This window comes from Oncorhynchus mykiss, chromosome 12, assembly GCF_057628025.1.
Source record: "Oncorhynchus mykiss isolate SJ-2025 chromosome 12, ASM5762802v1, whole genome shotgun sequence".
Lineage (NCBI taxonomy): Eukaryota > Metazoa > Chordata > Actinopteri > Salmoniformes > Salmonidae > Oncorhynchus > Oncorhynchus mykiss.
Genome location: NC_143033.1, coordinates 85,941,356 through 86,013,444, shown reverse-complemented (window position 1 = coordinate 86,013,444; position 72,089 = coordinate 85,941,356). Strand labels below are relative to the sequence as shown.

The following is a 72,089-nucleotide window of genomic DNA, read 5'->3' as shown; positions in this document are numbered from 1 at the left end:
CATGGTCTGGTTTATCCTTCAAACCAGTTTAATGCCTCTGAAAACCAGACCACTGCTCCAATGAGAAATAACTTGTTTCCTCATAAGGAAATGTGCTCTGAGCTGTTAATGCATTATTTTCAAATACTTCAGTTGGATCTTCATTTTATCAACCTGTTGCAGGAGAACTTTCCTACTATGCAGGAAATGTACAACTTGTAGTGTATTTTAGGTCTAAAAAGGTTTCTGAAGTTTGTAATTTAGCTTTAGAAATTTCTGACTTGATTTTCCCTAATGGAAAATGTATCAACCCCTACAAAAATTTCCATGAATTATAATCCACATAATAATTCACATTTCCTGTTGCTGCCAGTTTATTTTCCTGCTGTAGCAAACTTGCTCAAATTAAGATCCTACATTTGTAGTGCAGGCAATGTTGAAACGGTTCAGTGCCAGCACTAGTCACGGTTCCCCCCTCTACTCCTCAGTGTGTGTATTCATTGCTGTATTGGATTGGTTGTGTTTATAAAGGTCTGGTCTGAGTACTGTACAAGAGCAAAGGTTTGAGGTTTAAAATAACTGGTGGATGGATACACATGGACAACATTAGCACTATCAGAGAGGCAGAGAGGGGGGAAACAGAGAGAGGGAGTAGGAACAGAGATGGGAGGAGTGTAGAAAATGATAGTTGGACAGATGATTAAGAGTGATACTGTCCTACATTTGTGCTGGCCCATGAGTCAGTGGTGCCCTTCCTGTCCTTTGGTCTGGGGCCAGGTCTAATACCCAGCCTGTCTCTGAGGGTCATAGCTGATAGACAGACAGATGGACAGATCGGTCATCACTCCCATCAGCACCACCACAGGAGCACTGCATGCTGGGACAAGATCAGTTAGAGGAGGAGGTTCACATCTATTTACAGGAGCACTATACCCTTTACACTATACCCTTCAGACACTTTCACTATCTCTCATACCCCCCCTCTCTCTCTCTCTACCTTCCATCTGCTTCTCTCTCTCTACCTTCCCATCTGCTTCTCTCTTTCTCTCTACCTTCCCATCTGCTTCTCTCTTTCTCTCTACCTTCCCATCTGCTTCTCTCTCTCTCTCTCTACCTTCACATCTGCTTCTCTCTCTCTACCTTCCATCTGCTTCTCTCTCTCTACCTTCCCATCTGCTTCTCTCTTTCTCTCTACCTTCCCATCTGCTTCTCTCTCTCTACCTTCCCATCTGCTTCTCTCTTTCTCTACCTTCGCATCTGCTTCTCTCTTTCTCTACCTTCCCATCTGCTTCTCTCGCTCTCTACCTTCCCATTTGCTTCTCTCTCTCTACCTTCCCATCTGCTTCTCTCTCTCTACCCACCCATCTGCTTCTCTCTCTCTACCTTCCCATCTGCTTCTCTCTCTCTACCTTCCCATCTGCTTCTCTTTACCTTCCCATCTGCTTCTTTCTCTCTACCCTCCCATCTGCTTCTCTCTTTCTCTACCTTCACATCTGCTTCTCTCTTTCTCTCTACCTTTCCATCTGCTTCTCTCTAACTTTCCATCTGCGTCTCTCTCGCTCTCTCTCTACCTGTCCATCTGCTTCTCTCTCTCTCTACCTTTCTATCTGCTTCTCTCTCTCTCTCTCTCCTTTCCTATCTGATTCTGTTTCTCTCTGTGTCTCTCTCTCTCTCTCTCCCCTCCCAGACGACAGAAACATGTCAAACCACACAAATAAATACACTTCAGTGATATCGGTTTTCCATGCTGCTCTGACCCCCCCCCAGACGACAGAAACATGTCAAACCACACAAATAAATACACTTCAGTGATATCGGTTTTCTGTGCTGCTCTGACCCCCCCAGACGACAGAAACATGTCAAACCACACAAATAAATACACTTCAGTGATATCGGTTTTCTGTGCTGCTCTGACCCCCCCAGACGACAGAAACATGTCAAATCACACAAATAAATACACTTCAGTGATATCGGTTTTCTGTGCTGCTCTGACCCCCCCAGACGACAGAAACATGTCAAACCTCACAAATAAATACACTTCAGTGATATCGGTTTTCTGTGCTGCTCTGACCCCCCCAGACGACAGAAACATGTCAAACCACACAAATAAATACACTTCAGTGATATCGGTTTTCTGTGCTGCTCTGACCCCCCCAGACGACAGAAACATGTCAAACCACACAAATAAATACACTTCAGTGATATCGGTTTTCTGTGCTGCTCTGACCCCCCCAGACGACAGAAACATGTCAAACCACACAAATAAATACATTTCAGTGATATCGGTTTTCCGTGCTGCTCTGACCCCCCCAGACAACAGAAACATGTCAAACCACACAAATGAATAGCTCCCCTGGAACCCAAAAAGTCTAATTGCTCAGATCCTGCATGAGGACCAGCTCAGATCCTGCATGAAGACCAGCTCAGATCCTGCATGAGGACCAGCCATGGAGTTTCATCGACCTGGAGAGAGAGAGAGAGAGACAGAGAGAGAGAGAGAGAGAGAGAGAGATAGACAGAGAGAGAGACAGAGAGAGAGACAGAGAGAGAGAGAGACAGAGAGAGAGAGACAGAGAGAGACAGAGACAGAGAGAGAGAGAGACAGAGAGAGAGAGAGAGAGAGGCGAGAGAGAGAGAGAGAGAGAGAGACAGAGACAGAGACAGAGACAGAGACAGAGACAGAGACAGAGAGAGATGGAGAGAGAGAGATAGAGAGAGAGAGACAGAGAGAGAGAGAGACAGAGAGAGAGAGAGAGATGGAGAAAGAGAGAGAGAGAGAGAGAGAGAGAGAGAGAGAGAGAGAGAGAGAGAGGAGAGAGAGAGAGAGAGAGAGACAGAGAGAGAGAGACAGAGAGAGAGAGGCAGAGAGAGACAGAGAGAGAGAGGCAGAGACAGAGACAGAGAGAGAGAGAGAGAGAGAGAGAGAGAGAGAGAGAGAGAGAGAGACAAAGAGAGAGAGACAGAGAGAGAGACAGAGAGAGACGGAGAGAGAGAGAGACACAGAGAGATGGAGAGAGAGAGAGACAGAGAGAGAGAGAGAGAGACAGAGAGAGAGAGAGAGAGAGAGAGAGAGAGTGTATGTGTCTGTGTGTGAGAGAGAAAGAAGATGCTTTCCTTTCAACCTGAAATTACAATTGTTTTCCTGTGTGTATGTGCACTACAGTCTTGCAGTCTTGCAGTCCAGTAGTCATAGCTACCAACCTCATACATGCATACTGTACCTCATTCAGAAGTCTATTTCCACACTATCGAACACAGCATATTTTCTCTTCTGGTCCTGATGAATATTCATGTTGACCATGTTTGCATTAGACTTGGTGCCGTTATCATTGGCTGGAAGCAGCTTCAAAGGCTGAGGAACCATGTCTATGCTCATCACACAATATTTACAATGGTTTGCAAACAAAATAAACATTTTCTGGACATGCAAACACAAAGAGTTTGATTGGGGGCCCTGTGGCTATGGACCTGGGCCTATAATCAACATACTGGTAATTACATCATGGGATTGATACTGTATGTTATGGAATGAAGCAGATGCAGTGTTCTCATGGTGCAGAGTCTTAAACTCCATCTAGTGGTGGACATCACTATGACCCCACACCAATATCTGTGTAAAAACAGATTGAGCCACTTAGACCAAGTCTGAAGCCATCCTCTAGCTCTCCTCAACCCCTCCCTTCCTGTCCATAGATGAGTCTGTGTTTTTAATCTGAAATGGTCCTACTCTAATCACTCAGCCACCTCCACCCACCCCCGCACCCTGCCTCCTCTCCCAGAGGCACACCCTGCTCTAAAAGCATTTTTAATTATGGCGCCCATTAGAGTTGGGCTGGCTCTCTGCTCCGCTCTGCTCTGTCCTGCACACAAACTGTCCTGCTTTGACCTGATGACAAAAAACCTGCAGTGACATTGACCTGCTCCATGTGTCTCGCATCTCACTTATGAACATAGAAGGGATGTGAGCTGGACGCTCATCAGTGGAAAAATTTAGTGAGGCGGGAGAGAGGTAAAGAGACCGAGTGAGGGGGAGAGAGGTAAAGAGACCGAGTGAGGGGGAGAGAGGTAAAGAGACCGAGTGAGGGGGAGAGAGGTAAAGAGACCGAGTGAGGGGGAGAGCGGTAAAGAGACAGAGTGAGGGGTAGAGAGGTAAAGAGACCGAGTGAGGGGTAGAGAGGTAAAGAGACCGAGTGAGGGGAGAAAGGTAAAGAGACCGAGTGAGGGGGAGAGAGGTAAAGAGACCGAGTGAGGGGGAGAGAGGTAAAGAGACCGAGTGAGGGAGAGAGGTAAAGAGACCGTGTGAGGGGGAGAGAGGTAAAGAGACCGAGTGAGGGGGAGAGAGGTAAAGAGACCGTGTGAGAGGGAGAGAGGTAAAGAGACCGTGTGAGGGGGAGAGAGGTAAAGAGACCGAGTGAGGGGGAGAGAGGTAAAGAGACCGAGTGAGGGGGAGAGAGGTAAAGAGACCGAGTGAGGGGGAGAGAGGTAAAGAGACCGTGTGAGGGGGAGAGAGGTAAAGAGACAGAGTGGGGGGGAGAGAGGTAAAGAGACCGAGTGAGGGGAGAAAGGTAAAGAGACCGTGTGAGGGGGAGAGAGGTAAAGAGACCGAGTGAGAGGGAGAGAGGTAAAAAGACCGAGGGAGGGGGGAGAGGTAAAGAGACAGAGTGAGGGGGAGAGAGGTAAAGAGACCGAGTGAGGGGAGAAAGTTAAAGAGACCGAGTGAGAGGGAGAGAGGTAAAGAGACAGAGTGAGGGGGAGAGAGTTAAAGAGACCGAGTGAGAGGGAGAGAGGTAAAGAGACCGAGTGAGGGGGAGAGAGCTAAAGAGACCGAGTGAGGGGGAGAGAGGTAAAGAGTGCAATAAACCTGGATGTTTCTATTCATCTCCCTGAAGTGGAGACGTCTAGCTTTGGCAGACTGAGCACAAAAAAAGATAGAAGTGAATGTAAATATAGAAAGGTCAATGTGGTGGACAGTGTGACTCAACTACTGAACAGCTATTAGTGTACTTCACATATCCATTTTCATTTATACACATCTGCCCCGACCATGAAATCAAAATCAAAACGTCACTGCCATATTTTGTGTTGCATTAAGGTGCATTAACCTGTGACTGTGTATGAGAGAAAACAGAGTAAACTTCACAGGCACAGCAGGGGGAGAAAATGTAGTGTGTGTGTGTGTGTGTGCGCGTGCGTGGTGACTGTGTGTTTGTTTATCTATGCTCCTCTGGCTTTCTGGTCTGCATAAAACACTAATCCAATAGTCACCGCTCTGAGAAAAGTGTTCTGTTTCTGACCCCTGGTTCACGGTTGCTTCCTGTTCCAACCAATCAGGCGAGTCTGTCCGTCGTTGACTGGCTGCTACAGAACCTCTCATGTTACTCTGGGATCAAATGGGGCTTGGAAGCAGGGTAGCATTTCTATGGAGGCCATACAGCTACAGCATCTCAAACCAACCCGCTTCAAAGGGTGCCAGTCCACCCCCTGAAGGCACCCTGCTGCATCGCCCTCCATCCCCCCCAGTCTGGACCACAATGCCAGGTGACACAGGGTGCTCAGACAGACCTTGAAGTCTGACACCTTCACACCACAGTCCCTAGCCCCACCCGGTGACCTTCTCTGTCTGTGAGCCACAGAGCATCCCAGCTGAGCAGGGCCATACTTTCATCAGATGGGAACTATGGAAACTTCATTGACACCATAGAACTGAGCACTAACTTAGATAAGATCAGCATATGGATCATGGAATGAAAGTAAGACATTTTGGAGACCACTGCTTTTTAATGGATATCAGGTGTTGACCAGAGCCCGAAGAACAACGACGAGACCATTAGAACAAGGGCTCACCTGTTCTGTGGTTTGGGATTGTGCATGTCAGGAGGATGTGGTGAGGGAAGGGGCTGAGTGATGATGATACTCCACAGGGAGAGAGGTGATGCTGACAGATCTCTATTATGAACAGACTGTAATTCCATCTCTTTCAAATCAACAGAGGTTATTACCTCTCCAAATCACTAGCTTTGTAACCTTGTCACACATAGTTATTGTTTGAGAGAAGGGCATGGGACTGAATTATCCTCAATTATCTACGAGGAAAATCAATCACGTTGATTAGCATGCTACCTGGTTAAATGGATTTCCCATAGAAGAGCCTGTGACAAAAATCCAAATGGATTGAGTATACGCCCTGGGTGACACCACGGTGATGCATGCTCTTAGTAACCAACCAGAAAATGCTTGTGAGCTGAGTAGTTCTCATATTTAGGGTTAAAGGTCGTGAAAATGGCAGATTGGTTTAAGCCATGTCACTCAATAGAGACATAACGGAGTTTGAATGAACCTCAGCAGCAAACCCTCAAGGGGGGATGGAAAGCTATCTCCCCTCCAGTAGATGTTTGTTTTTGGTATTAGAGGGAGGTTAAATGGTTTAAGCTGAGCAGAGGTGGAATAAGAATAACCCTCTAGTGTTAAGACTGAGCACTTCTCTCTCCCATAGTGTGTAAACCCAAACAAACATCAACGCGACGCCGAGACGCTATGAGATACTAACACCAGACACTTAAACTAGATATAGACTGAGGTATTATGAACAGGGACAAGATGTTGATCAGAAGCACATGGGGGTGAGCGTATTCACTTCTTCTCTGTCTCTCCATCTTTCTCTCTATATGCCTCCCATTCACTTCTCTGTTTCTCCATCTTTCTCTCTATATGCCTCCCATTCACTTCTTCTCTGTCTCTCCATCTTTCTCTCTATATGCCTCCCATTCACTTCTTCTCTGTCTCTCCATCTTTCTCTCTATATGCCTCCCATTCACTTCTTCTCTGTCTCCATATTTCTCTCTATATGCCTCCCATTCACTTCTCTGTTTCTCCATCTTTCTCTCTATATGCCTCCCATTCACTTCTTCTCTGTCTCTCCATCTTTCTCTCTATATGCCTCCCATTCACTTCTTCTCTGTCTCTCCATCTTTCTCTCTATATGCCTCCCATTCACTTCTTCTCTGTCTCCATATTTCTCTCTATATGCCTCCCATTCACTTCTCTGTTTCTCCATCTTTCTCTCTATATGCCTCCCATTCACTTTTTCTCTGTCTCTCCATCTTTCTCTGTATATGCCTCCCATTCACTTTTTCTCCTCTGTCTCCATCTTTCTCTCTATATGTCTCCCATTCACTTCTGTTTTTCCATCTTTCTCTCTATATGCCTCCCATTCACTTCTTCTCTGTCTCTCCATCTTTCTCTCTATATGCCTCCCATTCACTTCTTCTCTGTCTCCATATTTCTCTCTATATGCCTCCCATTCACTTCTCTGTTTCTCCATCTTTCTCTCTATATGCCTCCCATTCACTTTTTCTCTGTCTCTCCATCTTTCTCTGTATATGCCTCCCATTCACTTTTTCTCCTCTGTCTCCATCTTTCTCTCTATATGCCTCCCATTCACTTCTCTGTTTCTCCATCTTTCTCTCTATATGCCTCCCATTCACTTTTTCTCTGTCTCCATCTTTCTCTCTATATGCCTCCCATTCACTTCTTCCCTGTCTCTCCATCTTTGTCTCTATATGCCTCCCATTCACTTCTTTTCTGTCTCTCCATCTTTCTCTCTATATGCCTCCCATTCACTTCTTCTCTGTCTCTCCATCTTTGTCTCTATATGCCTCCCATTCACTTCTTCTCTGTCTCTCCATCTTTCTCTCTATATTCCTCCCATTCACTTCTTCTCTGTCTCTCCATCTTTCTCTCTATATGCCTCTGGCTCTGCTACACATAGTAACAGCTCTATCTGGACTAAAGATTTCACAGAACAAGAGAAAACTAAAAATGTCTGAAATTAAAGGAGTCATTTTACAGTGCACTGGGTCGGACTGTCAGTATGTCTGGAAGTAATCCACTCCTAAGACAAAAAGAGAGGAAAAAAAATGACAAGATTTTTTAAAATCTTCTGTCCTCCTGTTGTGACTCAATTAACCCACTATGGTCCACTTACCCAACATTAACTTTCTATTAGACTCAATTATCCCACCGTGGTCCACTTACCCAACATTAACTTTCTATTAGACTCAATTAACCCACCGTGGTCCACTTACCCAACATTAACTTTCTATTAGACTCAATTAACCCACCATGGTCCACTTACCCAACATTAACTTTCTATTAGACTCAATTAACCCACTGTGGTCCACTTACCCAACATTAACTTTCTATTAGACTCAATTAACCCACCGTGGTCCACTTACCCAACATTAACTTTCTATTAGACTCAATTAACCCACCGTGGTCCACTTACCCAACATTAACTTTCTATTAGACTCAATTAACCCACCATGGTCCACTTACCCAACATTAACTTTCTATTAGACTCAATTAACCCACCGTGGTCCACTTACCCAACATTAACTTTCTATTAGACTCAATTAACCCACCATGGTCCACTTACCCAACATTAACTTTCTATTAGACTCAATTAACCCACCATGGTCCACTTACCCAACATTAACTTTCTATTAGACTCAATTAACCCACTGTGGCCCACTTACCCAACATTAACTTTCTATTAGACTCAATTAACCCACCGTGGTCCACTTACCCAACATTAACTTTCTATTAGACTCAATTATCCCACCGTGGTCCACTTACCCAACATTAACTTTCTATTAGACTCAATTAACCCACTGTGGTCCACTTACCCAACATTAACTTTCTATTAGACTCAATTATCCCACCGTGGTCCACTTACCCAACATTAACTATTAGATTTGCAGGCAGAGCCAGGGGGAGACAGGGGGCTGATACTCAACATGGGACAGTTTCGGGAAAAATAGACCTCTGGGGAAACACAAAGAAAACACACATAGGCACTCAATGCACAGACACAATCTTTCACAAACCACATAGAAAGACGGAAGGCTGTGAGCGCAGGGACCAACGGTGGTTATGGGAAAGTGAAAGAGAGAGTAGAGGCGGAACCACGGCTGGTGGGTTCTCTTCCCCTTGCTCTCTCAGAGGAAGAGAGGAGGAAATGAAACATAAATAAAGGAGGGATCTATCAGGATTAATGGAGCCTGAGCCTCAACAGAGCTGGAGATTTAGACCTCCTTCCATCCTCTTTCCTTTGTCCTTACAAATCCACTTCTCCACTCTTCTTTCCCCCCTTTTACCAGTGGTGGAAAACGAACTCAAAAGTCATACTTGAGTGAAAGTATAGATATCTCAATAGAAAATTACTCAAGTAAAAGTGAAAGTCACCCAGTAAAAAACTACTTGAGTAAAAGTCTAAAAGTACTTGGTTTTAAATATACTTAAGTATCAAAAGTAAATGGAATTGCTCAAATGTACTTAAGTATTAAAAGTAAAAGTAATTATAATTTCTAATTCCTTATATTATGCAAACCAGACAGCACAATTTCATTTTTTTTTACATTTACAGATAGCCAGGGGCACACAACAACACTCTGACATTAATTTACAAACAAAGCATTTGTGATTAGTGAGTCATACAGATCAGAGGCAGTAGGGATGACCAGGGATGTTCTCTTGATAAGTGAGTGAGTTGGACCATTTTCCTGTCAAGTACTTTTGGCTGTCAGGGAAAATGTATGGAGTAAAAAGTACATTATTTTCTTTAGGAATGTAGTGAAGTAAAAGTAAAAGTTGTCCAAAATAAATAGTAAAGTACAGATACCCCCAAAAAACTACTTAAGTAGTTTAAAGTATTTTTACACCACTGACTTTTACATTTTAGTCATTTCACAGACACTCTTATCCAGAGCAACTAGGGTGAAATGCCTTGCCCAAGGGCACTTTGACAGATTTTTCATCTAGTTGGCTCAGGGAATCGAACCAGCGACCTTTCGGTAACTGGCCCAATGATCTTAACCGCTAGGCTACCTGTCGCCCTTGTCCTCTACTTTAAAGTCAGCCACACGTGGAATACCACAGGGCAGGGTGAACTATTGTGTTATAACAGAACAACTCAGAAGAACGCATTGTCAGTGAGGTGCTTAAAGTGGATCCTATAGTTGTGAAATCCCAGGAGATTGTCAGAGTCTTGAAGAGAGAAAGAGAGAGAGGGACCCAGGTGTAACTGCAACTGCTGCTGATGACAACCAGACCACCTTCCCCTCTACTGCTGTTGATGACAACCAGACCACCTTCCCCTCTACTGCTGTTGATGACAACCAGACCACCTTCCCCTCTACTGCTGCTGATGACAACCAGACCACCTTCCCCTCTACTGCTGTTGATGACAACCAGACCACCTTCCCCTCTACTGCTGTTGATGACAACCAGACCACCTTCCCCTCTACTGCTGTTGATGACAACCAGACCACCTTCCCCTCTACTGCTGTTGATGACAACCAGACCACCTTCCCCTCTACTGCTGTTGATGACAACCAGACCACCTTCCCCTCTACTGCTGTTGATGACAACCAGACCACCTTCCCCTCTACTGCTGTTGATGACAACCAGACCACCTTCCCCTCTACTGCTGTTGATGACAACCAGACCACCTTCCCCTCTACTGCTGTTGATGACAACCAGACCACCTTCCCCTCTACTGCTGTTGATGACAACCAGACCACCTTCCCCTCTACTGCTGCTGATGACAACCAGACCACCTTCCCCTCTACTGCTGCTGATGACAACCAGACCACCTTCCCCTCTACTGCTGCTGATGACAACCAGACCACCTTCCCCTCTACTGCTGCTGATGACAACCAGACCACCTTCCCCTCTACTGCTGCTGATGACAACCAGACCACCTTCCCCTCTACTGCTGCTGATGACAACCAGACCACCTTCCCCTCTACTGCTGCTGATGACAACCAGACCACCTTCCCCTCTACTGCTGTTGATGACAACCAGACCACCTTCCCCTCTACTGCTGCTGATGACAACCAGACCACCTTCCCCTCTACTGCTGCTGATGACAACCAGACCACCTTCCCCTCTACTGCTGCTGATGACAACCAGACCACCTTCCCCTCTACTGCTGCTGATGACAACCAGACCACCTTCCCCTCTACTGCTGCTGATGACAACCAGACCACCTTCCCCTCTACTGCTGCTGATGACAACCAGACCACCTTCCCCTCTACTGCTGCTGATGACAACCAGACCACCTTCCCCTCTACTGCTGTTGATGACAACCAGACCACCTTCCCCTCTACTGCTGCTGATGACAACCAGACCACCTTCCCCTCTACTGCTGCTGATGACAACCAGACCACCTTCCCCTCTACTGCTGCTGATGACAACCAGACCACCTTCCCCTCTACTGCTGTTGATGACAACCAGACCACCTTCCCCTCTACTGCTGTTGATGACAACCAGACCACCTTCCCCTCTACTGCTGCTGATGACAACCAGACCACCTTCCCCTCTACTGCTGTTGATGACAACCAGACCACCTTCCCCTCTACTGCTGCTGATGACAACCAGACCACCTTCCCCTCTACTGCTGCTGATGACAACCAGACCACCTTCCCCTCTACTGCTGTTGATGACAACCAGACCACCTTCCCCTCTACTGCTGCTGATGACAACCAGACCACCTTCCCCTCTACTGCTGTTGATGACAACCAGACCACCTTCCCCTCTACTGCTGCTGATGACAACCAGACCACCTTCCCCTCTACTGCTGCTGATGACAACCAGACCACCTTCCCCTCTACTGCTGCTGATGACAACCAGACCACCTTCCCCTCTACTGCTGCTGATGACAACCAGACCACCTTCCCCTCTACTGCTGCTGATGACAACCAGACCACCTTCCCCTCTACTGCTGCTGATGACAACCAGACCACCTTCCCCTCTACTGCTGCTGATGACAACCAGACCACCTTCCCCTCTACTGCTGCTGATGACAACCAGACCACCTTCCCCTCTACTGCTGTTGATGACAACCAGACCACCTTCCCCTCTACTGCTGCTGATGACAACCAGACCACCTTCCCCTCTACTGCTGCTGATGACAACCAGACCACCTTCCCCTCTACTGCTGCTGATGACAACCAGACCACCTTCCCCTCTACTGCTGTTGATGACAACCAGACCACCTTCCCCTCTACTGCTGTTGATGACAACCAGACCACCTTCCCCTCTACTGCTGCTGATGACAACCAGACCACCTTCCCCTCTACTGCTGTTGATGACAACCAGACCACCTTCCCCTCTACTGCTGCTGATGACAACCAGACCACCTTCCCCTCTACTGCTGTTGATGACAACCAGACCACCTTCCCCTCTACTGCTGTTGATGACAACCAGACCACCTTCCCCTCTACTGCTGTTGATAACAACCAGACCACCTTCCCCTCTACTGCTGCTGATGACAACCAGACCACCTTCCCCTCTACTGCTGCTGATGACAACCAGACCACCTTCCCCTCTACTGCTGCTGATGACAACCAGACCACCTTCCCCTCTACTGCTGCTGATGACAACCAGACCACCTTCCCCTCTACTGCTGCTGATGACAACCAGACCACCTTCCCCTCTACTGCTGCTGATGACAACCAGACCACCTTCCCCTCTACTGCTGTTGATGACAACCAGACCACCTTCCCCTCTACTGACGTTATATTTTGTTTCTCCTCAGCATTTCTTTCCACAAGAAAATGGACTTGTAGATTACAGGTGAAACAGACTCTCTGATGAAGGAAGCACTTAGCTGGAAGACTTGGCAGAGACTGTTGAAGTTTGATTCATCCCAACCAACCACCCAAGGCCCAGCCAAAAATAAAAACTCTCCTAGTATTTCAGTTGATGTGCAGGTGATACTGTTAGACATAATATACACAGACATGTTGGGGTGGCAGGTAGCCTAGTAGTTAGAGCGTTGGACTAGTAACCGAAAGGTTGCAAGATCGAATCCCCACGCCGACAAGGTAAAAATCTGTCGTTCTGCCCCTGAACAAGGCAGTTAACCTACTGTTCTTAGGCCGTCATTGAAAATAAGAATTTGTTCTTAAATGACTTGCCTCATTAAATAAAGATGTTACCTTGTTCATGTAACATATAAAATGAGCCCATGTCAGATGCACCTACACACTACACATACAAGTAACTGCCAAAAGAAAGGAAACACCAACATAAAGTGTCTTAATAGGGTGTTGGGCCACAACGAGCCAGAGCAGCTCCAATGCACCTTGGCACAGATTCTACAAGCATCTCTATTGTAGGGATACAATATTAATCTTCCACAAGCAAGAAATTCCATCATTTGTTGTGTGGTGGAAAACACTGTCTCAGGCACCATTCCAGAATCTCCCATAAGTGTTCAATTGTGTTGAGATCTGGTGACAGACGGCCATGGCATGTGGTTTACATCATTTTCATGCTCATCAAATCATTCAGTGAGTGCCCCCTGTATATAGCCCAGCTATTTACTGCTGCTATTTAATTATTTGTTATTCTTCTATTACATTTGGGGGGAGATTTTCTTAAAAATGCAATATTGGTTAAGGGCTTGTAAGTAATTATTTCACTGTAAGGTCAACACCTGTTGTATTTGGCGCATGTGACAAATACAATTTGATTTGATTTGAGTACTCGTGGACTGGGGATGGGGGCATTGTCATCCTATGGGGGCATAGCCATAGTAGCCAAAATAATGGCCTGCCAACATTTTTAAACATGACCCTAAGCATAATGGGATTTTAATTGCTAAAATAACTCAGGAACCACACCTGTGTGGAAGCACCTTCTTTCAATATACTTTGTATCCCTCATTTACTCAAGTGTTTTCATTATTTTGGCAGTTACATGTAGCTACATCAGCCTCACTGCCGGTAAATGCCTGACAGATACACATGCTACAATAGCTCCCCCTAGTGTCAACTGTTTAAATGGCTACTGTTTTCTAAAGACTGTAGACTGGACTAAACTAAGACACAAATGTCCTGAGTAAGGACAACATTCAGTTAAAATGATAAATGTTTCAGCATATAGTATTAACCAAAACATTGGATCTGATAGCTTGAGTTTGACCCTTAATTAAGCCACTATGTCAGCAGGGTGTGTCCAAACCTAGGACACTAGAGGGCACCCACACCTCACTGATCACACCAGTATTCCCCAGACCAGCTCTCACCATGCTCCCTCTGCCTGGCTGTCGCCTGCAGCGCCTCATTCAAATTGAATTACACAGTGAAATAGGATTACATGATAGAGAACTATTGTTGGAGTCTGGAAAAAAAGTAGACTCAGTACATATTACACAAACACACATTTCTGTCTGGCATTCTGATTCAAGTCTTGAATATAACTAGACTGGGAGAATATATTGTTACACATGCTATTCCCTGGTGTAGCATGATGACTTATTTTAGCATTCAGCCTCTGCTTATCTTGAGTGAGTAAAGAAACTGAGTTATGGGCCTATAACAATGTGTGGTGGTGAATGCGTGTGTATGAATGAAACAGTGCTGATTTAAAGACACTTTATTATGGCTGGTGTTCCACTAGATAGTGGGTTGGGGAGCTGATATCCCTTTATAGACAGGTTGTTGCTTCTTCCATGACCCTCTCTGGTACACAGGGACGCCTCTGAGGCAGAATACAATTAAAAAGAGGGAAGTTTATAGAGTCTAAAATAATCTAAAAGACATCTAGAGCCCTCCTGAGCCTGGGTACTCATTCTTAACCTTCATCAGCATTTAGTGATGCATAATGAGAATAGAAAGGGGGACTATTGAGTGTGTGTGTGTGTGTGAGTCAGATGGATAGAGGAGAGCACGTCAGAGACCTCCTTCTCTTTGATGTCTCAGTCATATGGCTGATTGACACACTCCACAGAGACCTTATCCTCCAGTGACCTCTCACCTCTGACCTCAGTCTTGTATGAGGGTAGAGTCTCTGGCCATCACAGATTTATAGCTAATTAACCCATGAACTGAGATCAATTAACCCTGTAACATCACCTTAATAGATAGCCAAACAAGCTGTATTAGCAGATACAGATAACTCCAAATTTCACAAAGGTCAAAGGGTATTGTAACATTTGAGATCCAGAGGAAAGCAGGAAGCTGAGGAAAAGATATCATCTATCAGATAGAAAAAAAGGTAGACATACGGGACGGACGGACGGACGGACGGACATACGGGACGGGACGGGACGGGACGGGACCAGACAGACAGACAGACAGACAGACAGACAGACAGACAGACAGACAGACAGACAGACAGACAGACAGACAGACAGACAGACAGACAGACAGACAGACAGACAGACAGACAGACAGACAGACAGACAGACAGACAGACAGACAGACAGACAGACAGACAGACAGACAGACAGACAGACAGACAGACAGACAGACAGACAGACAGACAGACAGACAGACAGACAGACAGACAGACAGACAGACAGACAGACAGACAGACAGACAGACAGACAGACAGACAGACAGACAGACAGACAGACAGACAGACAGACAGACAGACAGACAGACAGACAGACAGACAGACAGACAGACAGACAGACAGACAGACAGACAGACAGACAGACAGACAGACAGACAGACAGACAGACAGACAGACAGACAGACAGACAGACAGACAGACAGACAGACAGACAGACAGACAGACAGACAGACAGACAGACAGACAGACAGACAGACAGACAGACAGACAGACAGACAGACAGACAGACAGACAGACAGACAGACAGACAGACAGACAGACAGACAGACAGACAGACAGACAGACAGACAGACAGACAGACAGACAGACAGACAGACAGACAGACAGACAGACAGACAGACAGACAGACAGACAGACAGACAGACAGACAGACAGACAGACAGACAGACAGACAGACAGACAGACAGACAGACAGACAGACAGACAGACAGACAGACAGACAGACAGACAGACAGACAGACAGACAGACAGACAGACAGACAGACAGACAGACAGACAGACAGACAGACAGACAGACAGACAGACAGACAGACAGACAGACAGACAGACAGACAGACAGACAGACAGACAGACAGACAGACAGACAGACAGACAGACAGACAGACAGACAGACAGACAGACAGACAGACAGACAGACAGACAGACAGACAGACAGACAGACAGACAGACAGACAGACAGACAGACAGACAGACAGACAGACAGACAGACAGACAGACAGACAGACAGACAGACAGACAGACAGACAGACAGACAGACAGACAGACAGACAGACAGACAGACAGACAGACAGACAGACAGACAGACAGACAGACAGACAGACAGACAGACAGACAGACAGACAGACAGACAGACAGACAGACAGACAGACAGACAGACAGACAGACAGACAGACAGACAGACAGACAGACAGACAGACAGACAGACAGACAGACAGACAGACAGACAGACAGACAGACAGACAGACAGACAGACAGACAGACAGACAGACAGACAGACAGACAGACAGACAGACAGACAGACAGACAGACAGACAGACAGACAGACAGACAGACAGACAGACAGACAGACAGACAGACAGACAGACAGACAGACAGACAGACAGACAGACAGACAGACAGACAGACAGACAGACAGACAGACAGACAGACAGACAGACAGACAGACAGACAGACAGACAGACAGACAGACAGACAGACAGACAGACAGACAGACAGACAGACAGACAGACAGACAGACAGACAGACAGACAGACAGACAGACAGACAGACAGAATGTTTCTATCTAATGAAGTGGAAGTAGAGCCGAGCAGTGAGCAGCAGCAGTATATGCTGACACTTCAGGTATCCAGTGGTCCGGCCCATTAACCTGTTCCTAATGAACTGTGTTATAGGACATGTTTTTATTAATCACACAGCACCGGGTGACACGCGTGTGCTCTCCAGGCTCACTGTGTACATCAATAAGCTTCAACAAGGCTGTAGATTGACTAGACACCCTGCAGGAAACTACATCAGGGCCAAGCAAGCTGCTCACAGCGTTCATGTGTCCATCAGAATGAAAAGGGATCCATTCAGCTTTGGGACTGACATAACAAAGTCAGAACCGGCCCTAACCAACAAGGGAAGTTCCTGTCCTTCAGATGTCATTGAGGAAAACGTTATGTATGCCCCATGTGTGTTGGCATTGGTTAACACTGAAATGTGACTGTGACATGGTCATGATCACCACCTGTTGCACACAGCAGGTGAACCACAATGGTCAGAGACAGTCTGTTAGTCTACAGAAGGTCATAGAAAAGTTTATTCCAATCATTTGCATCAATAGCTTAATTCCCTAAATGCATTAAATGGGTTTCCAAACAGCAGCCATCATTATCATACATAATGACATGCTTGGTTCCACTGACATAATGTGTGCAAAAGTGCAAACCAGTCAATTAGTTTAGTAGAACCACAGTGGGTTTGACTATATTCTGCTTGACTGCTGATGAGAAATAGTGTGAGGGCATGAGAGAGAGATAGTTGGGGGCACAGGCATGAGGGGCAGGGAGAGAGAGAGAGAGAGAGACTGTTTAAACGTCAATGCCCGTATACGATTCCTTGTCAGTCCACACACGCTGATATGAGCAACGCCAAGGATTCCATTCATCAACTCGGCTTCACCCCGGTGGATATACACTGATACAGCCGAACAGATAGCATCTACTTCATTCTCACTCACACGGTTGCAGGTTGAGCAGGAATTGCATACACTATTTTTCGTGGATGGTAATGCGGTACATTCTCATGGATTTCCAATGTTCTAGTGATTGGACTCAAACCCGGGAAAAGTAAAAGGACAGGTGCGTGTTGAAGGAGCCCAGGTGTAGCAGCTGAGCCTGCGTTGGACATGGGACCCTATCTTAGCTTTGGGGAATACAGTGCGGAAGGAATAGCGTCTTCGTGAAGGAAAGCTGACTTCGGGCTGAAGCGGGAATCTGAGGCATTGCGCGCGGCAGAAAAATGCGTTCCAACCACGGCTTTATCTTGCTTCTCCTTAACGGAACAGCGTGCTTGGTAAGCAAGAGGGGCGGCGGTGCCCAGCAGTGTAAAAAAAAAAGTTACACCAGTCATATGTGTGTCTGTGTCCATAGTTCCATGTCCATTCACCCCCGTCGTTAATAGGCTACCTCTTTCTTCAGACATGTGCCACTCATTTGTTTGGCGAAAAGTGAAGGGAATTAACCGTGCATATGGTGTTGCACGAGCTACTGGACCCGACAAGGTTCCCTCTCCCAGGGCAGAGACCCGCGTCAGTGAGTAAGCTGTGAGCGGTTGCCATGGATAGCATGCTGCGCCACGGACAACGGTCCCGTACATTAAGTGTGCCTCGAAACTCCAAATTGGAGTTCCTCGGTTGAAGCCTATTCTATCCGTTGCTGAAGTTATTTATTGATGGACAACGAAAGAGGACTGACTCTCTTTGACCGATCATTACTATTTGTTATTAAAAAAAAATGTGAAAGATAACTTAATAACGGTACAAAGGCGAGACGAATAGGCTACCTGGCATGAGACACAGTGCAACGTTTCCCCCATACAGGTAATGTCTGGTCAATATTTTAATGTTTCATTTTGCCAGGTTGAGTAAAAAAAAATGAAGGAATTTCTCGAATTTGATATTGACCACTAGCTGTTTATTGCAGGCAACACAATTCGACGTTAGTGCACTGTAGCCTATGCCATTTCAGGTACCACACTGTGCAACCCGGTGTATACTCAATCAAAATTATGTTATGATTAATGATCTGCAATTACCACAGGATTTAGAGTCCTGGTAAATTTAATGATTTTAATGAGATAAACATAACTAACATCAAGATGAAACTAAGTGCCTTATTGGGCATGTTTATTGACCATGTTGTGTGCAAAATTTTAGCCTAGACTTTAATTTTCTAAACAAATTTACGTCATCATTATTTACATTTATATCTATATATAGATTAACAATCTAATTTGGCAAATTTAGAGGCAAATTGTAGCATCAAGAACAAAAACGGAATGACGGAGCAAGGTTGCTTCTTTGATGTGTTGTGTTGTGTTCTGTTGTGACACCTTTGTGTCAGAGCGGCCGGCCTTGTGGCTTTGTAAAGGCACACACACTGAATAACCTTGGGCGCTTCTGACTGAACAAAGACTGTAGTCTACAGGTGAAATGTAGGCTAATAATAAAGTATTCAAAGTGTTATTACTCACTGGGCACAGATGTCAGTTCAACGTCTAGTTATCGTTGAGTTGGCAACTAATGTAAAGTCAAGGTGAAATCAACAAAACATGTCACCATGTCATTGGATTTAGGTTATAAAGGTTGGGTGAAAAAAGACGGAATCCCCTTATGTTGATTCTTTTTTTCAAATCCTATCAGTTTTCCACATTGATTCAATGTCATCACATTGATTTATTCGATTGAAATGGCGTGGAAACAAGTTGATTAAACCAGTTTTTGCCCACTGGGTAGTTGCCTAATCCAGGATTTTAAGCACAACAAATTCGTAAAATATAGTAAGAATTGGATTCTTAACATATCATACGAATTGCATTTTATTTTATTTTTTTATATTAAAGGATGTAACCAGAGAGTTTCTAAACCCAGAGGTGCAACATCGCAAGACTTTCTGGGAACACTTGCCAAACAAACCAAGCAGAGCAGGCTGGGGTTTGAGAAGTCAGTGAGAGAAGTGACATTTGTTTCCTTAGTTGTTAATTTTCTTGAAATCTAAAGGCACAACCTAGATTCGACCCAACGTCTTAAGTAGTTGAACATATTATTACTCCAACCTCGTGAAAGTGACAAACTGACACCTTCTCATTTTCCTCAAAACCAACATTATATCGAAGCACTGCCTTTGATTTGACGGCCAGCACATTGCAGTTCCCCTTAGACTCAGTGACTTGTTTAAGCCCTCTAGCCAACATCGCCTATAAATGTGATTAGGGATTTCTATTGGAGAAGCAGTTTCTGCCTACGTACTGTACTGTCTTTGATGTAACATATTACACGAAATTGATGACTTGGTACACAATTTGATGTGGTAGTACACAAAAAACGGGGACAATTTTTGGCTCGAGCACCACTTTCAAAACTACTGGCTGAAATGATACAAAAGTTTGAGAGTGCGTCATAAAGTAGGTAGCCTATTTTAAATAAAGACATAGGCCACTGTTTAGCCTACGTGAAATTAAAATGAGATTATGAATCCTTCAAAATAAAAGTCATCATCAGGCCAAATGTACCACCGTCTCAAAATTATTTTTCTTCATTGATTGAACACGTCTTACAAAGGATTTGGGTCGTAAGACATATTATTAATAGATGACATTGGCCCTATTACTTGACAAATTGAATAAATGTTCCCCTTCCATTTCGTCCCATCTAAGAGAGAGATTTTAGGAGTCGGAGAGCATGTTTACGCTTCAAGGTGTATGTTCACACATGCTTGCCACATACTCTCAAATGCAGCAGAATTGCACTAATGATGTAATTAATTGGAGTGCAGTTTCTATCAATATTCTACCATGTTGCCTATCTAAAAACCGTGGCGCACCACATCTCTCAGCAGGGAATCTTGGGTAATTCATTAGCAGCATGACATTGATAAATTATAGAGCAATTAATAAATTATCCAACTTATTACACAATAGAGCTCGGATTAATAATGATAGACCATGCATTTATATTCAAATTCAGCTGATTTCCCTATTGTACCACCCCACTCAATATCAGTGTGTAGCCTTTGTCTCTAGGGTGTATAAACCCACTCTGTCTGGATGGAAATAAGGTTATTAATACTCTATCAACACGAAGAAAGCAACAATAATGTGATGGATTTAGCGTCTCAAATGTTAATTACTATGCCAAGCATTGGTTGATATGAATAATATAAACAGTCTTAGAGTGCTTTGAAATTGACTGCTATGCTGAGAAATTATAGTACGTTTTTGGCGAGGGTTTAGCAATGTTTCATTCTATGACATGCAGCTCAGAGATGGGATTCATTTGTTTTTAATGGACTAAATGGCTCGAGCATTTAGTGTTATACAGTCAAGAGCCTATTACAACTAATGTGTTGGTTAAATGTTTATATTAGGGCTATTAACTCACCACTAGTCTCATAGCAATCCCATTCGATCCTTACAGTAAGACAGGCAATATCAGGGGCTTTCTCCAGGTTCACACGCACACACACACACACACACCACACACACACAGATCGAGAGAGAAAGAGAAAGACAGAACGAGAGACAGGTAAGGGGAGTCTGGCTCCTAGCATATCCACTGTGTGCCTTGTGCCCATGCTCATAATGACTGGGGTTACAAAAGGGATGAATAAGGAAGAGAGTGCAGAAAGGGAGAGTTAGCAGTCAAATACAGGGCGAGGGACAGCCTAGTGTGGATAGGATAGAAAAAGACAAGGAGAGAAATGTGTAGAACAGCATACAACGAGAACAGAGAGTATGGAGAGAGACAGAATGAAATGAAAGAGTTGGGGGAGAGAAAGACGGAGAGAAGGAGAGGGATTGAAATGGATAGAGCGTAGAATAGATGGAGGAGTAACAGTAGTAGTAGTAATAACGATACATTTTATTTGGTGGACACCTTTCAGGACACTCAAGGACATTTTCCATTAACAGTAGGTCTACATCAAATCAAGTGTAACAATCAATGTGCAATTATACATCAAAGGACCTGGAAATGAGGAGGGAGGGCTTGGGTAGAGGATATAAACCCAGTGTAGGGTAAGGGTTTGGGATTAGGGGGTAGGGTTGGGAATAGGCAAAGGGAAGGGTTTAGGGGGTAGGGTTGGGAATAGGCAAATGGAAGGGTTTAGGGTAAGGGTTTGGGTTTAGGGGGCAGGGTTGGGAATAGGCAAAAGGAAGGGTTTGGGTTTAGGGAGTAGGGTTGGGAATAGGCAAATGGAAGGGTTTAGGGTAAGGGTTTGGGTTTAGGGGGTAGGGTGGGGAGTAGGCAAAGGGAAGGGTTTAGGGTAAGGGTTTGGGTTTAGGGGGGACACATGGATGCTGAGAAGGGGTGTGGGACAGAGTCAATCATAGGCTACAGGTTATAGGCTTCCTATAGAGGGGTGTTTTGAGGAGGTTTTTGAATAAGAGGACTGTGGCTTCATGTTGTATGTGTGGGCGTAGTGCATTCCAGAGCCTGGGTGCCGAGCAGCTGAAGGCCCAGGCACCCATGGTGGAGAGGCAGAATGAGGGGGTGACAAGGAGACCAGCAGAGGAGGAGTGGATGGAGCGAGAGGGGGCATAGACTGGGAAAAGGTCAGAGAGGTAGGTGAATGCCAGGTTCTGGAGGGCTTTGTAGGTGAAGGAGTGTCTTAAAGTCAGTACAGGATTGCACAGGGAGACAGTGTAGATTGTTGAGGATTGGTGTGATGTGTTCAGTCGATCTGGTGTGGTTCTGGACCAACTGGAATTTGTTGGTGAGTTTGGTGGGGATACCAGGGAGGAGAGTGCTGCAGTAGTCTAGTCGGGAGGTGATGAAGGCATGGATGAGGGTTTCGGTGCAGTAGTATGCAAGTGATAAGAAGTGAATTGTACTGGTAAAACTAAGACAATACTGTATATTACACATTCACAATCTCGCTTTCTCTCTCACTCACGCACGCACGGACACACACACCACACACACACACCACACACACCACAGGGACGCGTGAGAGGTTATTTGCCATGGAGCACTGGTCTGAAATTTGCATTGTAACCTTCAAACAGCAGGGATCACCAGGGATGAAGGAGCTCCGCTCTCACACACACGCATTCAGTGAACTCACACTCTACCCAGTTTTGGAGAGGCAGGCACGTATTGAACAAGGTCTTCTATAGGCTAGAAGCCTCAAGTTCTCAGAGACCTTGAGAAGTTGCACATGTCCTCCACACTCCACAGATCGTCACCCTCTATACATACAGTAGTTGTCAGAGATCAGGATTTCCAGTGTATTAACTATAGTTTTACAATTCTAAGTTTAAGGGGAAATGGAATGGGAACAACAGAGAGTAACCATAGGCCAACAGAGCTGTGTGGAATATTTGCCCAGTAAGAGATCTGAGGTGCTGTCAAAGGATCTGAAGTGGCTCTCGACTTTCGTGGGTTTTAGCATTAGTTGCGCTCCCTTTCCATGGTGCTGAAAATGTCTTCTTTGTTCCCGTGTTAGTTGCGATTCCTGTCCATGGTGCTGAAACATCAGTGTGATGTCTTAAGTATTACCTGGGGCTTCTCTCAATGAAGTTACGCTGCAGACAGCACTCTGATCTATACAGCTCTATGTTTTCTGGTTATAGGCCGGGCATCTGCAGCTACATGACTGATCTATGTTTATACAGCTGTGTGTTGTATGAGCTTTATGTATATGTTGAGCATCAGGGTCTGTTCTCACTGATCTGTTTTCACTCCAGCCTTTCTACCCCTGTCCACTATGAAGTCTATAGGATCATTACATATCTGTAATCTAGTTGCCAGTGTAATTTTAGGTGTTCGTATTTTCAACTCTTCATATTGAAGAAAGATATTAAACAGAGCATCTTTCCACAGCGTGTTGTGTTATTTAAGGTTAAGAGATTGGCTGAAGGTCATTTTAACCACATGCAGCTCTTTTCCCCTCTTTTGTCTTGTCAGAAAGTCTTTGAGTCATCTTTCTTAGATACCCAGCCCTCCCTTCATAGTCAGTGACCTTGTCCACCCAGATTCATCCCTCACTAAGCAGGACAACACCAGCCATGCTCCCCCTGTACAACAACAATACATCCAAAGCATTCCAAACTGAGACAGAGAGACACAGACTGCACATGGCCACACAAATATGGTACAATACAGCAATGCTGTATCAACACAAACACATTAGATGACTGCCAATGCAAAGCTGTGCATTATAGTCCTAGTGCCTCTCTGTCTTGCTGTCTCCAGGTTCAATCACAGCCTCAAACAGTATCAATCAGTCACAAACAGTACAGTTATACTATGGCCTCACAAACACAGATAAGCTATAGCCATATCTCTTGTCTCTCATTTTCTCTGTTGATTGTTTTGTTTAACCTTTAACTATCCAGGTTTCATTGAGATCAAAAGTTTTTCACAAGATGGACCAGGTCCAAGGCAAGAGCAGGCAGGGTCACGGTGTAACAAGAGGTTACAGACATTAAAACACCTCCCTGTGGACAATGGATTCTTATTGTACTTCAATAATTCCTCCAACAGACAAGAGCTAGACAGACACACTACAGTGAATGAGAGGAGCTTTAGAGAAGAGGCAGAGAAAAGGGCCAGTGGTGTTATTATGGACAGGCTGTCACTTCCTGCTCGGGTTATAAAACAGCTTGAGTTATGCGCAGGCATGGCATGGACGACCCTAGAGGTGCACCATTCTCCTGCCCACCCAGTGAGTACCTCAGTGCTGGCCCTCAGGCCGCCCTCAGCCCCCCAGGCCCTCAGCATCCCCTGCTGCCTGACTGACATACAACAGTAGAGAGGCATGATGGGTAGAGGGAGATTGTGCTCTGTGACACCAGACAGGCACAAAGCTGCCTGTCCACAGACAGAAAACACTTTTCTGCACAAGCGCAATTGTCAAATCAAATTTTACAGATGTTCATCTTACCGTGAAATTCTTACTTAAAAGCCCTTAACCAACAATGCAGTTTGGGGGGCCTCCCGGGTGGCGCAGTGGTTAAGGGCCACCAGAGACTCTGGGTTTGCACCCAGGCTCTGTCGTAACCGGCCGCAACCAGGAGGTCCGTGGGGCTACGCACAATTGGTCTAGCGTCGTCCGGGTTAGGGAGGGCTTGGCCGGTAGGGATATCCTTGTCTCATCGCGCACCAGCGACTCCTGTGGCGGGCCGGGCGCAGTGCACGCTATCCAAGGTTGCCAGGTGTTTCCACCGACACATTGGTGCGGCTAGCTTCCGGGTTGGATGCGCACTGTGTTAAGAAGCAGTGCGGCTATAAGTGTCCTGCTCCTTGAAAGCAGGAGCTCTAGCCTTTAGCTCGGTGCTAATGTTGCCTGTAATCCATGGCTTGGGATATGGGATATGTACGGTCATTGTGGGAACGACATGATCAATGCACTTATTGATGAAGCCGGTGAGTGAGGTGGTATACTCCTCAATGCCATCGGCTAAATCCCAGAATTTGTATTTTGGGCGCCGCCCTATGGGACTCCCAATCACGGCTGGTTGTGATACAGTCTGGAATCGAAACCAAGATCTGTAGTGATGCCTCTAGCACTGAGATGCAGTGCCTTAGACCGCTGCACCACTCGGGAGCCAACATATTCCAGTTTGTGCTAAAACAACAGTCCTGTAGCATCCACATCATCTGACCACTTTCGTATTGAGCAGGTCATTGGTACTTCCTGCTTTAGTTTTTGCTAGTACTCAGGAATCAGTAGGATAGAATTATGGTCAGATTTGCCAAATGGATGGCGAGGGAGAGCTTTGTACGGGTCTCTGTGCGTGGAGTAAAGGTAGTCTAGGGTTGTTTTTCCACTGGTTGCACATGTGACATGCTGGTAGAAATGAGGTAAAATGGATTTAAGATTTCCTGCTTTAAAGTCCCCGGCCACTAGGAGCACCACTTCTGGATGAGCATCTTCTTGTTTGCTTATGGCCTTATACAGCTCGCTGAGTGTGGTCTTAGTGCCAGCAATAGTTTTTGGTGGTAAATAGACAGCTACGAAAAATATAGATGAAAACTCTCTTAGTAGATAGTGTGGTCTACAGCTTATATGTACTCTACCTCAGGTGAGCAAAACCTAGAGATTTCATCAATATTAGAGAACACGCACCAGCTGTTATTGACAAATTGACACAGACCACCACCCCTCGTCTTACCGGAGGTAACTGTCTTGCCGGTGCACGGAAAACCCAGCCAACTCTATATTATCCATGTCGTCGTTCAGCCAACTCGGTGAAACATAAGATAGAGTTTTTAATGTCCCGTTGGTAGGATAGTCTCGAACAGAGCTCATCCAGTTAATTCTCCAGTGATTGCACGTTGGCCAATAGGACGGATGGTAGAGCCGGGTTACCCACTCGCCAACTAATTCTCACAAGGCACCCGGATCTGCTGCCACTGTATCTCTGTCTCCTCTTCATGCGAATGACGGGGATTTGGGCCTGGTCCGGGAGCAGCAGTATATCCTTCGTGTCAGACTCATTAAAGAAAAAAATCTTTGTCCAGTTCGAGGTTAGTAATCGCTGTTCTGATATCCAGAAGCTCTTTTCGGTCATAAGAGATGGTAGCAGAAACATTATGTGCAAAAATAGATTACAAGCAACGTGAAAAAACACACAAAATAGCACAATTGGTTAGGAGCCCGTGAAACAGCAGCCTTCCCCTCCGGCGCCATTGTGTGGCATGGATGACCCTAGAGATGTGCCTTTCTCCTGCCCAACCAGTTGTGGCATTCTCCTCTGAAACACTGGTGTACATAGAAAAAAAGGGCCTTGGATGAATTGTGCTAGAGAATATGTTACAGTATGTGTCTGGCAGGAATAGTTTGAACCACACAACAATGATATACAAAGGTTGTAAAAGGCTCTGCATGGTCAATCTGACGTCTGCTGTGACGTCTGCAGAAGTCAGAGCAAACATTCGTGCTCTCAAATATTTTAATGCGGATGGCTTTGTATAGCTCCACATTGACATGATTGGTTGACAGTAGGTTGGGGCGGGAGGTCCTGTATAAACACAAACTCACTTCCTTGACAACTTCCTTCACAACAGCTCTGCTGTCAACCAATAGTGTCAATGCGGAGCTATACAGAGCCCTCTGCATTGTTAAAAAATTTGAGAGCACGCGGCAATGCCGTACAGAGCTTGATTTGGTGTCTGCATGCCTCTGGAGACTCTGCAATTGCGTCACATGGAGGATACAAAGCCTCCGACCACATTTTCAGATCAAGCATAAATTGGCTCTAATTCAATAGAATTAGAAGTAATTTCACCTTTGATTATTAGGAAGGCAGCGTCACACTATTTTATTCCTCTGAGAATGCTAGCCACTCGAGAGCTTCCTATTTGTGCTGAATATACTTTTATTTATGTAAATAAAAAGTTCTCAAGAACAAACAGCTTTAGAGAGTGGTGGAACTCCTTTTTACTGGAAATATAAGCAGGTTTATTAGAAGAGGGGACATCTGTCACCATCTGCTACTACAAAGAGACCACTAGTGATGTCCTCCTGATGATGCAGTGGGCTATGGGTCCCATGCTAACCTCACCAGGCTGTGACGGGCGCTCCTGGTGACATCATCAGGGGTTGATGGGGCTTCTGCTGACCTCACCAGTCTGTGACGGGCTGTTTGGTTACAGTAGGGAGGGAGAAAAGACATACAAGTATCTACCCACTCCAACAACCAGCTGACTTAGGGACCTCCAGGGTATAGTCCCGCGATGTTGAAGTGATCTGAAGGACTAGAGTACTATATGTCTCCAAGGGTAGTGCTCTGCTCTGGATGGGTTTTCTGTTTACTGTTCTAGAACAGACTGAGTTTGTACTGTAGCTTAAAGGAGATGAATGATGTCGGTTGGAGCCGTGACAATGTCGATGTAGATGTCCACACACTGTTGATGTTTGTACTATAACCAGACAGAAAAGACAGTCAATACTAACTATGTCCACTGATATGACCTCAAATTAAAGTTAAGCCCAGTATTCCACAGTGCATCACCACAGAGAGAGAGTGTGTTAGAGAGAGTGAGAGGGAGAGATAGAGAGAGGGTGGTAGAGGGAGAGAGAGAGAGAGTCCAGTCCCCTCTCAGGTCCTTTCAGACAGGTGGGCATATACAGTAGTAGAACTCTGCTTTAATCAGTTCTATCCCATCAACCCCTGCTCTCGCTCTCCTCCTGCTATCCTGCTCCAGCACCGCACTCCACTCAGCCGCCTTGTCGATATCTTATAATGTACAAATTTGATAGCCAATTCAGAGCAAGGACTCTCCCTCAGCATACTAAATGAAGCTGCAGGTCCAGTGGGATGGTAGAACTGAACTTGTCCAAAATGAGTAAAGAGCTCAAAACAGAGAGAAAGTGGCTGAATGTAGTGAGTTCATCCACCCAGCATAGAGCTGAATGTAGTGAGTTCATCCACCCAGCATAGAGCTGAATGTAGTGAGTTCATCCACCCAGCATAGAGCTGCATGTAGTGAGTTCATCCACCCAGCATAGAGCTGAATGTAGTGAGTTCATCCACCCAGCATAGAGCTGAATGTAGTGAGTTCATCCACCCAGCATAGAGCTGAATGTAGTGAGTTCATCCACCCAGCGCAGAGCTGAATGTAGTGAGTTCATCCACCCAGCGCAGAGCTGAATTTAGTGAGTTCATCCACCCAGCATAGAGCTGAATGTAGTGAGTTCATCCACCCAGCATAGAGCTGAATTTAGTGAGTTCATCCACCCAGCATAGAGCTGAATGTAGTGAGTTCATCCACCCAACATAGAGCTGAATGTAGTGAGTTCATCCACCCAGCGCAGAGCTGAATTTAGTGAGTTCATCCACCCAGCATAGAGCTGAATTTAGTGAGTTCATCCACCCAGCATAGAGCTGAATGTAGTGAGTTCATCCACCCAACATAGAGCTGAATGTAGTGAGTTCATCCACCCAGCGCAGAGCTGAATTTAGTGAGTTCATCCACCCAGCATAGAGCTGAATTTAGTGAGTTCATCCACCCAGCATAGAGCTGAATTTAGTGAGTTCATCCACCCAACGCAGACCTGAATTTAGTGAGTTCATCCACCCAATGCAGAGCTGAATTTAGTGAGTTCATCCACCCAACGCAGAGCTGAATTTAGTGAGTTCATCCACCCAGCGCAGAGCTAAGCTCCGGTGATCCCCTTGAAGCTGACGTAAATTATTAATTAAGAGTCAAACGCCTTGTTTCTTGTGAAATTACCTTTCCCTCCCCCGGCCCTCCCGTCCACGCTAGCCAGTGGAATAATTAGTTATAAGGGCACAGCCGCTCTCCGATTTTAATCATGTAACAGAAGGAGAATATTCCTACAGTGAATGCATTAGGTCTGGAGTTTGGTGGGAGGGAAAAAAACCCACAAAGCGTCGATGAACACTCTGGAAATATGAGCAGGCGCTTGAGCCTGTAATTAAAAATGTATGTCATATTAGAGATGAAGATTTCAACTCATCAGCCAGAGGAAAATTGAGAGCTTATTGAAGCCATCTGCTGCCCAGGAGAAGGATGTGCTACAATAACACCTGCTGTGTGTCTCAATATGATCGAATACCATATACACCGTCTCTATACATGTGGATATTGATGAGAAGACAAATCTGAATAGGTAAAACTCTCTATTTTCAGTAGCAGTATTTCTCTAGTTGACACGATGGCCTCTCATCACCACCTGAGCACTGTGACAGAACAGAGATTTGAGCCAACTTTCTCCATAATCTCTGTTCTGGCTTTTAGCAACTGTGTGCCGTGACGCCAGGGGAACGGGAGGGTAAAATAGTGTAACTGTCACTTTAATAGTCTGAACATTTCCTGTGGAGCTGGTGGGCTCTTGTTGATCATTTCCTCCCTCTCATCCTCTCCCGTTCCTCTACCCCCTGCCGCGAGAGAGGCCCCAGGCCTGTACTCACTAACGCTTAATGCGTCACAATTACCACAGTGATGGAGCCTGCAGACCCCCCACATTCCCTCCAACCATTTCACTGACTATGACAGACAGACGACAAAATCACCCCCCGCCAACAACCCTAGACTCTGACCTGATTGCACCTTCGCCCTCATTTCAGCTTTGTGTAGCTCAGATCGGCTGATAAGCACTCTTTATGAAGCTTCATAAGTACTTTGAAACCTAACACCAACAGTGTTCCTCGGATTACAACTCAGCCTAATACAGTTGCTGTTAAACAGGTCGATTCATCTTCTTCAAACTGCTGTGCCATGCTATGTCAGTCTTATACAGCACTATTCAGCCTCATAGCATGTGTTTCCATCTTTCACTTCAGACATCCGTCAACATAATCAGGCCAGTGTATAACCTTCAGCACGGTGACTCACTCTACACAAGCGTTCCTTCAAGCCGTTAACCATCTGCTCTAAAGCGAGGGGGATCTCATCCTCATTGTTTTATTACCCCAGTAATCATCCATGAAGCCCGTTCTAACATGTCTCCCACACTGACGCTGTGCACTTCAATCGTTTGTTCTACAGCAGCACTCTCTCTTCCCTAACCTCTAACACACACGTCCTGTCTCACCCCGAATGCTCTGTTTACATTTTCAGCTCCTTAAACGAACACATCTCATGCAAGTTATGGCTCAGTGAGATTGTATTATAGAGGGGACAATGTGTTTGTTGTTCAGCTCTTCTCCTTGCCGTCACTGCCTGTCTGAGTCACTGAATCACTGAGTGTCTGGGAAATGAGCTCAATGTAAAACACAACAGACAGAGTGTCATAAAGATTCATACAGTGGCACATTCCACACAACCCTGGAGGGCACTGTGATGGCCACCACTGAGACTCTGCAGTGCCACCTAGGGAGACTGGCAGACAGGCAGTGTGCTGCTCTTTGCCCACCAGACACCGTCCCATGAAGGGAGAGGAGTCAAACCCAAAGTGGCACATCATTCAGGGACAAGGGGGAACAGTGTATTTGCAATCACAGTCACAGCACCTGGCAAGCACTTTCAGGCAAGAGAAGGCTTCTGAATAGATCCAAATCAATATGTCTTCTGCTCCATGGTTTTATTCATTATTAATAAAGCCAAGGAGGGATTCTCAGGGACGCTATGAGAAATGTTAAATAATATCACATTTTAGCCAACAGGGTTCCTTGTCAGGCTGATGTGTTTGTGTCTGAATGAGGGTCAGCTCTCTATGGGAAACATGGGAGACAGTATTCACTTTGGTCCAGCCCAGGTAAATAGACCAGGGGTGTGTAGTGTTCACTGTGGCCCAGCCCAGGTAAACAGACCAGAGGTGTGTAGTGTTGACTGTGGCCCAGCCCAGGTAAACAGACCAGGGGTGTGTAGTGTTGACTGTGGCCCAGCCCAGGTAAATAGACCAGGGGTGTGTAGTGTTCACTGTGGCCCAGCCCAGGTAAACAGACCAGGGGTGTGTAGTGTTGACTGTGGCCCAGCCCAGGTAAACAGACCAGAGGTGTGTAGTGTTGACTGTGGCCCAGCCCAGGTACTCAGACCAGGGGGGTGTAGTGTTGACTGTGGCCCAGCCCAGGTACCCAGACCAGGGGTGTGTAGAGTTGACTGTGGCCCAGCCCAGGTACCCAGACTAGGGGTGTGTAGTGTTGACTATGGCCCAGCCCAGGTAAACAGACCAGGGGTGTGCAGTGTTGACTGTGGCCCAGCCCAGGTACTCAGACCAGGGGGGTGTAGTGTTGACTGTGGCCCAGCCCAGGTACCCAGACCAGGGGTGTGTAGAGTTGACTGTGGCCCAGCCCAGGTACCCAGACTAGGGGTGTGTAGTGTTGACTGTGGCCCAGCCCAGGTACCCAGACCAGGGGTGTGTAGTGTTGACTGTGGCCCAGCCCAGGTACCCAGACCAGGGGTGTGTAGTGTTGACTGTGGACCAGCCCAGGTACCCAGACCAGGGGTGTGTAGTGTTGACTGTGGCCCAGCCCAGGTACCCAGACCAGGGGTGTGTAGTGTTGACTGTGGCCCAGCCCAGGTAAACAGACCAGGGGTGTGTAGTGTTCACTGTACCCAGCCCAGGTACCCAGACCAGGTACTCAGACCAGGGGTGTGTAGTGTTGACTGTACCCAGCCCAGGTACCCAGACCAGGGGTGTGTAGTGTTGACTGAACCCAGCCCAGGTACCCAGACCAGGGGTGTGTAGTGTTCACTGTACCCAGCCCAGGTACCCAGACCAGGGGTGTGTAGTGTTGACTGTACCCAGCCCAGGTACCCAGACCAGGGGTGTGTAGTGTTGACTGTGGCCCAGCCCAGGTACCCAGACCAGGGGTGTGTAGTGTTGACTGTGGCCCAGCCCAGGTAAACAGACCAGGGGTGTGTAGTGTTCACTGTACCCAGCCCAGGTACTCAGACCAGGGGTGTGTAGTGTTGACTGTGGCCCAGCCCAGGTACCCAGACCAGGGGTGTGTAGTGTTGACTGTACCCAGCCCAGGTACCCAGACCAGGGGTGTGTAGTGTTGACTGAACCCAGCCCAGGTACCCAGACCAGGGGTGTGTAGTGTTCACTGTACCCAGCCCAGGTACCCAGACCAGGGGTGTGTAGTGTTGACTGTACCCAGCCCAGGTACCCAGCCCAGGTACCCAGGCCAGGGGGTGTGTAGTGTTGACTGTACCCAGCCCAGGTACCCAGCCCAGGTACCCAGACCAGGGGTGTGTAGTGTTGACTGTACCCAGCCCAGGTACCCAGACCAGGGGTGTGTAGTGTTGACTGAACCCAGCCCAGGTAACTCAAACAGCCGTAGAGGGACCAGACAGAAAGGCTGAGGTCTGGGGACTCCTCATCTCCTCCAGAGTCCATAGCTAGACCATAACACAACAACATCAGTAGGGAATCCTCTACAGACTGCTGCAATGCAATGCAAGTTGTTACGAAAGGAAATACATGTTTTAGAGCGACAGAAAATCAATATTACAAAACTGTCTGAAATGCAAGAGAACAAATCTGAGTGAGCCTGTAGAAATCTGTATAAAATGGAGTAAGAATGACTAAGCCGGTATAAGGAAGCCCTGACACTCTAAACAGTGGATGGATCAGAGCACAGACAGAGCAGCATGCATTATGAATCACTGTATAACAGTGGGATCACTGGGAGAAACCCTGCTCTATCTGGCAGAGAGAGAGAGAGAGCATGCACACAAACACACACAAACACACACAAACACACACGCGCCTCGCTAATAGGGTACTGTCCACACACATTCCGGCAACCATCCATTGCATAATGACACTAACACAAACAGAGGAACGGCGACACAAACAGACTCCTATCCTTTCCACGGGTAGATCAAAAGGACAGAAGAGCACTCCAGGCTCCCACAGCCAACAGTGCCTACCTGTTAATAGATCATTACCATCTAATAATTACTCATTACAGCCTGCTCTCACACACACTCCACAAAGCCACGGCTGAGCCGAGCATGACTATCTTATCTCTCTCTATCCTTTCTCCTCACTCACTGTTAACATCTGACAGTTTTGTGTGTGTGCCAAAACAGATTTTTTAATTAAAACATAAAAAACCTTAATTGCACATCAAGGTTTATTCGCCTGCCCTCCTCCAACCCCACACTGAAGGCACCGAAGCAATAATTGTTTCTCCACTCAGGCCTGCACTATGGGGCTTAAATCTGTACCTTCATCCCCCCCCGATTTCTATTTCATCTGCTGCTTGGGGAGCAATATAGCTTCTCTGAAAACCAGACGTTAAGGTATATCTGTTCTCAACCTGAATAGACACCAGAATGTAACAGCAGCAACATATACACCTGCATACTCAAACATTCATTTATAAGAGTACAACATTGATAGAATGTCACAGTTGATATCTATAGCACCAGGAGCTAAATTAAGTATCGATTACATCTGCCATTCCTTTTCTGTCCTTGTTTCTTTACTCCCTTGATAATAACTCCCCTTTCCCCTTTTTTCTCCTCTTTCCATCTCACTCTCCCTCTCTTTTTTCTCATTCTCTCTCTCCCTATCCCTCTTTATCTCCAGCTGGCCCTGGGTCAAGAAGATGACTCTCCAAGCCCCAAGAGCTCCTCAGCAGACGGGTCGTCCTCTAAGACGGTGGGTCTCCTGGGGAGTCAGACTCCCCTTTCCCCCCTGAGTCGCTGGATGCTCCAGAGTAAAAGTCGGGCAGCCAATGCCACCTCCCTGGAGCTGCCCTACCGCTCACCCATACCCTTCTCCAAGCAGGAGTTCTGGGAGATGCTGGGTAGTGACCTGATGAAGCCAGACACCTCCTCTTCCTCCCGCGTCAAACGCCGGCCCATCGTCAAGACGGGCAAGTTCAAGAAGATGTTTGGCTGGGGAGACTTTTACTCTAATATCAAGACGGTGCGCCTCAACCTGCTGATTACCGGCAAGATCGTAGACCATGGCAACGGAACGTTCAGCGTCTACTTCCGCCACAACTCCACGGGCCAGGGCAACATCTCAGTCAGCCTGGTGCCGCCGGTCAAGGCGGTGGAGTTTGACCTGGAGCGCCAGAGCGTGGTCTACCCCAAGGACTCTAAGATCTTCAACTGCCGCGTGGACTATGAGAAGGTGGACCGCAGCAAGCGCACGTCGCTCTGCAACTACGACCCGTCCAAGACCTGCTTCCAGGAGCAGACACAGAGCCATGTCTCCTGGATCTGTTCCAAGCCCTTCAAGGTCATCTGTATCTACATCTCCTTCTACAGTACAGACTACCGCCTGGTCCAGAAGGTCTGCCCGGACTACAACTACCACAACGAGATGCCCTACCTGCCCTCGGGCTAGAGGGGGACACACAGGAGGGGGAGAGGAGGGACGAGGGGGGGAGTGACTCTGTAGGGTGAGGGGCCACCAGATTGAGCTGGATTCAACTTTTTATGTAATTTGCTGCAACGCCTCACAAGACAACCCCTCGTTGTAGCCAGACTACTGTACCCTGTAAAAACGTATATATGCAAAACATACAGTATGCACAGTGAGGCATTGATATTTAGAGTGCTGTAATAAAGCATTCATCGACAGAAACAGTAGTAACTAGCACGTCCAACATCATCACACACGTTTACCTCAACTCAAACCTCTAATTTCGCTACCTACTTTGCTAAATACAGAAAACGCCTACAAACATCTATGAATGTTTTCGTGAACTACTGCACACTGTCATTCAGGCGAGGTAGCACTCTACTTTCAAAAGGGCATCTTCCCATTGTTTCTGTATGGACCCTTGTCCCAATCTTTCCCAATGCTCCCATATCCCACCCCTCTCTCTCCCCACCCCTATGTCATCCCGATAGGCTATCCCACCCCTCTCTCTCCCCACCCCTATGTCATCCCGATAGGCTATCCCACCCCTCTCTCCCCACCCCTATGTCATCCCGATAGGCTATCCCACCCCTCTCTCCCCCCACCCCTATGTCATCCCGATAGGCTATCCCACCCCTTTCTCTCCCCACCCCTATGTCATCCCGATAGGCTATCCCACCCCTCTCTCTCCCCACCCCTATGTCATCCCGATAGGCTATCCCACCCAATGTTTATTCTAAAGGTATGACATTCTATCAAACATCATCTCTCTCTTTCCCTGAATTATGTAACCTCTTTGACATAGAAAATAGAGATTGAGAGAGTGTGAAAGAAAGAAAGAGAAAAAAAGGAGAGAGAGAGAATGAAAGTGGGAGAGGGAGAGGGGGAGAAATGAGAGATTCAGAGAGCTCTTTTAATTAAAGTGGAGGAGAGAGAAGGAGATGTAGAGAATTCAGCTCCTTCTATTGTCCCCTCTGTATAAAAAAGATTACATTTTGTTGCAGTCAGGATTCCTGATTTCAAGCTTTGATAACTTCAGCTGTGTGTGGGAGATTTCTCTTTCCTGACAAATGCTGTGTGTTCACTAAATTCTGATCATTATCTGGAATAAATTAAAATAAAACTAATTAAGGCTTCACCGAGAGAGGGCGAAATGTATTCCTGGAAATCAAGTTAGGATTATTAGGACGCGAGCGAGGAGCACAGCAAGGGGTATAGTGGATAGTTGTGTTATGGCTCCCTGGCCCAGCCACTGGCTGGCTGAACTCATGTCCATTTCACAAACAACAACACTAGACAAAATACTGTATATATCTAATTTAGGGACAACTGATTCTGTACTGACAATATGGGCTGTTTGGAAATGAACTCATAGCACATATAGACTACGTGATGATTTCCTGACTCTGTATTTTCCAATGGCAGGTGTCATACTTTGAACACTGAATGCATAAGATATGGTATTACTAATGTATTTGTAAAAAGGAAAACCCTCATTGTAACAGAAGTGATTGAACCCCATGGCCTTTGGCACTGCTGTGCTCTGATTAGTCTGGAGAGAGCTTAGTGGGGTTTCTGTAGCACTGAGGCCTGGGAGGCCAGTGTGTGACTTGGATCAGGAACCACTCACTATAAAGTCCTCCTCCTGTGGGGGGTATGGGAGCATCACGTCAGGTAGAGATGGAGCAATTTGACTGTAGATAGAATAGAAGAGAGAGACAGAATAAAAGAGAGAAAGGCTCACTCACAAGGCTATATATAGGAAGTACTGTAAGTGAGATCTGAACATCAAAGTGTCTGGGTGTTTAATTTACTGTTAAAGAGGCGGGTAGCTCCTGTCTTTATGAGGCCATAACCACAACATCCCTGTTAGGCTGCTGCCGTTGCTGCCTCTCTCAGACTGCCTCTCTGCTGCCTCTCTCTGGCTGCCTCTCTCTGCTGCCGTTGCTGCTTCTCTCTGCTGCCTCTCTCTGCTGCCGTTGCTGCTTCTCTCTGCTGCCTCTCTCTGCTGCCGTTGCTGCTTCTCTCTGATGCCTCTCTCAGACTGCCTCTCTCAGACTGCCTCTCTGCGACCGCCTGTCTCTGCTGCCTCTCTCTGACCGCCTCTCTGCTGCCTCTCTCTGCTGCTTCTCTCAGACTGCCTCTCTGGCTGCCTCTCTGCTGCCTCTCTCTGACCGCCTGTCTCTGCTGCCTCTCTGACCGCCTGTCTCTGCTGCCTCTCTCTGACCGCCTGTCTCTGCTGCCTCTCTCTGACCGCCTGTCTCTGCTGCCTCTCTCTGACCGCCTGTCTCTGCTGCTACTTGAACAGCCCTGCAGTGTCCAGCAGGGAACATTAACCACTAACATCACAAAGATATTACTGTTTATTCAGACACATCTACACTTCAGGCCCCTGATGCTTCCTGTTGATTTGTTTTTCCTCTGAGCAAATGTTTTACTTGAAAAGACAATATGCAGTGGTTTGGCTGCGGTGGTTCTCCCTTGTTGAGAGGATGTTTGTAAAATAGATCTGTCTGGTTTAATCACTTGTGTCACAGTCAATCCTCATAGTCACACCTGCTGTGTTTAAATGCACACTAATAATCTGGAATTAGTCAGAATCAGAATTCAATGAGTCTGAATTAAAAAAAGTAAACACCCGTATTGGACAAGAAGAGTCCAGTAATCTGAATGAGCTAATTTCAAGTGGAACGAGTGTACAAGTGAAATACTCCTTTCGTAAACAATTTGTCAGTATTTGGCATGTAAACATTACATTCAGATTACTGTTGTTTGCATGACAGCTTTCTGGTGAATATTTGCAATTGTCAAGAGGCCGTTTTGGACCTCTTAGGAACAAATTAAACATGAAATGAAGCGATTGAAGACAAAAAATGATGTAATGCTCTGCATTAGTTGTTAGTGATTGCTACCTTTTGGGAAAATGTGCCTCATGCAACCATCAATAGAATATCATTATACAGTAGTAAGCATGCAAACAGTCTAGACAGTATTCAGAACATATTGGAGTCCAAGTGCACTTTATTTGTTTGTTTATTGGGATCCCCATTAGCTTTTGCAGAAGCAGCAGCTACTCTTCCTGGGGTCCACAGAGTTCATCTGAATACCCAGATACTCCAACAGAATTGTGCATGTAAGCATAGTACCTTCCCTGTCTCACAGTAAACTGATGCAAGTAGTGCCTGGCAAGACCCTTTCCCTCTCAGAGTTGGCATGCAGGGAAGTATAGCCTCATGTCGCAGTTTGTAATGTTGGGATTTACCAACTAGTGTGTGGAAGTCTGCCATTGGCCTAAACTCATCCTACTCCTCTTCTTCCTTACTCCTCTTCTTACTCCTCTTCTTCCTTACTCCTCTTCCTACTCCTCTTCTTCCTTACTCCTCTTCCTACTCCTCTTCTTACTCCTCTTCTTCCTTACTCCTCTTCCTACTCCTCTTCTTACTCCTCTTCTTCCTTACTCCTCTTCCTACTCCTCTTCCTACACCTCTCTGCCCATCTGGGCTCTCTTTCCCCCTACCCACAACATGCCCTCCTATCCTCTCTGTCTCTCCTATCACTGTGACCTGGCCAGCTCCCCTAACCTCTCTGCCCCCATGTTCCTGTGTTGGGGCTACCTCCCCTGCCCTGGTGCTAAACTCCACTGTGGGCAGGTCCTCATCCATCTCTCTTTCTCTCCCTCTATCCCCGCCCGCCAGAGTCCAGCTTGGAGCTCATCTGGCTAATCTCTCGGCTTAACAGTAAGGCCAACTGAACCCTCACAGTGAGAACACACACACATGCCGGCGCAAACACACACACATCGCAGTGCTACAGAGACATGAACAAAGAAGATTATGTACACAGTACCTCCAGCCCTTGTTGACAAACAGGCTGGTATGGGTGCTTCTCTCTCTCCCCCCCCCCATTCAAAGTATTTTACCTCAGCCTCCTTCCAATCGGTCAGATTAAAGACAAGAAGACTTCCTGGAAAGCAGGCTTAGGCCTGGAGGTGTGCCAACCTGCCTAACCTACTGACGCCCCCCTCACCTCCATCCCTCCACCAGCCCTGTGGCAGAGCATCTGGATAAGACATCTGGACACACCTTTCAGAGGAGATATGGAGTAAAACACCTCGAGGTGGAGCCCCACCCCCTCCTGCCAACTACAAAACCAACAGAGATACTGCTGGACTGTTATGACTGCTGGGTCACATGTACCGACTCTCTACCTTCCTCAGTCCCTCGCTCCAATCCTCACCCCATCCTCGCAAATTAACAGCAATATATCACTGAGACTCCACCGTGCTCCTCTATGGCTGTTCAAACAGAGGGTGCTGCTGGTTGGAAGAAGAGATAATGTTGCTGTAGGATGGCCAGTGTTGTTATTGTGACAGTCTTATTGTTGTCCAATGGAGTGCCAACAGACTTGTGGACAGTTGGCCTTCCATAGGCCACAGGGCAATGCTTGTCCTCTCAGCACACAATAGAAACAGAACTGACCGTCAGATATATATATATATATCTGGTGAATATTATATATATATATATATATATACAAACTACAAGTTCTCCGACCTAAATAAAGTTGTATAATAATGTGGGTCATGCCTTGGAGTTGTCTGTTTTATCTTTTCACATTCTTTTGTTTCAGTGTCATGTTGATGATATAGCGTAAGGATGATATGATGGCATTAATTGTGGTTTCCGACATTCAAAAAATCAATAAAGTACACTCAAGAGCTTATCACTTCAATTGTAGAGAAACAGGCTCCAGCCTTATCTTCTTTCGCTTGACAAATTCACTGGGAGCCAGAAAGTGTCAATGTCGATGAAATCTTTATTTTGTCTCATTTGCATATGCTCATATTGTGCGCCAACGGCAAAGAAAAGATGTGACAATGTGTGCTAATGGCCCTTACAGAGACACGAAGAGAGAGAGGAAGAGGAAAGAGAAATAACAAACTAGAGAAAAGTGGGTAATGTTTCAACTAGGATGATGCATGCAACTCCTTTAATGAGCCTCTCCTTTCTTTCTTTCTTTGTGACTTTTCTCTCTCCTTCATTTGGGGAATGGAATTGACATTAAATCCGTTGGGCTTCTTAATAAAATCCCAGACAACTGTTAACGAGGAGATGAGTTCAAACATTCAGCTCACTACATCCCTTTAAACAAGATCGATTACGGCATGGCTGGCGGCGAAGCCCCTCTCCTCCATCTCCTCATCCCTCTGCCAACGCCCCCTTGTTTCCATAAAAGCGCCGCCTGCCTCAGGATAACCTTGCTGGAGATGATGAAAGAAAAGGGAAAAAGTCAACAAGATAGAAGAATAGAAATCTCATTTGGAAGCCAGGGTTCTGGTGAATGTGAAATCTATATAACAGCAATGTCGTGGTTGACGCACAGGGAGAGAGGAAGCTGGTAGTGGTGAAGGAGAATAGAGTTTACATGGAACAGTCTAAAGGGAGAGAAACAACGGACACCAGTGTTGTCGTACTGGCACAGACTGAGGCGTTTTGGCTCTCTGGGAAGAGAAAACAATTTGTGAGTGCGAGCATCTGGTTGGGGAAGTGGCGTTTCAGCAGGAGTAATAGGGAACAGGACCATAGTCAATTGAGAAAATAACTAGTGATGGCATGAGAAGGTGGGAGGAGGCGTGAAAAGCTAAAAGTGATAAATAGACATTCACACAAGTAACCTTGAGCTATGGAAAAGTGTATCCGAAGAGCAAGACAAGACTTGAAGAGCGAATGAGAGAGAGAAACAGAGAGAAACAGAGAAAGGGAGAGAGCGAGAGAGAGATTATTTGCTGGGCATGCGTACTATAAGTCGCCCACCTCTTAATTATACCCAACATGCCCTCTATATGCATAATATTACCAGCTAATCACGGATTGCCCATTATTGTCTGAGTTAACAACAGAATACTGTACCTCACCTGCCTGGGAACATGGCCTCAATTGTAGTACCCCAAATGTAGTATCTCAATTTGTAACATCATCCCTCCATAGAGGTATCTGTTACCCAACAATACTAAATCTATCACAGGTTCTTTTATCTACAGGTTATTAATCCCATTCACTTTACTAATACCAATATCAAGACTATCCTTTCTATAATCAGCGGCTGAATCGGTGAGCTGTGACACTAATTGGCCCTAGGGTCTATTTCCACACACCAGGCACGGTGACTTGGCTGCTAAGACCACCTAAATGTTCTGTCTGCCCCATGGCACAATGAGTAGAATTGCTTGAAATTAGTTTTAAAACTGCAACATTTTCTCTCCGCCCATGGCAAAATGCACAGAATTGCAGAAAATCAACTTTAACATTTCTAAACATTTGACCCACTAGGTGGGGGCCCCCCAAACCAAATCTCGCTGAGGCCTCCCAAAAAGCTAGGACCGGCCCTGCACACGAATGCTCGAAGTGGTTTCATGTTCCAGCATTCTAATAGTCTCTCTGGACTGCCATTCCAATCATGCAGAGCAGTGGGTTTGTGGGGCCTGGGGGTTATTAGCCCAGTGTGTTAGATTAGAGGCCCTCAGAGCTGGTTCATGTGTGGGAGGGAAGAACAAACAGAGGCCAAGATAGCCAGCCTGATTCTGTGCCTGAGCCTGCATGATCCCTCAGCTCTGTATCCATGCCCCTGATGGAACACTAACTGGGCCTTATGCACTATTCACCACTTACACAGGCAGTGACAGAGGCTGGGAGAGAGTCCAGGCCAGAAGGACACTGAGGGAGAGAGAGATGGAAATACATTGTGTTGAAAGAGGGGTGGACAATAAGAGCAGGGGGGGTTGGTAAACACTAAGTGGACAAAACATTAGGAACACCTGCTCTTTCCATGACATCGACTGAAGAGGTGAATTCAGGTGAAAGCTATGAACCCTTATTGTTGTCACTTGTTAAATCCACTTCATTTAGTGTAGATGGGTTAAATAAGGATTTTTAAGCCTTGAGATAACTGAGACATGAATTGTGTGCCATTCAGAGGGTATATGAGCATATGCCTTTGAATGAGGTAGGGTGATATGTGGTGGTCTGCTTTCGAGACTTTGCAGAGTCCATGCCCTGACGAATTGAGGAAGGTGCTCTTCATGTTTTGTATTTTATTTATTAACTTTCTTTATTTATTAACTTCTAGTTAATCAGGGGAGCCCAATTGAGACTAGGGTCTCATTTTCCAATGCTGCCCCAAGACCACAAAGCAAATGGAAAGTTGTAGATATGGAAAGATAAAGAAAAACTCTAACTGTATGTGTGCGTGCCTGCGTGTGTGAGTATGTGACACAGTGAGAGATTGTTGGAAAGGAACAGGAACAGCCCGGGGGATACAGTGGAGTCAAACTGAATCAACTAATTAGATTAGAATCATTTCACAATGGCTTCAGACACTGTAAATCATTATTTTATCCTATTATTCTTGTGAGGAGAAAAACAAAGCCTTTAGTATAGAAACATGAACTACCATCAACAATATAGTGAAACTACAATCAGTTGTCACATACTAGTGTCACTAGTTTCATAATCCTGCTACATTTCAACTGACCTTGTAGATGCAGTTTCAAATAATTGCTGTCCATGGTGCTGAAATCTCTGATTCCTGCTATTTGCTTAATGTTTCCATTGGACATTTCACATCACTCAGTCCTCTGGGATGCAGTTGGCTTTCTCTTCTGGTCATGAACGTGTCACAGCAAACCTAAAGGTCCTCAAACCTATTTTGACCATGACCACAATGATCAATAAATACATCATGTTACTGTGCCAACAATATGAGCCCACTCCAGTGTGTCTCAATGGGGTCAACTGTTCATCTGTGCACAACAAAGAGAGATGTGTCCATCAGTGTTGACATTAAGGACAATATCTGTCTGCGTTAGCCAATAAGACAGTGTTATCTGTAGGTTATGGTGAAGGCATCAGGTCTCTGATCTCTGGATCAGCCAACAAAGAGGACATTTCCACTTAACTAAGCGAAGCTGAAGAAAGGTGTGATTAACATTCAGTGACAGGCCTTTAAATATCAGCCAGGGATGACAGTGGTGCCCTTTGGCAAGGTAATTATTCACTCTGCTGAAAGACCATCAGGTGTGTGTGTGTGTGAATGTGTGAGGGGTGGGTCTGAGTTTGAGCCTTTAGTTTTGAGGCGGTGTGTTTGAGAAATACAAGTAACAGCATCTGTTCATTCAGTCTAGATGTGAAAAGTGTTTGTGTCTAACTCAGTAATGCAGACAGACGCTAAGGGGCTTTAATAGGCTGATACATGTGAGATACGGACATTAGACAGCTAGAGAGAGAGAGAGAGAGAGAGAAAGAGAGAAAGAGAAAGAGAAAGGGAGAGAGAGAAAGAGAAAGAGAAAGGGAGAGAGAGAGAGAGAAAGAAATGGAGAAAGAGAAAGGGAGAGAGAGAGAAAAAGGGAGAGAGAGAGAAAGAGAAAGGGAGAGAGCGAGAAAGAAATGGAGAGAGACAGAGAGAGAGAGAAAGGGAGAGAGAGAGAAAGGGAGAGAAAGAGAGAAAGCGAGAGAGGGAGGGAGAGAGAGTGAGAAAAAGAGAGATCAAGCAAGAGACAGAGAGGGAGGAGGGAGAGACATGAACTGGTAAAGGTTAGCTTTCTACCGCTCCATCACTGTCTCTGTCTCAGCCTCTCCAGACCCCCATCTCTCTTAAAATCTTTTTTTCTCTTTTACCTCCAAGTGAACAACATTTGATATGATCTACTGAGGAGGTGCTGTCGTCCTCTCACACCGAGTTGAGACCCAGACTACAGCCCAAGGCCTGATGGGGTGAGACTCTTATTGAGAAGCTGTCCTTCAAAAACTGCAGCTTGACAAAAAATAAATAATAACATTTTTCCTCCTTCTTCTTGTATTTCTGTATCTCCCTCTCCCACCTCTCCGGGTGTTTCTTCTGACAGTCTGCCTACTGTGGGGTTGTATCTTTGGGGCTGATCACCCCCCCTTTTGTACCTCCCCTCCCTTCCTTCATTGTGTGAGTGTTGGGCTCGGATCATTATCGGCAGCCCTGAATGGGATTTATCATGCGATGTGCAGAGTCAGCTGCAGTTAACGTGCAACACCCTTCGCCACTTCTCAATCAATCTTCATTTGCCTCTTTTCCTCACTTTTGTTCGGGGAGACAGATTTCTCTGGTGAGAAACTTTAGTTCCTTTAGTTTTCCACTCTCAGTAAACAGAATAGAAAGTGTTACATTTTTGCCCAGGACAGATTCTAAAACATGAAAGTAGGTTTCAAAAATCATCCATAGATATCACCCTACAGACAAGTCAGGAATATTACACGCTAATGAAACACCACATCCACAGAACCAGCTACAATTTAGGAAAGAGGACTTTTTATTTTTGCAGCGCTACGACATTATTGGAATCCCTTAGATGTAAAGATGAGAAGTTTGGCCATGTTCCCTGTATAAAATGCCTGAATAAAAAGCTTGCTGACAAACTCGTCTCTTTTATTGCTGTGAATGGATTGCATTTTGTGCCTGGGTCATATCGTTTACAGCACAGTAAAAGAAGAACGCCAGAGAGAGGGAGATTGTTGCGGGGAAATCATTGGGAAGCCTATGTTACTGTGACATGGGAATTCATTTTTGAGTCCTTCATAGTTGACTTTTTGACATGAATGACCTCTGCATGTATGATTTGTGATAGGAAACCTGCAGGTCCCAAGGAGGTTGCAGTCAGATCTGGTAGGACTGAGGCCGTAACACCAACACTTGGCCTATGGGTTCATACTCTGACCCAGTGGTAATCAAACAATTTTAGCCCTAATACCATCTATATACTATCCTATAGCCCTAATACCATCTATATACTAACCTATAGCCCTAATACCGTCTATATATGATCCTATAGCCCTAATACCGTCTACACTATGCTATATCCCTAATACCTTCTATATACTATCCTATCGCCCTAATACCATCTACATACTATCCTGTAACCCTAATACAGTCTATATACTATCCTATTGCCCTAATACCATCTATATATGATCCTATTGCCCTAATACCGTCTACACTATGCTATATCCCTAATACCGTCTACACTATGCTATATCCCTAATACCATCTATATATATATTTTTTTTTTTACCTTTATTTTACTAGGCAAGTCAGTTAAGAACAAATTCTTATTTTCAATGACGGCCTAGGAACAGTGGGTGAACTGCCTGTTCGGGGGCAGAACGACAGATTTGTACCTTGTCAGCTCGGGGATTTGAACTTACAACCTTTCGGTAACTAGTCCAACTCTCTAACCAACTCTCTAACCACTAGGCTACCCTGCCGCCCCAGTATGATATGCTATCCTATATCCCTAATACCGTCTATATACTATCCTATAACCCTAATTCCGTCTATATACTATCCTATAACCCTAATACCATCTATATACTATCCTATAACCCTAATACCGTCTATATATGATCCTATAGCCCTAATACCGTCTATATACTATCCTATAACCCTAATACCGTCTATATATGATCCTATAGCCCTAATACCGTCTATATACTATCCTATAACCCTAATACCGTCTATATACTATCCTATAACCCTAATACCGTCTATATATGATTCTATAACCCTAATACAGTCTATATACTATCCTATAGCCCTAATACAGTCTGCATACTATCCTATAGCCCTAATACAGTCTACATACTATCCTATAGCCCTAATACAGTCTATATACTATCCTATAGCCCTAATATAGTCAACATACTATCCTATAAACCTAATACCGTCTACATACTATCCTATAACCCTAATACCGTCTATATACTATCATTTAGCCCTCAACCCTCTCCATGCCCTTGACTATACCTTGGTGTCGAAGTCTTGATGCTGGCTATAAAATGCTTCCATTGTGGATACTGAAAGACTGGGGACCTGGTGGTAGTTGGCCAGATACAGTGTGCGCGTCTGCTCATTACCTTTAGCATATTAGAATACTAGCATTTTGTATTGGGTTGTAGAGGTCGCATAGACCACAGCATTCCAATTCACTGTTGAACGCCAACAGAATTATTATGATTAATGGCTGAATGTGCAGCGTTGAGTTGACTTGATTCCTTTTTAGACCCAAAAAGCATTGGCTTAAATGTACCCCTCTGGAACGCAATGTTAAATTGGGAGATGGTCTGAAGAGAGAGATACAGTAAAGAGCAACTAAAGAGAACAAGTTGCACAATAAAACACACATACAGTATGACTGCTCAAATGCACGCTCACACGCGCGCACACACACAGTTCCAGCCACTCAAGCAAAGCCAATCCCTTCTCACAATGAGGGGATTTGGGACAGTATCAAACAAGCCAGCCAATTGGAATTATGAGCAGGGTCAATGCTTCACATAAGACACAGAGACTCCTCTGCCACTAAAATGACTCTCCCTACCTGGCCTTTGTCCTTGACCGCTTTTGACCTCTCCTCCGTGGGGATTGATTTATTCGACCCTGTGGCCCGGTGGACATCACCCAGCAGCCATCACTTTACCACCTTACCTTCCTGCCACGGAGGAAATATGGCAGCTGGAACAGTGCTTATTGATGGAGCCTGTGGTGGTGGTGAAAGGGTTGGTATGGGGAGGCAACAAGGTGAGGGTGGGGAAGTGGATGTTTTATGAGGCCATTAACATTTAGTTCCCCAGCATTTCAATCCGCGTGTCTATTAAAGATGGCTGCTCCTCCTACACGTTCCCCATCCATCACACCGCCAGAGAGCCACCCCACACTGACAGACAGCTCAATATGACAGAGAGAGAGAGAGGAGGAGGGAGGGAGGGAGTGTTCAGCAGTAATGGAACAACCGAGACAGAGAGAGTAAGACAGATAGAGGTAGCCTACAGAGTGTACAATTACCCATGAAAACAAGGAAAGAATTTGCCAGAAGAACCAACAATATGGACAAACAGAGAGCTCCTCACAGAGCAGCATCATCACTTTACTCCCAACATGGCTCCTTTATAGCCAACAGTAGTGGTAAGTTAGGAGCAGTGAAACAGACTCCATAGTCGGAGCAGAAACAAAGCTTCTGGTTGGAAAATGAAGTCAAACAAGCGGTAAATAAAAACAGACCCTGAGAAATAGATGAGGTCTCAGTTCCCCCAGGCAGTGTGTGTGTGTGTGTGTGTGTGGGCCAGACAGGGCTCCCGCTTTGTTCAGGCTCTGGTAATATGCTGGCCCCTCCAGGTCACTGCTATTAATTACAAAACGTACCCAGCTCTCCCTCCTAAATTTAGAGGCAGAGTCCAGTGACCGCCTGCTCCTGCTGATGCCACGATCGCTGGGTACAGGGAGAACAGAGCCCTGCTGCCTTCAGACCAATCACATACAGTATCCACTGCTCTCTGGCCAATTGGAGCCAAGCCCTGGTAACTTCTGACCAATCAGGGGCAAGGCTTCAACATTCCAGCCACTGAGAGCCACCACAGCCAAAAGCCGGACCCCTTCTGACCACTCAGAACAGAACACACACATATAAACACATCTACTGCAGACCCCCGTGCAATTAGCATTACGTTGGTAAACAGCTGTTGTGGGTCTGCTCACCTTCCCGAGGCCTTTAATCTTAATTAACAGCCGCACACATATGTGTAAGAACACAATCCCACACAACACCGGCCCAGCCCAGCTCTCACTGGCTACAGTACATGTGTAGGTCAGACAGCAGACAGGGGAGTCTGCTCCACAACACGTCACCAACAAGGAGAAGAGAGGGAGTGGAGAGAGAACGAGAGAGGGTAAACGAGACAGAGACAAAGAGAGATAGAGAGCAAGTCGCTGAGGGAGACAGAAAGAGGGAGAGAGAGAAAAAGAAGGGTATACCGTGCTGCAACCTTGTGTCCCCGCGCCAGACTGTCCCTGGGCCACCATGCCCACCTCCAGCAATTAATCATGTGATACTGAGCTTACTCAACCGACAACCAGCTCCCCCACATCCTCATTAACACTGGCGCAAGAGAGGAAGGAGAAGAGAGGAGAGGAAAAGGGAGATGCAACAGTGTGAAAAAAGAACGATGCAAAAAGAGAGGGAAATAGCGGAAGTGATAAGAGAACAGAGGAGAGGACAGAAGAGGAAGAGCAGAGAATACACAGACATTGCCTGGGATTGTAAAGGAAACATAAGGAGGCGCTGTGCCAGCCTCTGCAGAATGCCATCTATCTCTCAGACTGGTGAGGCAGGCACCATGCTGGCACCAACGTTATTCTAGCCCCCATACGGAGAGAGAGAGAGGCTGTGACAATGTGTGTGTGTGTGCACATCCATGTGTGTGTGTGCGTGTGTGTTTGTTTGTACATTGTGCAGTGCCTGCATTCTTGAGCAACACTTACGTCTCTGATCTAGAACACCAGGAAACTTGATGTCCTCCTATTTTTCTCTCCCAGAGCCACACTAGTGTTGCCACGGCCACCTGCCAGCCAATTAGCAGAGCGGACAGCAGCAGCAGCTGCCCAGGACAGGAGCAGGTGGAGGACCATGCCCAACATACCCACCGCCTGCTAATGCTAATCACTGTGCTCACTGCTGGGACCACTGGACTGGACTGAAGGGCGCAAGGGGCTGGGCTGAGGGGGCTGGAGGGAGAGGGTTCTGGGGGGGCTAATAGTAAGTAGGACACTGCCTGGGTAAACCAGACCCTGGCCAACTTACAGTGTTCCACTTATCCTATACTGCAAACCTCTGCTACTGTGCTGAACCACTGGGACAAGCCCACCTTACTTATCCTGTACCTGCATACCATGACCATCAGTGCATGTTTCCCTCAACCTTCTATCTTTCTCCCTCTCCCGCTCTGAAAAATTAGCTCCATCTACAGGGGTTGGGTGATGGAGAGAGGGGGCCGGGGGGTTGGCAATCAGAGCTGAAATAGACCCGCTCCTCTCCCACTCGTTAAACCTCTAGACCTTTTTTCACTTTCATGGATGGAGTAATATATTACTTTATTTACGAGGACAGAGCCTGACAGATTTAATATTTTCATTCAGTTTTATGGCCTGAACATGGGGCGCACCACTCTCTTTATGGGTCCTGCTCCGCCACCACACAGACACAGCCACCGGATCGGTCGGGTCCGCTAGGCCGGGACAGGAGGGCAGGGCCTTACAGACACAACCATCCCTCATGTCACGCTACCAAAAACACAGAGCATCTGTACCTCTGTGTTCCAGACCCCCCCCCCCCCCCCCTGACCACCACCTCCTCCCTTTCTCCCTATAACTCCTGGGAGGAGACGTGGCCATGGAGCAGACAGACAGTGCAGGTCTAATAGAAGAGAGATTCATGGTTGAAATGTTTCAGGGCTGATATTGAGGGGAGGTTCATATTTCAGACAACTCAGGGATACTGGTATAGAGATTGATAATTCACACCATACAGGTCGCAACTTTGGTCGCTTTCATTGTTTCAACGATACTCCGCCAATATTGGAAGGAGATTCATGGTTTAGACCATTAGCAGCCAATATTGGAAGGAGATTCATGGTTTAGACCATTAGCAGCCAATATTGGAAGGAGATTCATGGTTTAGACCATTAGCAGCCAATATTGGAAGGAGATTCATGGTTTAGACCATTAGCAGCCAATATTGGAAGGAGATTCATGGTTTAGACCATTAGCAGCCAATATTGGAAGGAGATTCATGGTTTAGACCATTAGCAGCCAATATTGGAAGGAGATTCATGGTTTAGACCATTAGCAGCCAATATTGGAAGGAGATTCATGGTTTAGACAATTAGCAGCCAATATTGGAAGGAGATTCATGGTTTAGACCATTAGCAGCCAATATTGGAAGGAGATTCATGGTTTAGACCATTAGCAGCCAATATTGGAAGGAGATTCATGGTTTAGACCATTAGCAGCCAATATTGGAAGGAGATTCATGGTTTAGACCATTAGCAGCCAATATTGGAAGGAGATTCATGGTTTAGACCATTAGCAGCCAATATTGGAAGGAGATTCATGGTTTAGACCATTAGCAGCCAATATTGGAAGGAGATTCATGGTTTAGACCATTAGCAGCCAATATTGGAAGGAGATTCATGGTTTAGACCATTAGCAGCCAATATTGGAAGGAGATTCATGGTTTAGACCATTAGCAGCCAATATTGGAAGGAGATTCATGGTTTAGACCATTAGCAGCCAATATTGGAAGGAGATTCATGGTTTAGACCATTAGCAGCCAATATTGGAAGGAGATTCATGGTTTAGACCATTAGCAGCCAATATTGGAAGGAGATTCATGGTTTAGACCATTAGCAGCCAATATTGGAAGGAGATTCATGGTTTAGACCATTAGCAGCCAATATTGGAAGGAGATTCATGGTTTAGACCATTAGCAGCCAATATTGGAAGGAGATTCATGGTTTAGACCATTAGCAGCCAATATTGGAAGGAGATTCATGGTTTAGACCATTAGCAGCCAATATTGGAAGGAGATTCATGGTTTAGACCATTAGCAGCCAATATTGGAAGGAGATTCATGGTTTAGACCATTAGCAGCCAATATTGGAAGGAGATTCATGGTTTAGACCATTAGCAGCCAATATTGGAAGGAGATTCATGGTTTAGACCATTAGCAGCCAATATTGGAAGGAGATTCATGGTTTAGACAATTAGCAGCCAATATTGGAAGGAGATTCATGGTTTAGACCATTAGCAGCCAATATTGGAAGGAGATTCATGGTTTAGACCATTAGCAGCCAATATTGGAAGGAGATTCATGGTTTAGACCATTAGCAGCCAATATTGGAAGGAGATTCATGGTTTAGACCATTAGCAGCCAATATTGGAAGGAGATTCATGGTTTAGACCATTAGCAGCCAATATTGGAAGGAGATTCATGGTTTAGACCATTAGCAGCCAATATTGGAAGGAGATTCATGGTTTAGACCATTAGCAGCCAATATTGGAAGGAGATTCATGGTTTAGACCATTAGCAGCCAATATTGGAAGGAGATTCATGGTTTAGACCATTAGCAGCCAATATTGGAAGGAGATTCATGGTTTAGACAATTAGCAGCCAATATTGGAAGGAGATTCATGGTTTAGACCATTAGCAGCCAATATTGGAAGGAGATTCATGGTTTAGACCATTAGCAGCCAATATTGGAAGGAGATTCATGGTTTAGACCATTAGCAGCCAATATTGGAAGGAGATTCATGGTTTAGACAATTAGCAGCCAATATTGGAAGGAGATTCATGGTTTAGACCATTAGCAGCCAATATTGGAAGGAGATTCATGGTTTAGACCATTAGCAGCCAATATTGGAAGGAGATTCATGGTTTAGACCATTAGCAGCCAATATTGGAAGGAGATTCATGGTTTAGACCATTAGCAGCCAATATTGGAAGGAGATTCATGGTTTAGACAATTAGCAGCCAATATTGGAAGGAGATTCATGGTTTAGACAATTAGCAGCCAATATTGGAAGGAGATTCATGGTTTAGACCATTAGCAGCCAATATTGGAAGGAGATTCATGGTTTAGACCATTAGCAGCCAATATTGGAAGGAGATTCATGGTTTAGACCATTAGCAGCCAATATTGGAAGGAGATTCATGGTTTAGACCATTAGCAGCCAATATTGGAAGGAGATTCATGGTTTAGACCATTAGCAGCCAATATTGGAAGGAGATTCATGGTTTAGACAATTAGCAGCCAATATTGGAAGGAGATTCATGGTTTAGACAATTAGCAGCCAATATTGGAAGGAGATTCATGGTTTAGACCATTAGCAGCCAATATTGGAAGGAGATTCATGGTTTAGACCATTAGCAGCCAATATTGGAAGGAGATTCATGGTTTAGACCATTAGCAGCCAATATTGGAAGGAGATTCATGGTTTAGACCATTAGCAGCCAATATTGGAAGGAGATTCATGGTTTAGACCATTAGCAGCCAATATTGGAAGGAGATTCATGGTTTAGACAATTAGCAGCCAATATTGGAAGGAGATTCATGGTTTAGACCATTAGCAGCCAATATTGGAAGGAGATTCATGGTTTAGACCATTAGCAGCCAATATTGGAAGGAGATTCATGGTTTAGACCATTAGCAGCCAATATTGGAAGGAGATTCATGGTTTAGACCATTAGCAGCCAATATTGGAAGGAGATTCATGGTTTAGACCATTAGCAGCCAATATTGGAAGGAGATTCATGGTTTAGACCATTAGCAGCCAATATTGGAAGGAGATTCATGGTTTAGACCATTAGCAGCCAATATTGGAAGGAGATTCATGGTTTAGACCATTAGCAGCCAATATTGGAAGGAGATTCATGGTTTAGACCATTAGCAGCCAATATTGGAAGGAGATTCATGGTTTAGACCATTAGCAGCCAATATTGGAAGGAGATTCATGGTTTAGACCATTAGCAGCCAATATTGGAAGGAGATTCATGGTTTAGACCATTAGCAGCCAATATTGGAAGGAGATTCATGGTTTAGACCATTAGCAGCCAATATTGGAAGGAGATTCATGGTTTAGACCATTAGCAGCCAATATTGGAAGGAGATTCATGGTTTAGACCATTAGCAGCCAATATTGGAAGGAGATTCATGGTTTAGACCATTAGCAGCCAATATTGGAAGGAGATTCATGGTTTAGACCATTAGCAGCCAATATTGGAAGGAGATTCATGGTTTAGACCATTAGCAGCCAATATTGGAAGGAGATTCATGGTTTAGACCATTAGCAGCCAATATTGGAAGGAGATTCATGGTTTAGACCATTAGCAGCCAATATTGGAAGGAGATTCATGGTTTAGACCATTAGCAGCCAATATTGGAAGGAGATTCATGGTTTAGACCATTAGCAGCCAATATTGGAAGGAGATTCATGGTTTAGACCATTAGCAGCCAATATTGGAAGGAGATTCATGGTTTAGACCATTAGCAGCCAATATTGGAAGGAGATTCATGGTTTAGACCATTAGCAGCCAATATTGGAAGGAGATTCATGGTTTAGACCATTAGCAGCCAATATTGGAAGGAGATTCATGGTTTAGACCATTAGCAGCCAATATTGGAAGGAGATTCATGGTTTAGACCATTAGCAGCCAATATTGGAAGGAGATTCATGGTTTAGACCATTAGCAGCCAATATTGGAAGGAGATTCATGGTTTAGACCATTAGCAGCCAATATTGGAAGGAGATTCATGGTTTAGACCATTAGCAGCCAATATTGGAAGGAGATTCATGGTTTAGACCATTAGCAGCCAATATTGGAAGGAGATTCATGGTTTAGACCATTAGCAGCCAATATTGGAAGGAGATTCATGGTTTAGACCATTAGCAGCCAATATTGGAAGGAGATTCATGGTTTAGACCATTAGCAGCCAATATTGGAAGGAGATTCATGGTTTAGACCATTAGCAGCCAATATTGGAAGGAGATTCATGGTTTAGACCATTAGCAGCCAATATTGGAAGGAGATTCATGGTTTAGACCATTAGCAGCCAATATTGGAAGGAGATTCATGGTTTAGACCATTAGCAGCCAATATTGGAAGGAGATTCATGGTTTAGACAATTAGCAGCCAATATTGGAAGGAGATTCATGGTTTAGACCATTAGCAGCCAATATTGGAAGGAGATTCATGGTTTAGACCATTAGCAGCCAATATTGGAAGGAGATTCATGGTTTAGACCATTAGCAGCCAATATTGGAAGGAGATTCATGGTTTAGACCATTAGCAGCCAATATTGGAAGGAGATTCATGGTTTAGACCATTAGCAGCCAATATTGGAAGGAGATTCATGGTTTAGACCATTAGCAGCCAATATTGGAAGGAGATTCATGGTTTAGACCATTAGCAGCCAATATTGGAAGGAGATTCATGGTTTAGACCATTAGCAGCCAATATTGGAAGGAGATTCATGGTTTAGACCATTAGCAGCCAATATTGGAAGGAGATTCATGGTTTAGACCATTAGCAGCCAATATTGGAAGGAGATTCATGGTTTAGACCATTAGCAGCCAATATTGGAAGGAGATTCATGGTTTAGACCATTAGCAGCCAATATTGGAAGGAGATTCATGGATCACAACTCTATAGCAGAGGGTGATCACTCAAACGCTTCAGGACTAAATATCTTGGAGTAGAGCTGTGGTGTAGTCCACTTCAAAAACACAAATCAAAGAGTTATTCCCAATTAAGAAATACCCACGCGCATCTAACATCATTTTAAAGTTTGATTACACTTTAATGGCTTTCAGCACACTCTCTCCAAAATAATTTTTCAATCAAGAGAAATTCATTACTTTGGCAACATACCAAATGAGTTCTCACAGAAAGGCAGAAAACAAAATGCCAGACAGCCACAAAGCCACGTTTTCTGTCCAATATTGCCAACTAAGACAGTTTCCAGAAGTTCTAATCCCTGACTGGTCTTTACCAGTGACTTTTAGCGGGAAGTTAAAAGCCCCAGTACCAACGTGTGAAACCAATACAGAGGTGGACTACAGTATCTTTCCCTATGAGGAGTCTGTATCAGGCACCTAGAGAGCAGTTCCCATGGGAACAGGCTAATCACTCTTAGTGCTCCCCGAGATCTCCCCTGACTTCCCCCTCCAGCTCCCCCCTGCCCCCCCACAGCGCTGAGAGAGAGCAAGGCGGTTATCAATCAGTCTGAGGGTTGGGCAGCTCAACCAATCAATGAGTCTCTGAGCCCTCCGGGGTTTATGGGATAGAAGAGGGGGACTGTTCAAGTGGCTGTTCCAGGGTGATTTCTGTCCAACACAAAGTGATTTCTGTCCAACACAAATCACCCGTCTAATTGATGGGCCTGGAATTGATTTAATCGACCTGGTCATCCCAGCATCACATCGGTGGGCCATTTATAGGCGTTAGTTTAATTTCCCCCTCATGGGGAGGAGAGAAGAGATGTCGTCAGGGGGTTAGCAGGCCAGGCCAGGGCTGCAATACTGGAGGCTGCAGTTCTTTGCTAACACTTTGCTACCCTGCTATCTCTAAGTCATGTAGACCTATCACTGCTATTCTCTTCCATGTCTCTGAGAAGATACGGGGATGCACCACGGTCACATTGCATACTGACTTCACTAAATGAGATAACTGTGGAAACGGCCAGGTATGAAAGTTACATCCATCAGAGGTTGAACTTCACTGACAGACGACACTCATAACATAAGACAAAGATGATGGCAAAGATGGATCAGATAAAACAATCACCACAACCATATAGGAAGTAGAACCAAACCAGAACACCGAAAGAGCTGAGTAGACAGAGATCATGTTAGTGTGGTTCATAGAGAGAGAGAGAGAAAGACAAATGCCAGACAACCACAAAGCCATGTTTTCTGTCACTTGTTTTGGCAATGTTAACACATGTTTCCCATGCCAATAAAGCCCCTTGAATTGAATTGAATTGGAGAGAGAGCGAGAGAGCGAGAGAGAGAGAGAGAATTGATTCACAGCCTGGAAAGCTGGGGAAGAGAGAGAGATAGAGAGAGACACAGAGAGACAATTGATTCACAGCCTGGACAGCTGGGGAAGAGAGAGAGATAGAGGAAGTGAGCTCTTGGGCTCCTGAATTCTTCTGCAAAAAGATAGAATTAGAGTTGGCTACATTTCGATGAACTTGCATTTTTTCGGAGGGACGTATAAAGGATATTAACCTCAACATCAAAACCTTCAATCCAAATCCCATACCTAAAGCCTTCAATTTGGACAGAATGACCTGAATGGACCATTACTACGAAGAAAAAACTAACAAACTAAAACCTGCAGAAAACACAGCGGAACCTGGAAATACCACCCAACACATAACTGAGTAAGTCATGTTCAGACTGAACCTTCTTCTGAAGTCAAAAAGTAAAAGACAATCTGTTACAAAAAGCTGCTAGAACAGAACTGACCTGGTTGCAACTTCAATTAGCACTGAAGTGTGAAGTAAGAGGTGTGAAAACTCTTAGGCCTAACAATAGCAGGAGAATTTAATTTAATTTCACAGCTCCCCCCCCCACCCCCACACACACACACACACCAAATGCAGAGGCCTTTGAAGCCCCAATGGCCTTTCCCTATGCAGAGGTCATTACCATACAGTACCCCATGGATATAAAAAATAACACTGCACGGAATAAGAACAACAACAAAAAGCTGATCAATGACAATCCAGAGACACTATTTGAGGGGAACATAAGCAACTTAATTATCCACACATGGCACAGTGATATAAGAGCACACTACCCCTATGTCAAGAGGGTATTGGCCCAGGGTGGAAACTCAGAATACTAGACATTGAGGAAGTTGAAACAACCTCTGTCAACGTGTAAAAGTCTGGTGGTGCAGGACAACCTCAAGCAGTTCCAGCAGGAGTTTTACTGGAAGAAGGCAAATTTGACCCCAATAACTACCGTGGAATATGCGTCAACAGCAACCTTGGGAAAATCCTCTGCATTATCATTAACAGCAGACTCGTACATTTCCTCAATGAAAACAATGTACTGAGCAAATGTTAAATTGGCTTTTTACCAAATTACCGTACAACAGACCATATATTCACCTTGCACACCCTAATTGACAACCAAACAAACCAAAACAAAGGCAAAGTCTTCTCATGCTTTGTTGATTTCTAAAACGCTTCTGAAGGCCTGCTATACAAATTGATGGAAAGTGGTGTTAGGGGAAAAACATACGACATTATAAAATCCATGTAAACAAACAACAAATGTACAACACACATTTCTTTCCACAGGGCCTGGAGGTGAGACAGGGATGCAGCTTAAGCCCCACCCTCTTCAACATATATATCAACGAATTCACGAGGACACTAGAACAGTCTGAAGCACCCAGACTCACACTACTGGAATCTGAAGTCAAATGTCTACTGAAGATCAGGTGCTTCTGTTCCCAAACAAGGAGGGCCAACAGCAGCACCTAGATCTGTTCCCAACCAAGGAGGGCCAACAGCAGCACCTAGATCTGTTCCCAACCAAGGAGGGCCTACAGCAGCACCTAGATCTGTTCCCAACCAAGGAGGGCCTACAGCAGCACCTAGATCTGTTCCCAACCAAGGAGGGCCTACAGCAGCACCTAGATCTGTTCCCAACCAAGGAGGGCCTACAGCAGCACCTAGATCTGTTCCCAACCAAGGAGGGCCAACAGCAGCACCTAGATCTGTTCCCAACCAAGGAGGGCCAACAGCAGCACCTAGATCTGTTCCCAACCAAGGAGGGCCAACAGCAGCACCTAGATCTGTTCCCAACCAAGGAGGGCCAACAGCAGCACCTAGATCTTCTGCACAGATTCTGGCAGACCTGGGCCCTCAGTAAATCTCAGTAAGACAAGAATAATGGTGTGGCAAAAAAATATCCAGTTGCCAGGACCCGAAATACAAATTCCATCTAGACACCGTTGCCCTAAAGCACACAAAAAACTATACATACCTTGGCCTAAACATCAGCACCACAGGTAACTTCTGAGAGGCAAGGCAAGAAGTGCCTTCTATGCCATCAAAGGGAACATAAAATTCAACATACCAATTAGTTATAGAACCCATTGCCCTTTATGGTTGTAAGGTCTGGGGTCCGCTCACCAACCAAGAATTCACTAAATCGGACAAACACCAAATTGAGACTTTTTGAAACAGAGAGATGAACCTGGAGAAGAGTCCCCTAAGCAAGCTGGTCCTGGGGCTCTGTTCACAAACACAAACAGACCCCACAGAGACCCAGGACAGCAACACAATTAGATCCAACCAAATCATGAGAGACAAAAAGATAATTACTTGACACATTGGAAATAATTAACTAAAAAACAGAGCAAACTAGAATGCTATTTGGCCCTAAACAGAGAGTACACAGTGGCAGAACACCTGACCACTGTGACTGACCCAAAATTAAGGAAAGCTTTGGCTATGTACAGACTCAGTCAGCATTGCCTTAATATTGAGAAATGCCATCGTAGGCAGACCTGGCTCTCAAGAGAAGACAGGCTATGTGCACACTGCCCACAAAATTAGGTGGAAACTGAGCTGCACTTCCTAACCTCCTGCCAAATGTATGACCATATTAGAGACATATATTTTCCTCAGATTACACAGACCTACAAAGAATTCGAAAATAAACCCAATTTTGATTAACTCCCATATCTTTTGGGTGAAATACCACAGTGTGCCAGCATAGCAGCAAGATTTGTGACCTGTTTCCACAAGAAAAGGTCAACCAGTGAAGCACAAACACCATTGTAAATACAACCCATATTTATGTTTATTTCTTTTTGCTTTTGTACTTTAATTATTTGCACATAATATGATATTTGAAATGTTTTTATTATTTTGAAACTTTTGTTAGTGTAATGTCCTGTAAAAAAATGTGAATTGTTTATTTCACTTTTGTTTATTATCTACTTCACTTGCTTTGGAAATGTAAACATGTTTACCATGCCAAAAAAAGCCCTGAAATTGAATTGAGAGAGACAGAGTTAGAGAGACAGCGATAAGGAAAGAGAGAGCGATAGAGAGAGAGAGCAAAAGAGAGAAAGAGAGCGAGAGAGAGAAAGAGAGAGCCGTTTAGCTCAGGGCCTTCTCTTAAACATGCAGTCCGATACTGATCAAGCTCAGGGGGCAGAGTTGGACTCTGCCCAGGAGGTGGCTAAATAATTAACAAGGCTTTAATTAAACCTATAAATGAGCAACTGACCCCTGGTGGTCTGAGAGAGCCACAGGGTGTGGTGGGTGGGGTGAGGACTGGAGGACAACAGGGCTATTGGCAGAGAGAGCAGGGGGTGACAACATTACAGTAATTAACAGGGGCAGATAGAACAACATGCAGAAGCACATTGGCCTGCTCATTTAGCTTGACATTTGAGCAGCGTCATCACCCCAGGGATCACTGCAGTGTCATGATGGAGAGCCTCTTCACTGCCAGCTATACTGACACTCACATGTTCATTGGAGGGAAGGTAGATGAGACAGGAAAGACCAATCAGTGGTCCTATTACTGTACGTCTTTACTGTGGAGTGACTGTGGAGTGACTGTATTACCACCTTGGTCTTCACCTATAGGCTCTAGCAGAATAACAATATAATCAGTAAGTGTGTATGTGTGTGTGTGTGTGTACATGACTTGGAACAGCAGGCAGATTTCGGAACCCTATTTTGATGATAAAAAAACTGTAAATGTAAAGGAGATATTATGGTGATAATGAAATTATATATTTCTTAATTTGAAGAAAATAGAGAATTTAAAAAATGAAGAAATTCTCTCCAATTGCTTTAACTTCTTGAAGCTAGGGGGCACTATTTTTATTTTTGAAAAAATAATGTTCCCAAAGTAAACGGCCTATTTCTCAGGACCAGATGCTAGAATATGCATATAATTGACAGCTTAGGATAGAAAACACTCTAATGTTTCCAAAACTGTCAAAATATTGTCTGTGAGTATAACAGAACTGATATTGCAGGTGAAAGCCTGAGAAAAATCCAATCAGGAAGTGGCTCTTATTTTGAAAGCTCTGTGTTCCTATGCATCCCTAATTGACCATTGAAAAGGATATCAACCAGATTCCTTTTTCTATGGCTTCCGTAAGGTGTCTAGAGCATTTATACATAGTTTCAGGCCTTTATTTTGAAGAATGAGCGTGAACGATCACATTACGTAAGTGGTCAGGGGGGGGCTCTCAGAGTGATTTTTGCGCAAAAGAGAGAGGCGGCCATTGTTCCTCCCGGTCCTAGTGAAAAGCCAACTGTCCCGGTTGATATATTATCGAATAGATATTTGAAAAACACCATGAGGATTGATTATAAAAAATGTTTGCCATGTTTCTGTCGATATTATCGATATAATTTGGATTTTTTGTCTGCGTTGTCGTGACTGCTATTTCCGGTGGATTCCTGGGCATAATGCACCAAACTAACGGAGGTATTTGGATATAAAAAAATATCTTTATGGAACAAAAGGAACATTTGCTGTCTAACTGGGAGTCTCGTGAGTGAAAACATCCGAAGCTCATCAAAGGTAAACGATTAATTTGATTGCTTTTCTGATTTGTGACCAAGCTTCCTGATGCTAAGTGTACATAATGCTATGCTAGGCTATCGATAAACGTACACAAACACTTGGATTGCTTTCGCTGTAAAGCATCATTTCAAAATCTGAGACGACAGGGTGATTAACAAAAGGCTAAGCTGTGTTTCACTATATTTCACTTGTGATTTCATGAATATTAATATTTTCAAGTAATATTTTTTGACAGTTGCACTATGATATTTAGCGTTGCTGATGACAGATATACCGGATCCGGGATGGGTATTAAGATTAAAGCAGTTTCTGATTCGGCCTGGAGCAATGTCCCAGTATTTTCTAGCTCCTCCAGATTCAACAAGACAAGGGACATTTAAGAGATCTAAAAATGTCCGAATTTTCTTCTTCAGTATAATATTGCCTAAAAGGGTATAAAATCATCGCTCTCATTGGTCACAGTGACAGCACTCTCACTTAATCAAACGAAAGTCCCAAAAGCCATACCACGCAAACAGCCCACAGGTTCTAACGCTCTCTCTCTCACACACATTCTCTTTCTCTCTCAAACGGCACAAGCACTCTGAAATGCAATCAATCACAGTTCCTCCACACACACACACACACACACACACACACACACACACACACACAGAGGAATAGTCGAGTACCAACTCTGTGGCATAGCCTGGCAGTAATCCATCTCAGTCGGTCTCTCTCTCAGTCGGTCTCTCTCTCAGTCGGTCTCTCATGGCGCGAGCGTCTTTTAAACAGTCGTAAAGAGGAAATGGATCTCTCCCTGGTCTGTCAGGGCAGGATATAAATCTATCACCTCACTCATGTCTCGTCATCACCAACATTAACACACGGCAGTTACAAGAAGATCAGTCATTAAAGTAGAATATGCTAACCCCCCCCCCCTCCCTCATTCACCTTTTATTTCAGTTTTTTTGCTCCTTCTTTCTTTTGACCTTTCTTTCTTAATATATTTATATCGCTCACAACAGAAATTCATTACAGAAATATCTGCAGAAACTCGTCAGTCTATACCCTTTAGCCTTTATGTCAGCACAATATTACAGTTATTGGCAATTTATAATGTGACATTTAAGTTGTTCCTCAGTGTCAGAAATAGACTGCCTTTCATTCCTGTACAGTAAATTGTGGCCTTAACAGAAAGCTATTTTTTCCTTTCATCTCTGCTCACAGAGTGTATTTTCTCCATAGGTATTCAGGTCACTTCTACTGTGATTAGGGAAAGGGGTGTTGTCTGTGAGGCCAGATAAATCTGAGTGATTTCTATCAGAGCAGCAGTACTACCCTGGCCCTGCTGTAAGGATTTACTCCAGAACCACATAGCAGCTTCAGACGACCGGGGAGTGGAGAGAGAGAGGAGGTTGAGGAAGCACAGTTCACTATCAGTGACTTACACAGAGGTCAGAGGTCGGCTCTAATCTGAACCCAGAGGAGCCCAGTCACACTGCGTCCCGGCAGCCCGGCTCTGTTACACGCCATAATCCGCTCTGAGGTTAATGTGCTGCTACTTCCTGATAAAGAACTTACAGAGGGAAGGAGAGATTCTTAGCTAAACTACCTTGAGACAGAACTCAGCATTCTCTCCATAGAGACCACAGCCACAGCTAGCCACTACTACTGCATAAAGCCATAGCTCTTAGGAATGAGTACCGGGGGAAATAAACATCATCATTAACCCAGAATGAAAACGCTGTTCTCTGTGCTGACAACCTTTAATGTTGTCATATCTCTGGCCAATTAGAACACAGTGCTGTTTATGTCTGCATTAAAACGTGATGATGTTATCTGAACAGGGCTACATCACTGACAGAAGGTAGCGGGGCTAATCTACACTATGGCTCGTCTGCTCATGAAGTACAGATACCCCCAAAAACGTCTTAAATAGAATAGTGGAGTATGGGCCTGAGGGTATAATTGTATAACTGCCTTAATTCTGCCGGACCCCAGGAAGAGTTGCTGCTGCCTTGGCTAATGGGGATCCATAATAAATACACATAAGGAAATCAGTCAATTGAAATGAATTCATTAGGCCCTAATCTATGAATTTTACATGACTGGGAATACAGATATGCATTTGATGGTTAGATATCATCAAAAAAAGGTAGGGATGTGGATCAGAAAACCAGTCAGTATCTGGTGTGACCACCATTTGCCTCATGCAGCGCGATACATCTCTTTCGCATAGAGTTGATCCGGCTGTTGATTGTGACATGTGGAATGTTGTCCCACTCCTCCTCAATGGCTGTGCAAAGTTGCTGGATATTTTGTCGGGAACTGGAACAGGGATGTAAACAAATTTGTGCACACAATTTGAGAGAAATTAGCTTTTTGTGGGTATGGAACATTTCTGGGATCTTTTATTTCATCTCATGAAACCAACACTTTACATGTTGCGTTTATATTTTTGGTCAGTACATATTATTTGTATAAATTGAGTGGCCATTGTTTTACAAACTGTGCCTTGACATGGTGCAGCAGTTGTCCTAACAGGAGAAACATCGCTAGACCAACAGATTCCTCTCTCGCTAGATGTGCAATTAAAGGGGAATTATAATTATTATTATGTATCTTTTTTTGGTATAATTTCTTCCTCTGTAGGAAGGGTACATATCATGTCAAATGTGTATGGTAAGGGTGTGTGTGTGTTTAATGCACATGTGTGGGTGTGAGTGAATGTGTGCACGTGTGCATGCGATCTAGCTTGGTACTTGGCGTGCGTGTCTCAAGGAAAAGCTGGGGGATTGCTTGAGTGAGGCTGTTTAGAGAAGGTCAGAGATGAGAGCAAGGCAATTTGAGGTTGGAAATGAGCGATGTCCTTTCTCATTTGAGCACCACGGTGACCCCAGCCTCACAGATGCCACCTCCTCTAATATATCAACAGCCCCCATTGTGTTTGGTTTCCTCCGTTGTGTTTGTCTCTTAACACTATGAAGAGCGAAAGAGAGGGATGGAGAGAGAGTGACAGGAGGGGGTGGTTACCTACAGGGATTTGGAAATTAAATATCTGGAATGGCTCATGGAGTAGGGGTAATCTCCCCCATAGGGAAAGACAGGATGGGATAGGAGAGAGGGGGGGACAAGAGATAGAGGTGGAGTGAGAGAGAAGGAAAGAGAGAGGAAGAAAGAGAGAGAACGAGAGAGAAATAATAGAGGGCGGGGATGAGGAGGGAGGCAGATATTGAGCCAGTGTGTCTGAATGGCTGAACACATCAGTGGAGATCTGACACAGACCGACAGAGAGCCCAGCAGCAGTGTGGTCCTGTTGGCCTTCCAGCACTGCTGTCTGCTGCTGAGAGCACAGAACACAATACAGCTCTGGCTCTTCTAGGGAAATAACACATCAACCAGGCATTTCTCACACCACACTACACCAATGGATGGATGGAAATATGCATATAAAGAGATCAATAGACATCCATATGGATGGACAGGGAGAGATTGAGAGGTGCACATAAGTCCACTCAAACATCAAGTCACAATGCCACAGCAGTAAACATGCAGTAGATAGATGGCTGACCATTTCTAAAGAGGCAGTATGGGAATTGAAGGACAATTACAACATGACAGAGGACACTGCAGAGATCCACACAACAGGTCCACAACAATGTCCTCCTTGATAAACATCCATCACTAAGCTATGCCCTGGAGGTGCTTGATAAAAGGTCTGTCTGCTAAGAGGCAGGGGAGGCAGGTTGGAGAGTGGGGCTGGTGTGTGATGCATAGCGGCAGGGGGGCATAGTGAATCACAGGAGACCAGCCCCAGCTGAGTGATGGAGGAGCGTCAGGTTGGGTTCAGTAAAGGGGGAGGGGGTGTTCGTTAGGCCTCTCTGTGTGGATGAGAAGCTCTGAGCCACCCAGTCCCCCTGTAAGTCCCCCGCAGGACAGCCGGCCGACACTCAGACAGCCGCGCCTCCATGACGGACGCTCTCCCCCTTTAATGAGTCTCAGTCACAGCTGAACACACCGTGGTGCTTTACAGCTCCCACAGACAGACAGACAGAAGGGCCGGGATGAATGGCTGCCTGCCTTGGTGAATCGCAAACACACCAAACAAGAAGAAACCATAGTCCTATAAAGTCCCACTATGGTATGTCATGTTTCCTGCATCATGTTTGTTTGTGTGAAAGTGGTGCCGGCACTTTGTCATCACAGGCGAACCGGACACCTGTGGTTTGTTCTCGGCGTTGCCTCTTAACCACCTGTTCCAACAGTACACCAAATGGTCACGGTAGAAAACAGAATCTTCTAGTAGACCCCCTAACAGACCCCTTTGGCTCAGCAAGAGAAAAAACAATTATATTCTAGAATTGTCACGCAGTCTCCCCATTCAGTCATCTTCTTATGCACCTGTCATGGTGATATCATGGCGAGGTTGTCTGTCACAGAGCGTGATGCCAGTTCCCCTGTCACAGTCACTTTACCTCCTCCCTGTCACTCAGCATGGCGTGTTCTGAATGCCCAATGACAGAGGCACAGCACAGGCGGCTGGAGTTAGATCCAGATGAAGGTGATTAAATGTCCTTGAGGGATCGCTAGTCGCTGCTTGACAAATGTACCATATGCAAGAATTTCTATGTCAACTCACTTGTTGAGAGACTGACACACACACACACTGTCTTACACATTCTGCACATTCTGTATAGTGGAAATAGACTCGGATCAAATAATTGGCATTGATTTTGTGGGACAGAGTCTTTGTCATGGTGCATGAGTATGGATCTTGTCCGTCTTGGTCGTGTCAGGCAGGGGGGGTGTGAGCAGTAATGTGAAAAATGACCCCCTATCTGTCTGAGGCCCAGTGAGGCAGAGCCAAATACACAGCTGGAGAACCCCACATGAAAACCCAACCTCTGCCCAGCCTTATTACAGGCTATCACTTTGAGAGGGGCTGACACTTTGACGCAGTAGAACCACTCCATAATGGATGCTGCCATTACCACCCCCGTCTTCCATCACCCTTCTAAGGTACACACCCACCAACGCAAGTACGCGCAAACACACACACACAGAGCATCTACATGTAATGCAGTCTTCGTGGGTGTGTGTGGTTTGCTGTGCCAGTGAAATTAAAGGAGGCCTCTCTAATAACAGCAAATTGAATACCAGCATTTGTCCCTTAATGAGAGCTGCCTGTGTTTGCTCTGGGCTCATATCCACAGACCAGCAGGAGGGAGAGAGAGAACGAGGGAGGGAAAGAGGGAGAAAAAAAGAGAGTAAGGGGGAGAGACGTGGTTAAAATCTCCCATTAGCGTCACCTCCTGGGCGAGCCTCTCCCTCTCTGGAGGGTGGTTGGTCTAAGGCGGGTGGCGCGGGGTGTCAGATGCAGGCCCTCGCCTCAGCCTAGCCAGGGCTCCCAGGGTGCAGTGCACTCCAGCATTAATAACACACAGAATTACAACAGCGCTTATTAGAAAACTGCAAGAAACAGTAAATGAGATGAGAGACAACCTGCCAAGAACCAGAATTGGAGCCTCCTCGAAACGAACAGAAATTATAAACAAGGCAACAGTAAACATATCTTCCCCCACGAATGATGCAATACCTCCCTTGGGCCAATCAGTGTGATTTTGTAACTAATGGATCTCTAGGGCAAGAAGCATCATTCACCCAGGTTTTGTAAACATCAGGTCAGTGGTGTTCGGGATATCGGGATAAATAAGTTCAGGAGTTAAAACATGCTTAACAAGTCACATAATAAGTTGTATGGACTCACTGTGTGCAATAATTGTTTTTAAAGGGATACTTTGAGATTTTGACAATGAGGCCCTTTATCTACTTCCCCAGAGTCAGATGAACCCATTTCCAAATTCCTGAAGTATCCCTTTAACATGATTTTTTAATGACTACCTCATCTCTGTACCGCACAAACAATTATCTGTAAGGTCCCTCAGTTGAGTAGTACTGTACATTTCAAACACAGATTCAACCACAAATACCACGGAGGTTTTCCAATTCCTCGCAAAGAAGAGCACCGACTGGTAGATGGGTGAACATAAAAAAGCAGACATTGAATATCCCTTTGAGCATGGTAAAGTTATTAATTACACTTCGGATGGTGTATCAATACACCCAGTCACTACAAAGATACAGGCGTCCCTCCTGACTCAGTTGCCGGAGAGGAAGGAAACCATTCAGGGATTTCACCATGAGGCCAATGGTGACTATAAAACAATTAGAGTTTAATGGCTGTTTATTTATTTTCATTTAACCTTTATTTAACTAGGCAAGTCAGTTCAGAACAAATTCTTATTTACAATGATGGCCTACCCTGGCCAAACCCGGACGACGCTGGGCCAATTGTACGCGGCCCTATAGGACACCCAATCACGGCCGATTGTGATACAGCCTGGAATCGAACCAGGGTCTTTAGTGACTCCTCTAGCAATGAGATGTGGTGCCTTAGACCGCTGCACCACTCAGGACACTCAGGCTGTGATAAGAGAAAACTGAGGATGGATCATCAACATTGTAGTTACTCCACTATATTAACTTAATTGACAGAGTGAAAATAAGTTAGACTACAAAATAAAAAATATTCCAAAACATGCATCCTGTTTGCAACAAGGCACTAAAGTAATAACATAAAAAAAATGTGGTAAAGCAATTCACTTTTTGTCCTGAATACAAAGTGTTATGTTTGTGGCAAATCCAACACAACATGTTACTGAGTACCACTCTCCATATTTTAAAGAATAGTGGTGGCTGCATCATGTTATGTGTATGCTTGTAATCATTAAGGACTGGGGAGTTTTTCAGGATAAAAAAAAAATGGAATGTGGCTAAGCACAGGCAAAATTCTAGAGGAAAACCTGGTTCAGTCTGCTTTCCACTAGACACTGGGAGATTAATTCACCTTTCAGGAGGACAATAACCTAAAACACAAAACCAAATCTACACTGGACTGGAGTTGCTTACCAAGAAGACAGTGAATGTTCCCGAGTGGTTGAGTTACAGTTTTGACTTAAATCTACTTGAATATCTATTGCAAGACCTGAAAATGGTTACAAGCAATGATCAACAACAAACTTGACAGAGCTGGAATAATTTTGAAAATAACGAATGTTGCACAATCCAGGTGTGGAAAGCTCTTAGAGATTTACCCAGAAAGACTCACAGCTGTAATTGCTGCAAAAGGTGCTTCAACAAAGTATTGACTCAGGGGTGTGAATACTTATGTAAATTAGATATTTCTGTATTTAATTTTCAATAAATTTGCCAACATTTCTAAAAACATGTTTCATCAATTTTAAATGCAGGTTGTAACACAACAAAATGTGGAATAAGTCAAGGGACATGAATACTTCCTGAAGGCGCAGTATAAACATGTGCTCGTTATAGCACCACTGTGTGGTCGATATGAATGTTCTTGCACATGTTGAGTCTTGACAGTGTTTGCAACATGTGTACCAAATTTTGTTACAATACGAATATCCTTGACATATTTATATGCTTTTATGTGCCAGACCACGCCCACGTGAATGTTTATTGGTCAACAGCAGCCATGTTGTTTTAGGTACTATCTGATAAATATTGGTTGAGAGAGATATCAAGTTTCGTGCAGATAGGTCAATCGGTGCCAGAAGAGTTGCGTTTTAAGTGTTTTTCACAAAGTTGGAAAAGGTGGAATATCCATCATAGTTGTTATGGGTCCAAAGTCAAATTTGTTTCTTGTGAGGAGAGGGACATATGTACCGAATCTCATGACTTTAGGTCAAACGGGGTGAGCTGAGTGACCTTTCAAAGTTAGCATTTTCATTCTTGTTATAGCGCCACCACCTGGCCAATCCGTGTAATTGTGTAAATGCCGAATCAAATACAAGACGCATCATTCACTCATGTCTTCGTCAAAATCAGGCCAGTGCTGTCAGACATCTGTCCCCTCCCCGATTTCATTATGGGTGACAATAATATAAAACGAGGGAATATTAAAATATTTTTTTAAAAGAGACAAATTGTTCTTCTGACTCATTTGTTTGGGATAGCCAGGTGCAGACCTGAGAAGAAAGTATCAGAGGCGTGGGAGTGTGAAGTCTTTTGGAATCTGCATGCCTGTATGTGTGTAAAGTGCGCATGCATGCTTGCACGTGTGCATGAAAGTATTTGTGTGTGTGTGTGTGTGTGCATGTACTTATCTGTTTGTAATCATGTTAATGAACATGTAACATCTAACCAGCACGATATGGATACCGACGGTCAACATTTAGACTCCGTTCCATTAGCAGGTCGACAGTGTTAAAAAATACAAATAAAATAAAACAAAGCATTGCAATCATCAGTGCTGTAATGGTGTTGGCTGCCTGATCCCCTGAGAGTTTGCTAAACAGAGTCATTGCAGTGATTTTAATATTTAATAACAGGAAGGGATTGGAGAAGAACTATGTCAGGGGAGAACAATCCGTTTGGACTCCTTGGGCAAATGAGGGAAACTAGGCTGAGCTCATTGAGTTGCTCTTTCTGCTATTAATGCATTTAAAACTAATTTTGGGAAATAGCCATGAATACACTTCAGCAACGGACTGGAAAGTGTTTCTCTGCTTGTACTGTAGTCATACAGAATGTCTCTCTCTATGGTGCAGGTGAACACACACATAGGCTAATCTATCAGCCCCTCTCTGATGTAAATCTAATAGAGGGATTAATTATCTGTCACATACAAACGCTCTTCTTCTGAACTCTATGGCTTTCTCAATATATAGTACATACAGTACATGTTAGTTGGAGTGAACACACACACACCCCTACTTGCACACACAGCTAGTAAAGGGTTGTAATCCTCAGCCTCTGGAGAGCTTGCTGTGAGTGTGTGCTGCTTGGACAGTTTCAAGCCCATGCCTCTGTGAGTCTGAGTTATGCTTATTCAACAGTGAGCCTGGACTACTCTAAGCCTGTGATGTGATAAGCCTGTTCATGGAAGGTTTCAGTGTTGAGCCTGAATATGAACTGCTGATCCTTACAAACCTCACATTCACACATCAGCAGCATCCCTGTTTCCATCCACAGTATGACCATTTGACCCTGGTCTGCTGACCCCCAACCTTTGACCTCATAATTAGTGAGGTTTTTAGCTGAATTTACACAATTAAAAATGAGAAGAATCAGTCACACACGTGCACACACACACAATAATTATATTATAGAAAAATCTTGAAGTTTGAAGCTGCAGAGAAACTAACACAGAGACATAAATAGCCAAGCAACACAACCTAAAATTACAAACACACACACACCCGCACACACACTCCAAGCCCTGTCCAGGTCCATTAGGCTGGCATCAGGCGTTCGCCGTGGGCCGGGGCTGGCCAGACTCCCAGGTTAGAGGACGTCTCCTCCCGGTCCCCTCTCACCATCTGCTCTGTACAGAAGGCCCTCGCCACTGGGGGGAAGAGACGGCCCGCCAGATATCAACCCAGAGGAGAGGGAGGGGAGGAGACTGAGGAGGAACTGGAGACGAGGGGAACGAGGTGGGTTGCAGGGGGTTGGAGGAAGGGTGGAGGGGGCTGGTGGTGGGAGGAGGAAGGCTGCAGGGGGTTTGAGGTGGAAGGGGGTGGTGTTGGGAGGAGAAAGGTGGAAGGGGGTGGTGGGCAGGTTGGAGGGGACTGGCCAGGGCAGAGCCTGTATGCCTGGGAGGGATACTGGGTCGTCTGTTACCTGTCCACCTCTGACAGCCACCATCTGCTACAGGGACGGAGAGGTGGAGCAATGGAGGGGGGTGAGGGCCAAACAGTGAGAGAGTGGAGAAAGAGGGAGGGATTGAGGGGGGAGAAAGAAAGATGGATGAACAGACAGGCGGAAAACAGACAGAAAGAAAGGAGGGATGGGAGGAAGTAATCAAAGACAGGGAGTTTGAGAGAGGGAGGAGTTTGAGGGAAAGGTAATGAATAAGTAAGAGGAAACAAAGTGTAAATTCAGGCTCTTTATTTCTGTTATGCATATAAACCTTTAATTGGACTGGTGTGGTTGTGTTTAACAAGGTAGAGTGAGTGATAGACTGACGGACAGAGAGAAGTAAGGAGGCAGGGAAGGAGCAAGAGAGAGTGAAAGATGGAGGGTGAGAGAGAGTTTAATTGGACACAAAGTGTGTTAGGCTGGGCGGAGAGGCAGAGGCGGCCTGCTGCTACCTGCTGACGTCTGGAGTTTTAGGAAAATTGGGTTTGAAACAAGAGGGAAATTTCCTTGCTGAAATGAGAGATGGAGCGATATGGGAGAGTTAGCTCAGGACAAAGAAACAGGTCAGGCACTTCAGATGAACATTACTTTCTCTCCTCTGACAAATCCCATTCCAAATGAAACACGGAGCGGAGCCCAGGCAAAGGAAACTTATTACAGGGAAGAACTGCGGCGTTGCGATGCATTAGTTTAGGCTCCTGTTCTCTCATTCTGTGGCTTAACCGTTGGCAGCTCGGGTTCATACAATGAGCAGCTATAGGACATTGAGGATTTATCCCTGCTTGTCTATCATGGATAAGCTCTCCTCAGTCTAGTTCAACTGGTCAGACAACATTCTCCTACTTGTCTAACAAGGAGAGGAGAGGGAGGAAGAAGAGGAGAGGGGGAGGAAGAAGAGGAGAGGAGAAGGAAGAAAAGGAGAGAGGGAGGAACAAGAGGTTATGAAGAAGAGGTGAGGGAGAGATTGAAAGTGAGAGAAAGTTGAAGGCGAGCTTCGGCAACGGAGGGGCAGAGGGATGGAGAGAGATTAGGAGTAGATTTACAAATGGAGAAACTCATCTGTCAAAGGATAAATAAGAGTGAATTCGGTAAGTGCCAGACACCAGCAGCTCGCTTCCCTCAGATCAAAACTCCTCCCGAAATAAAAAGGAGAACACAGGCCTCCCTTTGGAAATCGGCCTTCCCTGCACTGTTTAGATCAGCCTTCTACCATAAAACATGTCCTAATTTCAGCTGAACTGAGAGGAGCATCTCCCAGGGATACTTCTTCAACGCCAATCTTTGAGCCCCAAAAAACAAGGGTGTAATTCAGCAGTCTGGATACAGAGAGGGAGCGGTTTGTGGTTTGATCCAGTGACTATAAACCAAAATGGATAGAGGAGTCAATACCCTTATTGATTAATGGACTTCGTGATCGATTGACTTGATTGAATGAAAGTTTGTTGCTCCAGGAACCCCAGCAGCACCAGACCAGGCAGTGAGGGTGCAATATTCAGCTCATAGCATCTCTCCCCCTGCCGTGCCACAATTAGCAGTCATTAGCAGCACGGGGTAAGGGGGGGGGCTCGCCTCAGACAGCATGGTGAGAGATCACACAGTGCTAATCAGGTCCGCCTTTCTTTCCGTCCCCCGGCTCCACTCATCCACTGCACACACTCCTCAGATTCCCCGTGTGATACTGAAGAACAGATAACCAGCCAGACCATAAAAGCAACCACAGGCTGAGACTGACTGTGTCACGTAAAGACAGAAGCATTCGAGGGTACAGTAGTTAAGAGAGCATGAAAGTCTCAGAAGATCAATAGTTATGCTCTGTCTGTCTGTTAGTCCTCTGTGCATTATATTTAGATTGGGACCTTAGCTCAGAGACACAGCTCCAGTCTCCATGAAAGCCAAACGAGCTACCCTATCAACAGAGCATCTACTGTACACATCAAGTAATACAGAGAGATGTTGAAGCTAGACGCCGTAAGTGGCTGTTACAGAAGCGTTTTAGTGTCTGAGCAACAAGAACATACCAGGGTCATTGATAAACAGCAGCAAAGAGACTGGGTGTAAAGCGAGCCTGTAGAAGAGTACAATGATGCAGAAAAGATAGTTACAGCAAATGCTTCACTCCTTTTTTTTTCACTCCTTGTCGGGAGATTGACAGCCTGTCCTCTGCCGCGCCCCTTCCTGACGCTGGCGTTGGGGACGACGGTACACGGTCATCTCATCTCCCTTGCCGTGATTTGTGGACCCGTTCACGCAGGCAGCCAGATTTACGGCCGCTATATCGTCAGGGTTAAACGGGACGTGGTGTGTGGAGCGAGGTGTGTGTGTGTGTCTGTGAAAGGAAGACATTAATTTGCTGTATCCTTTCAGGCTTGTGTTAGGGAATTGAATTTAAACCAGGGCCATCCAGCATATTTCTGTACACGAGAGGGGGAGGGAGAAACATCAATAAAGATGACACCATTTAAGAGCCAGACAACCTTTACAAAAGAGCAGCAAGTTTAATGGGCTGGCAGCGAGGCTCATAAACCACAGCCTAAACCGTCAGCTATACACGACTATCACAACAACAACAGACTACACACTACCACCACAACCACACAGGGCTATACACTACTACCACCACAACCACACAGGGCTATACACTACTACCACCACAACCACACACTACAACCACCACAACCACACAGGGCTATACACTACTACCACCACAACCACACCACACACTAATACCACCACAACCACACAGGGCTATACACTAGTACCACCACAACCACACAGGGCTATACACTACTACCACCACAACCACACAGGGCTATACACTACTACCACAACCACACCAGGCTAAACAGTACTACCACAACCACACCAGACTATACACTACTACCACAACCACACCAGACTATACAGTACTACCACAACCACACCAGACTATACACTACCACCACAACCACACCAGGCTATACACTACCACCACAACCACACCAGACTAAACAGTAC

General features: G+C 45.2%; 1 protein-coding gene across 1 annotated transcript; it reads left to right on the top strand.

Moving 5' to 3' along the window:
- The first annotated feature begins 17,366 nt into the window (after positions 1-17,366).
- LOC110538652 (neurexophilin-1-like) lies at positions 17,367-38,983 on the top strand. The gene is made up of 2 exons (XM_021625606.3): positions 17,367-17,958; positions 33,618-38,983. The coding sequence occupies exons 1-2, from the start codon at positions 17,905-17,907 to the stop codon at positions 34,383-34,385; spliced, it is 822 nt and encodes a 273-aa protein (XP_021481281.1). The 5' UTR covers positions 17,367-17,904; the 3' UTR covers positions 34,386-38,983.
- The last annotated feature ends 33,106 nt before the right edge of the window (positions 38,984-72,089 follow it).

Coding starts and splice junctions, on each gene's coding strand:
- LOC110538652 (XM_021625606.3), top strand. CDS start 17,905: ATGCGTTCCAACCACGGCTTTATCTTGCTTCTCCTTAACGGAACAGCG. Junction 17,959..33,617: donor TTAACGGAACAGCGTGCTTG/GTAAGCAAGAGG, acceptor CTTTATCTCCAG/CTGGCCCTGGGTCAAGAAGA.